Source organism: Saccostrea echinata, unplaced genomic scaffold (assembly GCF_033153115.1).
Source record: "Saccostrea echinata isolate AGI-Se365-2 ecotype Australia unplaced genomic scaffold, CSIRO_AGI_Sech_v1 ptg000009l, whole genome shotgun sequence".
Taxonomy (NCBI): Eukaryota; Metazoa; Mollusca; class Bivalvia; order Ostreida; family Ostreidae; genus Saccostrea; species Saccostrea echinata.
This window is the reverse complement of record NW_026889758.1, coordinates 10,774,304-10,839,142: the sequence shown is the minus strand read 5'-3', so window position 1 is coordinate 10,839,142 and position 64,839 is coordinate 10,774,304. Positions and strand designations below refer to the sequence as shown.

General features: G+C 33.4%; 3 protein-coding genes across 4 annotated transcripts in view; all 3 read left to right on the top strand.

Annotated features, from left to right (window-relative positions):
* The first annotated feature begins 5,590 nt into the window (after positions 1–5,590).
* On the top strand, positions 5,591–37,485 carry LOC133181763 (protein mono-ADP-ribosyltransferase PARP6-like). The gene is made up of 23 exons (XM_061316348.1): positions 5,591–5,663; positions 6,683–6,819; positions 7,571–7,663; positions 7,750–7,839; positions 8,560–8,699; positions 9,587–9,678; positions 10,231–10,294; positions 12,476–12,566; positions 13,336–13,396; positions 13,517–13,615; positions 17,261–17,419; positions 17,548–17,821; positions 19,405–19,500; positions 19,709–19,801; positions 19,899–20,024; positions 21,641–21,774; positions 22,252–22,300; positions 23,092–23,204; positions 24,139–24,211; positions 26,899–27,006; positions 31,521–31,578; positions 33,005–33,089; positions 36,284–37,485. Exons 2-23 carry the CDS (start codon positions 6,738–6,740, stop codon positions 36,372–36,374), a joined length of 2,271 nt encoding a protein of 756 aa, XP_061172332.1. The 5' UTR covers positions 5,591–5,663; positions 6,683–6,737; the 3' UTR covers positions 36,375–37,485.
* A 2,510-nt stretch (positions 37,486–39,995) lies between these two features.
* LOC133181759 (protein GOLM2-like) lies at positions 39,996–54,626 on the top strand. Of its 2 annotated transcripts, XM_061316345.1 has the most exons (9): positions 39,996–40,410; positions 44,697–44,751; positions 47,285–47,351; positions 47,898–48,023; positions 48,492–48,847; positions 49,048–49,391; positions 49,712–49,736; positions 50,967–51,023; positions 52,700–54,626. In XM_061316345.1, the coding sequence occupies exons 1-8, from the start codon at positions 40,078–40,080 to the stop codon at positions 50,984–50,986; spliced, it is 1,326 nt and encodes a 441-aa protein (XP_061172329.1). In that variant the 5' UTR covers positions 39,996–40,077; the 3' UTR covers positions 50,987–51,023; positions 52,700–54,626. The 2 variants fall into 2 exon arrangements, with proteins under 2 accessions (XP_061172329.1, XP_061172328.1); XM_061316344.1 differs by lacking the exon at positions 49,712–49,736.
* An 8,833-nt stretch (positions 54,627–63,459) lies between these two features.
* LOC133182425 (uncharacterized) overlaps positions 63,460–64,839 on the top strand; it is a 1,557-nt gene continuing 177 nt past the window's right edge. Inside the window, exon 1 of the mRNA XM_061317272.1 lies at positions 63,460–64,839. This exon is cut by the window's right edge and continues 177 nt beyond it. Within this exon, the coding sequence (XP_061173256.1) occupies positions 63,460–64,839 (1,380 nt within the window).

Sequence of the window (64,839 nt, the reverse complement as noted above, 5' to 3'; positions counted from 1 at the left end):
CAAATAAGAAAATAAACACAGTTTTGGGGAGAAATAACAAAAGTAAATTTTTTAAATTTCTTGAAGTAATTTCAAAACAAGAATTCTACCCACATATTGAGAAGGTTCTGAAGGAATCGTACGAAAGAAAGTTAAAGGAAAACGAAAAGTATTATGATACTGAATGCATCCGCTGCTTTCTCGTTAAGAAGGTAGAAATCAAGCGGATTATGGATTTTCTTTGTGAGAACCAGTTCATTGGGCTGTCTGATGTCGAAGATGCTATAAAAGGTGACAGAACAAATACAGACAATTTTTGGCGACACGTTTTTCAGAAAATTTTTGATCCTATAAATGGGGAGAGTAAGTATTTAAAGAAGCTCTCCAAGACCATTATCCTGATATTGCAAGAAAAATTCATTGCCAGAATCATTTGAAATGTTGTTGTCGTTCTGACCTATCCAAGTCCTATCCAAGTGGAAGCATTGGCGATTCTTCAGAGATCAGCACAACTACTACAGTAATTCCAAACACTAAACCAGAGAGACCTGTCGCTGGGTGGAGAAGACATAACAATCTTAATGAGGTAATTCAGGAAGAAAAAAGTGAATATTTACACAGTCAACAAGATGGAAACTTTACACAAACCAAGGTTTCAATGCCCTTTCCATCAACTGAATTTGGCACAAGCTTGGAATCCGTAAGATTTAAGGGTGGGAATTTAAATGTCACAGCAGATCATCACAGAAAATCATTTATACAAGGAAAGAGAACTTCCTCTAAATTTAAATGGAATAGAAGTAGGTCAAGGCGAAGACATTTTAATTACTCGGTAAAGGTCGAATGAATAAAAACAAATATACATGGGTAAATTCAAATACAAGTTCTGAAAATAAGCCATTTGATAACAGATCGGAAAATCGAAAGCGAAGTTACAATAACGCATTTGTAGCGAGCGAAGCGGATCCAATGAACGTTATTCCTTCAACAACAGCAAATTTTGAGCGTGTAAATTTGGGCAATTTAGGTGACAAAAAATTTCAAAAATCGGAATATACGCCGGATAAGAGTTACGGAACTGTAATTAATGACGAATCGCTAATCGTTTCCGAAAGAAAAGAAAGACATAAATTATTCAAGAAGCCAATACCGCCAAGATCAGCTCTAACATATGTAAGAGAAACAACGGGCAGTAAAACAAACAAACAGTTGTCAAATATCAATCAACAAAAAAAGTATTCTCCGTATAACCACACTGGCATACCAAGCATCATATCAAATGACATTAGAGTTACAGTTAATAGAGAAAAGGGAATGAATTCCAGCACGGGAAGTCCTAAACAAAGAAGGGTTAATTACAAAACAGATACTAATATTACCCTTGATAACAAAGTGGTAAAAAAAAATTAACACCCAGAAGGAAACTTACACTGCCCTTTAAGAGGTAGGAAGAAGAAGATTCTCATCATGGAGGGCATGAATAAATATCATCAATTTTTATGCTTAGCCATACTCCTATATACACTCTGGTTTCCACATCATTTCGTCAAAAGGAGAGAGCATAAAATTTATATTTAAAACCAAACTCGATTTTACACAATGAGGCGATATAGTATGTGATACATTCACCGAAAACGTATTTTCCCGAACTGTTGAAAGCAAGACATTCAGACTTTGCGTATTTTATTTTTCTTCTTTCAAGTGGATGAAATATTTATCTATATAGTATGTTACATGTATTTTATGAATACAGTTATGAAACAGGTGATGTTGCAATGTTTTTTGTTTGTAACGATTTTTAAGAAGTTTTGGAATCCAGTACAGGTACGATAAATCAATCTCTTTTTCATTGACTGGAATGTCAAAAGTATTTAAGAAGAATTTCATCTTTTGAAATGAACTGTAAGTATTGGTAGGATTTCCAGATGTGGAATTAAAACCAAGTTCTTCTAAAATGCAGTTGTAATAAAGAACCTTACAAAAACCTAATATATTGTTACAATTAAGCTTTGTCAGGTGGAACCAAAGCATATTTTTCATGTAGTCTTTCTAATTCTTTTTATCACTTATCACTTTCGGTCTACTGAAAACAGAAGGATAGATAGATCGCAGTTTGTCCTTTAATTTTCTAATGCGATTATTTATGTCTAAAACGCTTGATTCATTCTGACAGAGTGTCAAGATCTTCCCATTCATATTTAGCCTATCGTCTAGCTTAATCGTCTACGAAATTCATAACAGAAATGAAGTTCTGAGACCATTTTAAAGATTTAAAACCTTTTAAAATGACACAACGGGTAACGATATTTAGCGATCGACAAGTATCCTTGGGGCCAGATCGTCCACTAGCAGAGATACCTGCTTATTATCTAATGAGAATAAATTAGTGTGGCTCATGACAAATGGAAATAGTGAAATAGTAAATCGTTTTGCAGAATATATATACTGTATTTAATTAAATATTTTCAAACAAGAAACAGTATTGTCACAGGATGAATTTAACCATTAATTACATGTATCTGAATTACTGAAATATATGCTGCTACTTGTATATGATTGCAGTCTCAAACTTTTTTTTTACATGTATCTATCTTTTGGATCTCTTATCCTCTGTATTAATTGTTCATTTGTTTGTTCTCTTATTTATGTTTGATGTTGTTCCCAAATGCCCTTAATGGGCCCAAAATTGGAAATAAAGAATTACTTATACTTATTATACTTGCTCAGTGGTTAAAATGTAAAGATGAAAATAAAGAACAGTGATCAATCTCATAAATCCAGTATAAACAAAGCGAATCGTGAACAGGGCATGAACACGTAACCCCAGAGGTGGGATCGGGTGCCTAGGAGGAGTAAGCACCCCCTGTCATAAATCCAGTAAACAAAGCCATTCGTGAACAAGGCATAAACACGTAATCCCAGAGGTGGGATCGGGTGCATAGGAGGAGTAAACATCCCCTGTCGACCGGTTCCACCGTGAATCCTATGTATTAATCAGGTACATGGAATAATCAGTAGTTGATACTCCATGCGTTGATTCGATATATCCCAGTGAACTCAAAATAAGAGACCCACCAATTCTAACACACCTGTTTCATATTCAGTAGATGTGTTATCAGATAAAAGAAATTGATGACAATGTAACTATATGAAAAAACCGTCATGGCTTCGAATTACGTATGTAAAAACAATCTGTCTTAGGTCGAATTCACATGGGCAAATTTATAAATGACAACATGTTATAGAAGTCATACACTCATATTTACATTTGCAAATGTTTTCTTTTATATAAGACTATTAAAAGCAACGCGTATCTATATCCGTATAAACACGGGTTCCTCGCGACATAAACGTTCGACGTAATTTTTCAGTGACGTCATAAAGGGTCGACGCGCAATCAATAGATCAAACTTGTGCCGTTGAGTTTGAAAAAATAAAACATTTCACGCGTTAACGTAGAACCTACGTCGTATGACGTCATACTGAGAAAATTAGTTTAGACTGTCTTTTTTGGTGCTAGATCCATTATGACGTCATAATTAATTTAATGTTACTTTTTCCCGTACTTTCTTCAAGAATGTCTCATGTAATGAAGTTACACAACTGTGATAATGTGAATGACATGCAACTATTTTGAAGGAAATCAAAAATCCTAAGAAATCTAAATAGTACAATATCTTGATGAAAAGTGTCTGAGTCAAAGATCTGTTAAAAATTGTGTGTAAATTTTGTAATGTCTATCATGAAATGACGTGCATTCCCTTTCATAATTATTTGTTAATTATTCATAATGGTTGGTGTATAATAATAATGTTTCCCGAAAATATTATCTTTTTAAATAAAAAAAGATACATATTTTTGATAAATATTCACATTGTAAATCTGAACGAAACCCCAAAACAGTAATTTAATAATTAAATCTTGTGTAAGTGCAAAAAGGTCAACAAAAGAAGTATGGATAAATAGAGTGTTCTCATTCGTTTGCGGGGAAAGGTATATATTTTAATCTCTTTTTGTAATTATTTGGGTGTGTTCTTCATCATATTAAAGATTGAAAACATTCTGACAAAGACTTTAGAAAAATATTTACAAATTTAGGTGGTTAATTGACTCAAAAAATATTGAGCACATTTGCCTAAATTCGTTGAAATGTGGACTTAATCTTTTATGTCAGTTGAATAAAAAAAGAATTTACTCTTGAATAATATTGCTAAATTTGGTTCAGTTAATAAAGTCTATAAACGACGATGTTTGAAGAAGTATTTTAGTGATTTATTATATTCTCACTTATGACCAGTACCCCTAAAAATGGCTGAAAATATGTAGTCGCTGTGTAAAATTATCCTTCCAAGTTGCACAGACTGCACTACATTTAATAACAAGGAAACATACCATATATTTTTAACTGATTGATAAGCGAGAGCTAATTTATCATTTTGAAAAGTTTGAAAATCTTGTGACAAAGACTTTTCCGACATAGGTTCTACCTTAAAGGTTATAATCAGGCTAATATGCGATATGAATAAGTCACAAATGTAAAATATAAGTAATAAGGTATCATTTTTAAACATCTATTGGGATATAAATACAGGTTGGTACGAGATCAAATTTACCATAAAACCCTTCGTTGAAATGAGCAATGTCATTACTGATTATTATACTGTTCATTGGCATATCTTTTCCTTATTAATGTAATAATTTCATACTTGTCTGTTCTAAATTAGAAATAAAGTTTTCTGTTCTGTTCATGGGGCAGCGCTGTAGACAAAAACATATAATTACAGTTTTGAAAATTTTTTTAAAGCTATATATGGCGTATCTGGGCTAAAAAAAAAATACGAAATTGAGTGTAGATAATCATGATATATGTTATTTACGTTCAAATTTTAATTTTCACCGACTTTAAACTTGAATAACCTCATGTTTCCTTAGTTAAATTGACTTTAAATTGTGTCTGTTATTTAAATGCGGATCGAGTCGGTAAATAAATCGGTTATTGGTTAAAATTTCTAATATCTTTGAAACGCGATTGATTTAAATTGTGTAATTTACAGGAAAGTCCTATCTTTATATAAAGTAATAAAACAAATAGAAAGATCTCTTTAATTTTAGTTCGTCTGAACTTATAAAAATTACGCCATATATGACTCTTAATGTTTATTTTTGAAAATTGGGGGAAATTGCTATATCTTAGCATCGAAAGCCTATTTTAGAATAGAATAGAATAGGATTTATTACCAAATCAGGGCCCAGTGGGCATAAACATATAACATGTATAATTACAGATAGGATAACAGACAGAATACAACATATAATGAAGAGCAATTCTTCCATTTAGTACATTGGTGGTGTTTTGAGTTTCATATGTAGACATAGGTTGTCTTGATTTAAGATATATCTGCACTCTTAATTGATACAACTATGTGCAATCATGTGTATTACTATTACCAATATTATACATATAACTGAACACATAAAAAATTAAAAATGTTGCCCCTGTATCCACGTAACATACTTATGTTATATACAAAATGTGCATACCAATCGGGTTCGGCCTACAAAAAATAAATTGAAAGATTGCACAAATTCAGTTTTGTTTTACTGGTTGTAAAAAAATGTTTTTTTCGTTTTAAGCAGAAAAGGATAAATATGAGTCTCTGAGTTGTTAATCGATGAAATAACAGGTAAGAGTCTTTTTATTTTGGAAATCAGCGAACGACAAGAAAAGGATTTCCCGCTTTCACTTTTTCTTTCCAACTATTAGCCTCAGAGCTTTAGTTTGATAAAGCTATTTATTTACAGTTTTTTTTTTGTTTTTGTTTTTTTTTTACAAACACATTTTTACAAGAAATTGGCAAAAGGTCGCAAGATTGACACTACTCATACTTGTACTGTGAACTATTAAACAGTTTAAAATACAAAAAACTGTACAAATGTTATAATAACTTTTGACCTGTTGACACTTTGAGGGTTCACATAATTTTTTATTTACATATGGTAATCATCTTGATGATCGAGCCCTAAAATTGAAAATATATTATAAACACATGTAAATATGCAAAGCAAGTAATTACAAACACAAACAATCATATAACACATGAAATATAATAGTATAACATAATGTTATTCATTACACTTTCCTTCATGATAAATACATGTATATACCTGCACTCTGAATGAAGGCCAATAATTCTTAATTTTAACTGAACCTATCCAAACGGCTTAACAGATAAAACTCATAAAAATTGAAGTAAAAGTAGATTTCGGGTTTAGCTTAGTAGATCAAAAATATTTGTCAAACATACTTCATAACCAATAGCTTTATTAACCAATTTAAAGCAATAAAAATAATGTAATATGTGTAATAAACATGGCAATTAATCCATGTTCTTACCAAACACAGAGTGCCTTGAGGCTTTTAATATATCATACACATGACTAAATCATGGGAAACCAGCACCTAAAGTCATCAAAATAGTAATGTAAAATATAGTTCAAGGTGCTGCACAGTGCATACAACAATGTAGTTTTTACATTCAGACTATTACTTAAAACTAATAAGCCTTTTAATCAAGCAATAAATATTAATTAACTTATTCAAATTAATTATGAGCTTTAGATAAACTTTGTATTTATGTCATTATAGTCACATGCCAGACCTGTAAAACGTAGGGTAACAACAATAATAATATCTGATTTATAGATGGATAATTGCGATATCTACAAAAAGACAAGAAATGCAGTGAAGTAAGAAGAAAATGACATTGCGTCAACAGAAGTTTGCTGAGGATGTCAATAGCGCTATTGCTCTCTGTGAGGAATATGATTGGCCATTTACAGGTTTGTAACTTATCGAGAGTTATCACATTTTATTTGCTACAAAGTGAGAGGTTGTGAATATTCAATAAATTACGGTCTAAAGCTCAAAAAAGAGGATAAAAATGATAAATATTTAAGATGATAATGATCAGTAGAGACAAAAATAACAAGGGTTTTGCCACTGCTTGAAATCCTGCATTATAGGCCTAACCCATGGGCTCCCAAGATTTCAAGAAAATCATGAACACCATTTTATATCACTTTTATCTTTAAAATTAACAAAAATGCTGCAATCAAGGACAGATGATATGTACAAACTTCTTTCAAAAACCATGAAATTAACAACTTTAGTCATGGTTATACATGTATAAGTAATTATGAATTTATTAAGTTTATTTGCATACATTATAATTTTTCATATAAAATTTCACAACAGTATTGGATAAAGTGATAAAAAAAAATTGTGTAGATTTATAATGATTATTGCAAAAGGTAGAATTTTGAACATCATAGAAAGTTTACAATTTCTTAATATTTGCATCATTTATAACCAAAATAGGTCCAAAGATACATACCAATCCAGGCATCCATCTTTGGGGGGTTGTTTGTATTAAATCTTTTGATTTCTACTTGCAAATTATTTAGAATGCTAAACCATTTAATAGCATTTTAACAGTAAAGCTTGTTTTTTCATTGTGCATTTAAACTGACTTCCAACATCTTGTATTGGAAGATAGCAGAGAGTGATCAAGTTTGTTTCCTTTCTTTGCAGACTTTCATCAGACAGATAATTCCTTGTCATTTGTTCTGGTAAAAGACAACTGCAAACAACCAGTCACCATCTGCATTTCTGAAGACTATCCCGGTAACCATTACACACTTTCTGATTCATTTATCAGAGATAGAAATATTGTAGCATGTATATATGTGTTTTTTTTAATACTTGAACAGAGAACACTTTAATAACCAGACCAGATAACCCAGACCATTCGGAGCATAGTAATGACACAATTAAACACATCATAATGAACCTAAACAGAGGTAGGAAACAAATGCTTGTAAAAGAAACCTTCAAAAAACATCATCATGACTTTCAACAGAAGCAAAACATATCCTCACTATCATGGTCTTCTTTAATACTGTAAAATCACACATTTTCTTGGGGTCAAATTTTCATGGTTTGAGGAAATAACTATGGGTTCGTGGGAATCATTGTCTCAAGCCACGGTCCGAAGTCCGCATATAGTTCTCTCCTACTAGTGGCTGCTTGATCACAAAAAGTGTTGTAATCTTGAATATATATGCCTCTGTGTTGTGACTTCATGTTCAGCCAGTGACAATATTTGTTTCCATCGCAATTGAAAGCAACAACTGACATCAACAGTGTACAAGAAATGTTTGGTATACTGCGATTGGGTATTGAAAGGTAGGGTAAAAGTTCATTATCCGACTATGCTTTACTTGCATTGGTTAATATTTTAATGAGCTACAAAATATTCTCTTCTCATTTAACCACGGCCAGAATGGGAGAGGATATCGTACATTTTGGCCGTGGTTTGCAACGATGCATGGGGGTTTGATTCCGTGGATGAAGAATTGTTGAGTAGTTATGTATATAACATTTTGCATTTTGTGGTGGACATAAATTTGTGAGTCTCTTCATGCCTCAAAAACAACAAAAATTAAATCCCCACGAAAATTAGTGATTTCACAGTATGTTGCTAAGAGATTGTTGATATCACAGGTTTGTAAACATTGCAGTTTTAAACAATAATGTGGAGAGATCAGAGAGCATGGAAACAGACGAGTCGTATTATGAAGATTGTCAGGCAGAGCTCAACTCCGACTGTGATGACGATGAGGAGGAGGATACCATGGATGATTACTATCAATTATCAGAGGTAAATAAGTAACTTAAGGTTCACTGACCCTCTGATATGAGAGATAACTGTCACTACAATAAATGTCTATTAATATTTACCTCAAAATATGTGTAAAAATTGTGAGCGTTTTAATTAAGAAGTAGATTTATTTTGGAAAATCATTAACTTAAAAGGGGCTGGGACACAGATTTGAAGCCCATATTTTCCAAAATTTCCTTAATAATATTATGACTTATATGTTGCTAGAGCATTTCACACAGAAATATATTAAAAGCATGTTTAGAAACTTCTTTTATGTGGAAGTTGAAGTCAACTTTATCCATCATACTTAAGAAGAGTAGAAATTTTGTTGTGTTTTATTGAAAAATATGAAGACTATAATCCAAAAAGTTCAGAGTAGAAATGTGAGAAAGCAAAACCAACTCACCAGTATCATCAGTCCATGCTCAGTGATGTAGGCAGGCTAAACAAATTGAACACACACGGTAAAGCATAAACACTAACAATAACAGAGCTCGTACACGGTTTACAAACACACGTGTTTGACATGATGTTATGAAGAATGCCGTTGTCATTGAATTCTTAGAATATTCGTGTAAGCTCAAATCAATAAACTGAAGTTATTTTTTGAATAAAAGTAGACATTTAAAATTGTAAACAATGCAACTGTGTCCAGGCCCCTTTAAAGCAAAATTTTAAATGAATGAGTGTTCAGAGGGATGAGAAACCTTAATACACAACTCCTTGAGAATCCCCATTAAAACCCTTCCAGCTTTTAATGATAACAGCTCATTGACAATCATAATTGAGCCTCTTAATAAGTTGCAGATACATTTTGTCCATATATGATGTATCTTAAATTCAAAATGAATAAAGTTTGGTAATTTTGAAATGCCGCCTTACAGGACACAAATGAAGATGTGGAGATAAACCCTGTGCTTGCCTTAGATATGGAAAAACTGACAGGATGTTATGGTGATCATGTGATGGACTACAGGTCTGTACAAAGAAGTCCTCAGAAATGGTATAGAAACTATCTCAATTCATGGAATACATGTATGTCAGAAATTATACACACACCATTTGCAGTAATTAGGAAATACACTGAAGTGGCACTTATAACTCTGCCAAAGACACATAGATCCCCCTGAAATAAGTACACATACACTGATTTATTTCAGGGGGGTTTACATATATGGTCTTTGGCACAATTATTAGTACACATACATGTACATTGTGCAGTATTAAATTTATTGAGCTATGTGTGAATGGTAAAAAAATTCAGAACTGTTACTTTTATTTGTACATACCTACAGGTATCTATCTATCTATCTATCTATCTATCTATCTATCTATCTATCTATCTATCTATCTATATATATGTATATAAATAAAGCACTAAAAATGACCAATGACACGAACAATAAAAAATTGTCAAATTTTTGACAAAAAGGTATTATGGTGGTATTATTTTGTGAGCTTGCACACAGTACATCTAGTTTGTTTTCGACACATTAGAATCCATTAATAACTTTATTTTACTTTTCAGGACGTTTGAATCCATCAATGAAATAGACATTGAAATAAGAATATTCCTCAGTTCATTATTAGAGGTAAGATAAAGAAGGGTTATTCATCCTTTAGATAAATTAGGTGTTTTATAATGCTCTCAGTTACTCAGACAACTTGCATCGGTCATAAATCTGAGAACATTTTCATTTTCCTCCTTCGAATAGCTTAGAAAATTTCAACCAATATTAGTATAAAAAATCTATAGGTGGAGGGGAACAAAACTTAGAATTTCATGAGCTCTGACTTCTGGGGTCTGAGGATCATTGCCAAACCATAAAAATTATACAATTTTCAAAAATCTTCTTTACTCCAGGACCATCCTCGCTAGCCAAGGGTTTCTGATCTGCTACTCTCCTCACAAACCCTTAGCTTATGTTGCTTTCGAAAGTCAGGATTTTTTCTCGAATTGTTTTGGAGTTAATTGACATCGTTCAAGCAATTGGTGATTCTTTTGTAAATGACAATATCTCCCTTTGGAATATATCTCGACTCTTTAGTCTCGGGAATGAAAAACACAAGTAAACAACGATCCGTAAGATAACATGTTATTCTATAAATACATGTAGCTTTTGTGTCATCCAACTTTAAGCCGATGTGCACATAATGTGATCAGGAATCTATATTGCAGATATAGATTTGCACCCTAAATAACAAATAAACATCACAACTGCTTGTTAGTTATTCTTTAAATACTTCAATTTTTTAAATATGCTGTTTATTTCTGTCGATGGCGCAATCTGTGTGCATGTGGTAAGATTCAAGATCACGAGATGTAAACAATACCATATTTTGATAGCACCATAGACCAAGAGTTTGTGAGGAGAGTAGCGGATCAGAAACCCTTGGCTAGCAAAGATGCTCCAGGACATCTAGAAGTCAAACTGCTAGCATGATTATATTGAGCAATGAGCCCTCTACCAAACTTGTGAGATTCATGACCCCATGGTTCAGGCCCCAGGGCTGGGGCTAACTTGGTCATCTATTGAAAATGCAATATATCTTGGAAAACTTTTTTTACTGCTGGACATCAAGAAGTCAAATTGTTGGCATGATTTTAACATTAAAGAACAATAAGAAGTTCACCAAAGTTGTAAAATTCATGATCCATGGGTTCAGGGATCAGACCATAGGGCAGGGCTAACTTTTCTTAGTTTGATAATGAATTTCTTTTTAGTCTCATAACGGTGAAGCCAGAGGGGACTAGAGGTTTCCTTTTGGTCTGTCCATCTGTCCCTATGTGAGTCTGTCTTACTGAGTTTTTCTGCACTTTTTCTGAATGCTTGCAGATATTGTAATGAGCTGATTTTTGGCATGTGAGTGTACCTTGATGAGTTACAGATCAAGTGTGCATTTCTTTCCATTTTGAAGATTTTTGACGGAATTACAGCTTTTTAAAATTTTTAAGGGGAATCAGATTTCTCACATTTGGGATTCCTCACTTTTTCCTAAATGCTTGCAAATATTGAGCTGATTTTTGGCATGTGATTCTAAATTAATGATTTAAAGATCAAGTTTGCATTTTGTACAGCTTCAATGATTATTGATGGAATTATGCCATTCTAAATTTTTTAAGGGAAACCATATTACTTTAGTATTCCTTATGCAATACTCTCCAATGTTTTTAACTTCTGAACAAGCAGGCAGACTATTTTTATGATTACAGAGAGTACTCAGCCCCATATCTAATTTATAAAATTGGCCCCTGGGTCTTATGTTTGAGGTCCCAGAGTGGAGCTAATTTGGTAATATATTGAAACTGCATCATACCTTTGAAAATCTTCCGCATATTGTTGATACAATTCTCACAATGAGTACTTAATCCTTTACCAAAACTGTAAAATTCCTGGGCCCAGGGTTTCAGGGTTTAGACTCCAGGGCGGAGCTAAGTTGGCCATAATACTGTGAAATCACTCATTTTTGTGGTGTCAAAAAATATTGCTTTGTGGGGACTTGATTTCATGGTTGGTGGAAAGTATTGATACTGTAGCATGGTATTTTAACATTTTGTGGAAGACATGAAATCATGGGTCTCTTCATACTGCGGAAGCATTGAAAATTAACTTCCCATGAAAATTAGTGATTCCAAAGTAATATAAAATTTATGACATTTTTAAACATTTTTTTAGCTTTACTGATCAAAGAATAGGAGAGCTCATGCATAGCTAAGATGTTGATAATGTGAATACATGTAATTGTTTATAGTTCAGTGTTATGTGTTTCAGAAAGAAGTGCTAGATGCCTGGAATTTGGATTGTTTACAGCCCTTGGTGATTAGGATAAATTTGTCAATGTCAACATACCTGGACGTGCCTAGTACGTAATTGTCTTAGACCAGATAAACCAACTTTCCTTTGCTTGCGGCTAACCTTCTGAAGTTTTGTTAGAACTGAGAAATTGCCCAAGTTCATTGAAGTGAAAGTCAATAATCCCACATCCCAAATAAAAACAATGTTGGATTGAAATAAATAAGATGGCTAATGACAAAATTGGGGAAGAAAGTAGTCTGAATACCACATTTAACATTCAAATCACAGAAGATAGATAGAGGATATCTATAATGTGTGATTTTATCCAATGAGTTGAAATGGTGTGCATTTCCTATGCTTGGCATGCAAATATATACATTATTTCAACAAGTTGGATAAAACAAACATAGAATCAAACAATTATAGGTGTTCTATTTATCTCATAGAATTTTAGATTTTTAAAAAACTTTGAGATAACCCCTGTAAAACTATGGTGATTGATTTCTGCTCAAATCCGATGATGCGTAAATTGATGATGTCATCCTGTTGATATGCAGAAAGAAAGTTATTTGTTGATACAAAATATGAAAACTGGGAATGATATCTGGTGTTTTAAAACGTGACAATCAGTCAGAGATTTATTCCATAAAAACTATTAACTGGAATCTGTAATACTGTGAAGATTTCAATAAGAATTGAGGAATCATGAATCTGTACTCTTATTTTTGTACTTCTGTCAGGCTCATTTGCTCCATAACATCAGACAGAAAATATATAAATTATACATGTATTTATATTTTTTCTTGTTGAATTCTACATAAATTTACTATTTTCAGGCCCTCCAAAATTACAGGTGTTGCATTCATCAAAAAGTGGCATTGTGAGCCAATTGCAGAAGTAAGAAATTGTTTCCCTCTTACCAGAAATGTTGAGATTTACATTAAATGTAAGAATTGTTGGTCAACATATACAGAGAGATTCATGTACACATGTACCATTAAATTTCCTGATTTGTAGGATATTGACAACCTTTGTCAATGAACAGTGGCCCAGAGTCAGCAATTCCTTATTACAACAGATGTTTGAGGAGGCAGAGCAGAAATCACAGGCCACCAGGTACGATCTACAGTCTAAGTAAGCTACAAATCAAAATCTGTCCCAAAGCAATCAATCCAATCTATAGTCAAAGTAAGTTACAAATCAAAATCTGTCCTAAAGCAATCTATCCTATCTACAGTCTAAGTAAGCTACAAATCAAAATCTGTCCTAAAGCAATCAATCCAATCTACAGTCTAAGTAAGCTACAAATCAAAATCTGTTTCCTAAAGCAATCAATCCAATCTACAGTCTAAGTAAGTTACAAATCAAAATCTGTTTCCTAAAGCAATTAATCCAATCTACAGTCTAAGTAAGTTACAAATCAAAATCTGTCCTAAAGCAATCAATCCAATCTACAGTCTAAGTAAGCTACAAATCAAAATCTGTCAAAGAAGCATACAAATCAAAATCAGTCCTAAAGCAATCAATCCAATCTACAGTCTAAGTAATCTACAAATCAAAATCAATCCTAAAGCAATCAATCCAATCTACAGTCTAAGTAAGCTACAAATCAAAATCTGTCAAAGAAGCATTCAATCCAATCTACAGTCTAAGTAATCTACAAATCAAAATCTGTTTCCTAAAGCAATCAATCCAATCTACAGTCTAAGTAATCTACAATTCAAAATCAATCCTAAAGCAATCAATCCAATCTACAGTCTAAGTAATCTACAAATCAAAATCTGTCCTAAAGCAATCAATCCAATCTACAGTCTAAGTAAGTTACAAATCAAAATCTGTCCTAAAGCAATCAATCCAATCTACAGTCTAAGTAAGCTACAAATCAAAATCTGTCATAGAAGCATACAAATCAAAATCAGTCCTAAATCAATCAATCCAATCTACAGTCTAAGTAATCTACAAATCAAAATCAGTCCTAAAGCAATCAATCCAATCTACAGTCTAAGTAAGCTACAAATCAAAATATGTCGAAGAAGCATTCAATCCAATCTACAGTCTAAGTAATCTACAAATCAAAATCTGTCCTAAAGCAATCAATCCAATCTACAGTCTAAGTAAGTTACAAATCAAAATCTGTCCTAAAGCAATCAATCCAATCTACAGTCTAAGTAAGCTACAAATCAAAATCTGTTTCCTAAAGCAATCAATCCAATCTACAGTCTAAGTAAGTTACAAATCAAAATCTGTTTCCTAAAGCAATCAATCCAATCTACAGTCTAAGTAAGTTACAAATCAAAATCTGTCCTAAAGCAATCAATCCAATCTACAGTCTAAGTAATCTACAAATCAAAATCAGTCCTAAAGCAATCAATCCAATCTACAGTCTAAGTAAGCTACAAATCAAAATCTGTCAAAGAAGCATTCAATCCAATCTACAGTATAAGTAAGCTACAAATCAAAATCTGTCCTAAAGCAATCAATCCAATCTACAGTCTAAGTAATCTACAAATCAAAATCTGTCCTAAAGCAATCAATTCAATCTACAGTCTAAGTAAGCTACAAATCAAAATCTGTCCTAAAGCAATCAATCCAATCTACAGTCTAAGTAAGCTACAAATCAAAATCTGTCCTAACGCAATCAATCCAATCTACAGTCTAAGTAAGCTACAAATCAAAATCAGTCCTAAAGCAATCAATCCAATCTACAGTCTAAGTAAGCTTCAAATCAAAATCTGTCAAAGAAGCATTCAATCCAATCTACAGTCTAAGTAAGCTACAAATCAAAATATGTCCTAAAGCAATCAATCCAATCTACAGTCTAAGTAATCTACAAATCAAAATCTGTTTCCTAAAGCATTCAAGCCAATCTACAGTCTAAGTAAGTTACAAATTAAAATCTGTTTCCTAAAGCAATCAATCCAATCTACAGTCTAAGTAAGCTTCAAATCAAAACCTGTCCTTAAGCAATCAGTCCAATCTACAGTCTAAATAAGCTACAAATCAAAATCTGTCCTAAATCAATCAATCCAGTCTACAGCCTAAGTAAGCTACAGATCAAAATCTGTTTCCTAAAGCATTCAATCCAATCTACAGTCTAAGTAATCTACAAATCAAAATCAGTCCTAAAGCAATCAATCCAATCTACAGTCTAAGTAAGCTACAAATCAAAATATGTCCTAAAGCAATCAATCCAATCTACAGTCTAAGTAATCTACAAATCAAAATCTGTTTCCTAAAGCATTCAATCCAATCTACAGTCTAAGTAAGTTACAAATTAAAATCTGTTTCCTAAAGCAATCAATCCAATCTACAGTCTAAGTAAGCTTCAAATCAAAACCTGTCCTTAAGCAATCAGTCCAATCTACAGTCTAAATAAGCTACAAACAAATCAAAATCTGTCCTAAAGCAATCAATCCAGTCTACAGCCTAAGTAAGCTACAGATCAAAATCTGTTTCCTAAAGCATTCAATCCAATCTACAGTCTAAGTAAGCTTCAAATCAAAACCTGTCCTTAAGCAATCAGTCCAATCTACAGTCTAAATAAGCTACAAACAAATCAAAATCTGTCCTAAAGCAATCAATCCAGTCTACAGCCTAAGTAAGCTACAGATCAAAATCTGTTTCCTAAAGCATTCAATCCAATCTACAGTCTAAGTAAGCTTCAAATCAAAACCTGTCCTTAAGCAATCAGTCCAATCTACAGTCTAAGTAAGCTACAAATCAAAGTCTGTCCTCAAGCAATCAATCCAGTCTACAGCCTAAGTAAGCTACAAATCAAAATCTGTCCTAAAGCAATCAATCCAATCTACAGTCTAAGTAAGCTACAAATCAGAATCAGTCCTAAAGCAATCAATCCAATCTACAGTCTAAGTAAGTTACAAATCAAAATATGTCCTAAAGCAATCAATCCAATCTACAGTCTAAGTAAGTTACAAATCAAAATCTGTCCTAAAGCAATCAATCCAATCTACAGTCTAAGTAAGCAACAAATCAAAATCAGTCCTAAAGCAATCAATCCAATCTACAGTCTAAGTAATCTACAAATCAAAATCTGTCCTAAAGCAATCAATCCAATCTACAGTCTAAGTAAGCTACAAATCAAAATCTGTCCTAAAGCAATCAATTCAATCTACAGTCTAAGTAAGCTACAAATCAAAATCTGTCCTAAATCAATCAATCCAATCTACAGTTTAAATGAGCTACAAATCAAAATATGTCCTAAAGCAATCAATCCAATCTACAACCTAAGTAAGCTACAAATCATAATTCATGGCATCCATGGTAACAAAGTAATCACAATTCAATGCAACATCAGCAAATCAAGATCCAAGACCACTGTTTCCAACCAATGAAAGAATAGGGAGAGGGTCCTCTCCCATCTTGGTAAATTTCAGTGTAAGTAATTATAAATTTACACGGGATAGTACTCTTAAAATGATTTCAGATATACTGACTGCAGGAAAGGTGGGTCACTGCAACTGTTTTACTGCCCTTAAGAAAAACTTAAAACATACAGCACATATCTTTATCTTTAAATGTTGTCAAGGTCAACAAGAGACTGATATATTAATTACATGTATTTATTTTTAGGAGGCCATACAATTTGCATCCAAATTATATGCATACATATATACCATGTATTTATAATATTTTCTCTGAGCAATAAAGGTAAATAAGCTTATTTGTAAAGATAAATACATGCTCCTGTATGTAAGTGTGAAGTTTGTTATAGCATTATGAGATTCTCTTTACTGCCTTCAGTGCTGACAATGCAGCAGTGACAAGCTATGATAAGAACATCGCACGTTTGATGGAAATGGGCTTCACTGCAAACCAGGCCATTACCTCCCTGCTACACAACAACGGAGACATTGTACGGGCACTGGAATTCTTAATGGACAACAAAGGCAGAATTGAAGGGTAGGAAAATTGGTCCTGGTTTATAAAGGTTTTAGAGGCTGGATTAGAGAAAGGCTTCAGACAATGCATGTCATATTTAGATACAGAGAATGGATGTAGAAAACATGTTGATGTTCTCTATTTTACAGATTGACAAATAAGGCTCCAGATGATGAGAGTTCCACATCCTCAGCCTCAAGTAAAAATGTGCTCTACAGTCGCCAGGCATCTGTCCCTCTCAGCAAAAAACGCATTAAAAAATTTAGTCGACTGCACTCTGTGGAGTCGAAAAGCTTGATCAGTGACCAAGAAATCATTGATTTGACTGAAGATGAAGACAACCTCACCCAAGTGGCCACGTCTTCCTGGTTTGGGAAAAACTCAAAAAGAATTCCCAGTCCAAATCTTGGTTTCCTAGTCCAGGTGAGAGAAAAATATTATTTATACCCCTTGCAAACAAAATTTGAGGGTATAAAGGAATGATCTTGTCAGTCTGTCTGTCTGTCTTTTTTGAGCAGTTATGCTCTTGCTATCACTTTGAAGTAGGGAAAGGATGATAGTTTGTACTTGACACAAAAGTTGCCTGTCATTTGAGAGTGCATTGTTCAGTGGCTTAAATGGCAATTTCAAGATAACTGGAAGAAAAAAAGAATAATTTTAGTATGTACTGTATATAAAGAAGAAGGTACGGTTTTAGATTTATTGTGCCCTAAAAATTTAATGTTATCAAAAAGTTATGAAACTGGCTTTAATATTAGTTGAGTATATGACTGTGATAAATCAGGAAAGAATATGGCATGAAGGAGTACCATTCTGGAAATATGACGTCATTAATTTGATGCATTTCTCTATTTTAAACAGAATAAGCCTCAAAATGACCAATTTCAAGGGTTATTTTCCTTAAGAAAATAGTGTCCACAGCCGTCGCCCACTTTAACTTTTGGATATGTTGTGTAAAATTCTTTGAAAAATCACATATTTCAAAATCTTAGTGGGCGATGCCTGTGGACAATATTAATTGAAAGAAAATTCCATTGAAAATTGGTGTCTTCTGCAACTTTTTAAGAAAATACGGGAAAATGCACAAGTTTATGATGTCACAATTAGCATTTAGAAGGAATTTTTTGCATTACTTTCATTTTTAAGAAAAACACAGGGTAAGATTTGTATTGAAACGGTATTTTGTTTTTTGTTAGGGAGAAGCTCTAGAAACTTTTTAATTATTTCACTCTGAACAAATTCAGAGGGACATAATATTGTTCAACCTATTTTTCTGATCTTGTACAGTCTTAATGAAACTATACAGTTAAAATATTTGTGTATGCACCATTCAAAATGGATATTGAGGAAGGTTAGTTTGGGAGACATATGCTTTTTCTTGCAATAGCAAGGTTTTATGTCATGTCTATATATTTAATTAGAGTAAGAAACTCTTGGATCTCATAATTAATAAAAAACTTGCTTAAATTCTGATGGTATGTCAATGTCAGGATTATGATTGGCAGGTACATGTAAATGTAATGTTCAAAACTAAACCTTTTATAACGAGGAATATAACAGATAGGAATGTCAGAAGCAGTCTGAACTCAAAGACACATTAGTAGATTACACCTGACATAAACATTGTATGAGGATCTGTCATAAACATGAGTCAAGGTTATTTACTCAAGGTCAAGGACACAGAGAAAAGGTTTGATGAGTTATAGGATTTGTAATTTTATGAATTTTCTCTTGGTATTTTCTGGTTATTTTGAAAATGATATCTTTGGTGTAATTTGATTCATATTTAACTAAGTAAAAATAAATACATTGCAAGTGCATGTTAAACATGTATACATACATATAAGTAGAATTTATGTTTCTTATGTGTAATGTGTTGATAGTTATGTTACTTATTTTTGGTAAGAAAGAGTCTTACAATTTGTATATTACATGTAAACACAAGCAGATACTATAATACATGTATCACAGAAATTTTTTTAAATTAAATTGATCTTTTTTTTCAGATCTACCAGTATGCCAGGCAAAGATTACCTACATTAAATGAGTTCTGTGTTGTTTGTGATGATGCACATGTGTTTCAAAATGGAGCTATGTTAAAGGTAGGTACAAAGATACATTATTCTAGTACAAGTAATTCACCTTATGAAATCATATTGTTACCATGTTCTTTCAAACTTGCATTCTCCAACAGTATCTCCTACTTTTATGGCACTGTGTTTCACTAGTTTCTGTGTTCGTATCAGTACAGTCACAGTAATGTCACATTTACATGTTGGGAGATTCTAATTAAGCCTTGTCTTCTTTCAGCCATCTGTATGTTCCAGGGAGCTATGTGTTTTTGCATTCCAAACTCTAGGTGTCATGGCTGATGCTGCGGAATCCGTAGCAACTGGGGCACAAGTAAATATCGAAAGCATTAAATGATATTTAAATTCTCTGTTTTCACCTTGTGTTTGTTATACTATTTTTTAATTTGTGAATTTATTCTATAATTTAGGTAGTAGATTTGCTGGTTGCCATGACACGAGCTGCATGTAATTCTCCAAGAAAAGATGCTATATTTACTCCTTATCCAACAGTGGTGGACCCCAACTGCTCCACAGAGTTAGCCCTCAATCCAAAGGTAAAAGGGAGGACACTGCTTTTTCACTTACTAAGCAGAAAAGCAATTACAGTACTTCATATATCTCAGCCTTTTTGATATAGGGTATGGAGCACTCGTGATTTTCGTGCCATTTTTTTATTATAACAAGGATGACATAGAAGCCCTTTAGACTCAAACAACACATCCCTTAATAGTACACAAATGTTCCTCTTCAAAATAAACCCTTTTCAGCTACCTTACATTTTCATGTTGAAAATGTTTCATGCTGAAAGCAGGGCCCTTTGAGATGGCCACCATCTCAATGATATCTAGTTTTGAATGTAGGCAGACAGTCAGTGCTCTAATGATGTCTGAATTGAATAAATTAATTTGAAATACAACTACAATTCAATTTGCCAAAAAATATGATGCCTATTTTTACATATAATTTTAAAGTAAAATAGAGACAGAGAAATATCGGTGATTATTACATTTTCAACAGTGAAATACTGTGATTTATTTATTGAATAAAAGTGATATTCTCTCACAGTGTGAAAGGATACCAAAATGATATTCTCTCACAGTGTGAAAGGATATCAAAGTAAGTAAAAAATAATTTCTGGCCTGTCAAAAGATAGAGCTAGTAACTAACCATCTTGATAGAGCTAAAACGGCAAATTTCTTCCCAAATATATTGCTAAAATCCATGTTCTGTGATGTTTTCAAGCTCACAACTGCTATGACGTCTCAACCGCTCAACTATGATGTCAAGCCTACGACACTGTGTTAAGAAAAGACAGAGGCAAAGGGAAAATGAAAGAAAATGTAATAAACAGAAAATTAAATGTTTTGTAGATGAATATGGAATTTATTTCACTCATGAGACAGGATTTTTTTATATTTTCACTCGTGCTTCGCACTCGTGAAAACATCAAAAAATCCTGTCCCACTCGTGAAATAAATTCCATATTCATCTACAAAACATTGAATATCCTCTATATATTATACTTTCATGTAAATTATTTGAATCTGATTTGTCTAGAAACATTTGTTAAAAAACAGTTACCCTCTGAATGATGAAACCACGCCCTCCAGTGTGATAGAACGTAGCAACAGTCAACTTTGCTTGACAAAGGGTGATATTTCAAAAGAGCGTGCACAGTTCTATGTTAATTGTATTAATATTAAATGTTCAGTATAATGTAATGAATATTGCATCTAGTTGAGGATAGGATTGAAAATTTTCACCCCTCCAAAACCATTGTGGAGGGAGCCAAGGTTGACAATGGTTTTCTTGGGGTGAAAATTTTCAATGTTATCCTCAACTACATGCAACATTTATGTAGTGTTAACTGAACTGAATGGACTTATGATTTTGTGGAAAGATTGTTAAAGTCTTACCTAACAGCCAGATTAAATTTGGTTATAAAGAATTAAGGAACTGTAAAGAAATATATAAGAAAATTGTGAACAAACCAGGTCTCTGTTACATATAATAATATATCTCTTATAACAATAATAATTCTCCATACATGCACACAACGAGTAAGTACATCACAGCAAAAAAATAAAATTAAACAGATTTTCAATTTCTTTGTATATGAATGAAATGTTTATTAGAGTGTGCTGAACTAGTGCATATCATTTTATTTTAGTCGAAGGATTATGATCTGGTGAAGAGAATCTTGGGTTGCATCCCTCCCACTGAACAGCTGGCGAAAACAGACTCCTCAAATATAAAGAAGGGCCTAGATACCCAAAATAAACTGGCATATCCTTTACTTCAGTGGTAAGACATGTGATATCTCTGCATGTATCATCAGTGATAGTCCATTGATATCTCTGCATGTATTTTTATTGGTAAGACTAGTGATATCTCTGCATGTATTTTAGTGGTAAGACTGGTAACATCTCTGTATGTGTCTTTAGTGGTAAGACAAGTGATATCTCTGCATGTGTCTTCAGTGGTAAGACAAGTGATATCTCTGCATGTATATTTAGTAGTAAGACTAGTGATCTCTCTGCATGTGTCTTTAGTGGTAAGACTAGTAATACTCTGTATGTGTCTTTATTGTGAAGACTAATAATGTGGTAAGACAAGTGAGATATCTATGTAAGGTTAGGATAATTAAATGATATTCTCTATTATCAATATAATATAATATTTGATGTCTATTTTATTATTTTGAAAAAATACTTTTGCATATTTTGAAAAAATCTAATGATGGATATTAAAAACTGATAAAATCAAAATGCTATTTTACAGGATAATTTCAAGTAACAGATCACATATTGTAAAGCTTCCAAAAGAAAGGGTAAGATAGTTTCAGTGGAATATGAAATAATTAAATTTGATATGCAATACAGTGGAATATGAAATAATTAAAATTTGATATGCAGTATACTGCACAATGTCATATATGAACTGACAGGATAAATAACAAAACCATACTGTCGTTTTTCATCCCAACACTTTTTCATTTTAAGCAGGTATCTGTCTTCTTTAGCCTAAAGGTTAATAATCTGTCCATGAAATGTATTATAGAGTTTTATAATTACCTATGTCTAAATATAGTTGTCCACTACAATTTCACATTCTAATTGGCATTGCTCATGTTGCTTGTTGAGTAAATCTGTGATAAAATAAGCATTTACAAAGATTACTAAATTGCTTTACATTTGACAGTGCCTTTACAAAGATTACTAAATCTGCTTTACATTTGACAGTGCCTTTACAAAGATTACTAAATTTGATTTACATTTGACAGCGCCCTTACAAAGATTACTAAATTTGCTTAAGTTTACATTTGACAGTGCCCTTACAAAGATTACTAAATTTGGTTTACATTTGACAGTGCCTTTACAAAGATTACTAAATTTGATTTACATTTGACAGCGCCCTTACAAAGATTACTAAATTTGATTTACATTTGACAGTGCCTTTACAAAGATTACTAAATTTGATTTACATTTGACAGCACCCTTACAAAGATTACTAAATTTGATTTACATTTGACAGTGCCCTTACAAAGATTACTAAATTTGATTTACATTTGACAGTGCCTTTACCGGTACAAAGATTACTAAATTTGATTTGTGTTTACAGTGCCTAGAATTCATGCGAACCCCTCATCAGTACCTGTTGTTAAACAGTCCTCCAGCAAAGGAAAAGGTCTTCAGAGAGCTGAAAAAGAATCATGGCAGTACATTCGCCTTCCAGTGAGTTGTAATTAGCAACAAGTAGTGTATGTCTTAGACATTACTATACCTCCACTTGAAAAGGGGGGGGGGGGGTAGTGATGTTTTTTTTAAGATTTTGATTGGACAGATATTTTGGGTTTGCTATAGAAAACATGGACACTGCCATTCTTTCTATAACATGGGTGGTAGCCATCTCTTATTTGCAACTCCTTCTTTACCACTGAATTAAGTTTTGTGAGACTATCACAGAATCTTTATTTCATAGTTCCACTGTGTACCTCCTATTTTTTGTTTTGATCGGACAGATATTTTGGGGGTTCCCCTAGCAAAACATGGACACTGCCATTCTTTCTGTAATATTGGGGATACCCATCTCTTACAAACAACTTGACGTATACCACTGAATAAAACTTAATCAGATTTCCACAGTCTTTATTACATAGTGCCATTATGCAGCTCATCTTCTATGTTCTGCTTGGACAGATTTGGAGTTTTCCATTGTAAAACATGAGCTTTGCCATTATACTTATATGGAGGGAGGGGGTATCATATTGTCAGCTCATTGCTCACAGTATCTTTAGTTTTGTTTTCAGATGTAAAGTGCATTGCACATGTATCTAAAAGTATCAAATATAAGGATTAATTCCTGACGAGAGGGTGGATGTATTACTTATTTTAACATAGTCAAAATTTAGTGCAAATATAGTTCAGGGACTATTAGGCAGACGTGAATAAGCACTATACATATTTGTAAGTAAGATTATGTTTACATGTATTTATATATATTTAAAAAATCTTATTTTGGTGTCATTTATAAATAAAAACACATAGGTGTCAAAATACATGTCCCACTAAAATAATAAATATATCATTGGTATAATGTACTCAGGATATCTGATTTAAACTTTATTTACATTGAAATCAGTAAAATATCTAATCTGATTTATTTCAGTGGGTCTAGTATAGAAAACTGGCACTCCATTATCAGAGAAGGTTTGATAGTGGCATCAGGAACAAAGCTACAGGTAAAACACATGTATCTTACCACAAATGTAAACAAAGCTACAGGTAATACACATGTATCTTACCACAAATGTAAACAAAGCTACAGGTAAAACACATGTATCTTACCACAGATGTAAACAAAACTACAAGTAATACACATGTATCTTACCACAAATGTAAACAAAGCTTCAGGTAAAACACATGTATCTTACCACAAATGTAAACAAAGCTTCAGGTAAAACACATGTGTCTTACCACATATGTAAACAAAGCTACAGGTAAAACACATGAATCTTACCATAGATGTAAACAAATTAAAGCTACAAGTAATACACATGTATCTTACCACAGATGTAAACAAAGATACAAGTAATACACATGTATCTTACCACAGATGTAAACAATGCTACAGGTAATACACATGTATCTTACCACAGATGTAAACAAAGCTACAGATAACACACATGTATCTTACCACAGATGTAAACAAAGATACAAGTAATACACATGTATCTTACCATAGATGTAAACAACGCTACAGGTAATACACATGTATCTTACCACAGATGTAAACAAAGCTACAGATAACACACATGTATCTTACCACAGATTCTCTAATAGAACAAGGAAGTTTAATCACAAGTTCAGTGTATCTAATGCTAATGGCACTATAAACTGCATTCTCTTAATATAAGACCCAGTATGCAAACCTTGGGAATTACTTCCAATTTGATGATTATTTCATTGATTTATAAATGATTTATTAAAATTTGATTTATTTTCAAGGCATTTATTTTTAAGTATAGAGAGTTCAACATTACAACAATTTGGATTTTTATCATATTGACTATATTTGGTCAGTTTTTAGCTCACCTGAGCCAAAGGCTCAAGTGAGCTTTTCTGATCAAAATTTGTCCGTTGTCTGTCGTCGTCGTCGTCGTTGTCGTTGGCGTTGGCGTCGTCGTTGTTGTAAACTTTTCACATTTTCATCTTCTTCTCCAGAACTACTGGGCCAATTTCAACCAAACTTGCCACAAAGTATCCTTGGGTAAAGGGGATTCAAGTTTGTTCAAATGAAGGGCCACACCTTCTTCCAAGGGGAGATAATTAAGAATTCGTGAAAAATTAATGGCATCATTAAAAAATCTTCTTCTCAAGAACCACTGTGCTTGAAAATATGAAACTTATGTGGAAGCATCCTCAGGTAGTGTAGATTCAAGTTTATTCAAATCATGACCCCTGGGGGTCGGGTGGGGCCACAATGGGCGATCAAAGTTTTACATAGGAATATATAGGAAAAATCTTTAAAAATCTTCTTCTCAAGAACAGCAAAGCCATGATTGGTCATATTTATATGGTAGCATCCTCAGATAGTGTAGATTCAAGTTTGTTCAAATCATGACCCCCGGGGGTCGGGTGGGGCCACAATGGGCGATCAAAGTTTTACATAGGAATATATAGGAATAATTTTTAAAAATCTTCTTCTCAAGAACAGCAAAGCCATGATTGGTCATATTTATATGGTAGCATCCTCAGATAGTGTAGATTCAAGTTTGTTCAAATCATGACCCCCGGGGGTCGGGTGGGGCCACAATGGGCGATCAAAGTTTTACATAGGAATATATAGGAAAAATCTTTAAAAATCTTCTTCTCAAGAACAGCAAGGCCATGATTGGTCATATTTACATGGAAGCATCCTCAGGTAGTATAGATTCAAGTTTGTTCAAATCATGACCCCCGGGGGTCGGGTGGGGCCACAATGGGCGATCAAAGTTTTACATAGGAATATATAGGAAAAATCTTTAAAAATCTTCTTCTCAAGAACAGCAAGGCCATGATTGGTCATATTTACATGGAAGCATCCTCAGGTAGTATAGATTCAAGTTTGTTTAAATCATGACCCCCGGGGGTCGGGTGGGGCCACAATGGGCGATCAAAGTTTTACATAGGAATATATAGGAAAATCTTAAAAAAATCTTCTTCTCAAGAACAGCAAAGTCATGATTGGTCATATTCAAATGGAAGCATCCTCAGATATTGTAGATTCAAATTTGTTCAATTTATGACACCCCCTCTCCCCCCGAACCACTTTTTTATTCAAACTTTTCAACCTTTCAAGACTGAACTGATTTCTGCTTTTTCCTAGCCATAGTGCTCAGGTGAGCGATGTGGCCCCTGGGCCTCTTGTGCTAAAAATAATTATTCTGTATTTACAAAGACTTGTCAGTTGACAAAGCTTAGAATGAAGAGATTTGTCACAACCCACAAGGTCATGAGATTGTCAGGTAATAATCTGAGTAGACTCGGTATCGTAGTGCTGGATAGTGGATATCTACCTAGCACATAGGCAGGTCCACGATAAATAACATCCGTAAGCTGATACACAGTGACATCTATCAATTCTTAGTGTTTTTCTTCATTCTTAAATCACTGTGAAATCATTTTAATTCCTGAGTTTCCATGTTAGTGGGAGATCAAAATAACTGGTTACTCGGGATGTAATTTCATGGGTAACTTGTATGTATTGAAGATTCAGTGAGGTGACAAAGTTATTGTCAGTGGGGATGTAAATTCATTCGTAAGAGTGACTCATGAAATCCATGAACATTGGTCCCCCACAAACAGTCTTGATTCCACAGTATTCAGGTAAGCAATTGAAATCCATAGGAACCTTTTATATATTTTCTTTACCTTTGTTTGGCTTTAGGTGAATGGAGCGGCCTATGGAAAAGGGATTTATCTGAGCCCTCACTCCAGTACATCTTTTGGTTATTCAAGAATGGGTTATGGCTACCAAAAACAGAAATCAGCAGTGGTGAGTCATTTTCATTTGTCCATAGTGTGAGTTTTACTCATTCTATAATGCAACATTTATAGACTTTACTGTACCTACAGATATTCAGCTAATTATAGGTGTGTAAATGTATATGTGATATGATAAATTAAAGATCAAGCTTGTAGACAGCATTACAGATAGACTTATTCAGTACAATATGTCATGTAGCAATGACCAGACATGTCAAGAATAGGGCAGTAACAGACTTTTTATATTAGTTTTGCAGATTTTTCTTTCAGTCCCAGATGTTTTAAAAAAAATCATTAAAAAGAAATTTTATGTTATACATGTATTTTAATTGTTTCACATGTATTTTGTAACTTGTATTAGTCTGCTTAGATATGCTTAAGATGCTACATGTATTTATGAACAGGTCGGCATGTAACATAGCACACTTTAAATGTACATTTTTCATGGGGTCATAATTCCATAGAGTCACAATTTCTGTTGTTCTGGATTTCTTAGACTGCCAAGATATGCCTTAAATGTACTTTAAGTATGCTGGGACAGATTTCCTTTGAAAATTTGTAACCATGTAAATAGCATTAATTAATACAGTCCCTGAAACGTTCTACTGTCCCATTTTTCCGTTCGCTCACCGTTCGTTCACCGTTCGTTCAGCGTGCGTTCACCGTTCGCTCTCCGTTCACAGTTTTGCGTTCTGCGTTCACCGTGCGCTCGCGTTCACGTTCACATAGCGTTCAGCGTTCGCTCTCCGTTCGTTCACTTTGCGTTCACCTTGCGTTCAGCGTTCACTTATCGTTCAGTCTTCAGTGTCATTCGGAACTCCGAAGTGAAAGACTTATCTGTTTGTAAGTAAGGATTTACGGGTTTTTTAATTCAATAATTAACATTTCGTGTTTAAAGAATCGTTATCTTATTGGAAAAAATATCCACAATATTCTAACATTATTTTTATATTATTCTAACTTTACTGTAAGGTTATTTATAAATCTATTCTGGGAAATAAATGTTGTTATAAGTATGTACCTACATGTATGTAGAACGATGCTGAAAAATTTAATTGAAATACATGTACGGGCGATATAATTAGATACTTCAAGCACTGCAACAATTTGTTGTTATGTTATAGACGACAAATCGTTAATGGAGAGATAATTATTCAATTTAATTAAGTTACAAACTGCAGCAAAATTTTAAAAAAAATATTTATTTCTAACACTGCAGCAAAATTACGACAATATTTATTTCTATTTAAGCACATTTTTTCCCAATAACTACAGAAAAACATGATAGAAATAGTTATGAGAATTATACATAGTACTGCGGATATCTTGTTCATTAAATATCTTTGGAGCGAATTAAATTGATAGTGTGGTTATAAAAATATTTATTTTAAATGTAATACACTACAGATTTTCTCTACTATAATAATATAAAGTCTATAGTTATAGAGAAAATAAAGTCTTCCTTCACTGTAACTTTATATGTTGCCATTCGATATGATTAAGAGGCCCCCCCCCCCCTTTTTGCCCCCTAAATCGGTTACTTAGTCAGTATTTCCAGTATATTTTAAAAGCATTTAAAAAGGAGTTAATGTGTTCTGTACCACAAAGATTTCAGTCTCCAAAAAAAAAAAGAAGAAAAAGAAAAAAGCATGCATCTAAAAAAAAGTCATTAAACAATAGGCCTTAGTACAATGTAGTTCAAAATATACACGTGTCGGCGGTGGTATTTTAAATTCACAGAGAGTATGTTTCAAATGGAAGTGTTCATGCCCAATGTATTTTAATTATTCATTTATTTAGAAATGTCGGAATCAAATCTAAAAATGATTAACAAAAAAAAAATAAAACTAGTGCTAATTCTAATGGGAACCATTACAGATGTTCCCCAAACGGCTCCCCAATCCCTTATGATGCCCCATTCCCTACAAGCTTCAATAAATTAGACAATACTTTTGTAATATAGATGGACACTTTATTTTTAAGGGTATTTCATTGGAAAACTACTCCTATATAGCCATATGGGTATTAGCCAATCAAATTTCAGCGCATGTGCTTGCACATGTTTTCTATATTTTTCACATTAATTATCTTATAGTGTCTCACAATACATACATTTGTTTTAAATATTAAAGAATTTCATTGAAAAATAAGAGTGAAAAATAAGAGAGCTGTAACCCTTTAAGTATTAGCCAATCAAAATTCAGCATACGCGCATGCATGGCCTTGCATTCAATTTTGATAGTATCATAATCTAGGAGCTCTATGTGCCTATCCATATCATAAATTTCATCCTGTTTTGTTGAAAACCAAGGGAGTTATAGACATTTAAAGTTTCAACCAATCAGATTGCAGCACACCTGCATGCGCGTGTTTTCAAGAAATTTCCTATATAACATGTTGTAGCACCTTATATACTTATATTCTAAATTTCAAAGTATTTTGTCAAAAAACAAGGAAATTATTGAGATTTTTGTATCAGCCAATCAGAGAAGAGCGCACGTGCATGCGCGTGAGTTCATGCTAATTTGACCATGTTATCTTGTCTAGACTACTAATATATCTTTATATTTTGAGTTTCAAAGCAATTCATCACGAAATATAAAAGTTACCGCTTCATCAAGTATATCAGTCATTTCACTCATTGCACGCGCGCGCATGTGCATGCATGTGCGCGCAAAATGACCTTCGTTCCGAACACCTACACAACATGCCTATTAACCCTAAAAAGGTTTCATGTCAATCGGATGAGTGGTTCTATGAGAACACTCCCGAACAAAAAAGTACCGGAGAAGAAAGTAGAAAAAAAGAATAATAATAAGAAACAGAGTAAAAACAATATGTTCCCAAACTTTGTTTGGGGAACATAATAAAATAAAATAAAACTTGTTGGAGATACTAGCACTTCGTCTTCGGTGTGACGAGACTTTCACACCTGCACAGTGTCGAATGATTTTGATTGACAGGACAAGCACGTGGACTTCGTGTGAACTTGAAGCAGGAAAAAAAACGAGTATGACCGTCAAACAAATGGATTTGTTGATAAAAAGAAACTTTCTTTCATTGCCTGATATATTTAGAAAAAAAATGAAGAATTTTTGTTTGATATCGGTACAAAAAGCCTGAAAAGGGGGGGGGGCTAAAACGGAATCTCTCTCTCTCTCTCTCTCTCTCTCTCTCATTTGTCTGTTGGATAAAAACTATGACAGCAGATTGCTTAAATATCGAGTTCTGAAATTTTAATCTATATCAAATGATATGAATATGTATGCCTCTTTGTATAATCTTGTTCGAGTATAATCACAGGGAAATGTCTATAGGTACATGTACATGTAGATGTTTGCTTAATAAATTATAAAAAATAGAAATGACACATGAAAATATTATTGCATTAAAAATCTAAAATGCGAGTGTATTTATGCCTTGGCACGGAAATATATATGAATGGGTGTTACCACCGTTACAATTCATTCTATAAGTCAGAAGTTTTCTCTTATTTGTACTGTTTATTTTTATATCAAATAAGAATATACATATTTATTTTTAAAATAAAATAATTTTATCTTTTATACTACAGCGTTCGATAACAATTACAATGTTTTACAGCGATAAAAATCGTGTGATTAAAAAGTTGAATTTAAACATCATACAAGTAAAAAACTAGTTTTACTTAATGTGCATGCATCATCTTTAATTTCTTAGGACAATTTTGTAGCATTTATTTTATTTATTTATTTATTTATTTATTCATTAATTTGTTTATTTTTTTGGCACCTGACATTAGAATACAATAGAATAGTTTCAATGCAAGGAAAAGATCAGAGGGATTCCGAATAAATCGTTCATCTTGCGTTCACCGTTCGTTCACCGTTAGCGTTCTGCGTTCGCTCACCGTTCAGCGTTCACACATCATTCACCAAGTTGCGTTCAGCGTTCACACATCGTTCACTCACCATTCGCTCTGCGTTCGTTCAGCGTTCGTTCACCGTTCACTCACCGTTCAAGTGGGAAAGTAGAACGTTTCAGGGACTGTACCAAACTGAAAAGTACTTGGATTTGGAAACTTTCATTTTCCTTTGTGACTGATGGGTTTGCATTTTGCAGCAGTTTTACCTGGGGTTACAAACTGATGAAATCATGAGGGCCCCATGTTCATGAGCATGAGTTTATAAAATTGGAATATCAATCCCATAATTAATGCACACTTGACTAGACAGTAGGACTAATTGTTACAAGATGTTTACCAAATAGCCTATTAATGACATGTCTGGATATTTGACATTTTTGTTTTAATGTTATTCCATCTTTATACCATTATGAAAGCATAAGGATCCTTTGTTGTATGTGGAAATGTGTAAGAATAATCACATGCTTTCATTTTGCCAAATCAACAAGTAAGCATTACTAAATCATGTAGATTGTAAATGTGATTGTGTAGGCCTTGTAGACAGCTGGCCTCTTGTTTATCCTTGATGAGGTTTATATTTGTACATACTACTGAACAGTGTTCTTATTTATATTTTGCAGTCCGAATCCCATTTTCTAGACCATGGAGTGAGCATGACATGTATCGCATTGTGTGAAGGTAACTAAATGTATTCTGTTCAGGCAATGTTAAGTAAAATCTTTTTTTCAGTAAAGGTGTTGGTACAAGAGACAGTAAACAGTTGGTAGTGACTCTCCTGTAGATGTTGACCTCATTTCCCCCCAATTTTATTCAGTTCATTTTAAAAATATTGTTCAGATTTTAATGCACCCATAATCGAAGATTCGGGGGAATATAGTTTTGCCCTGTCCATCCGTTTGTTTGTCCCCATAAACTTTAACCCTGCCCATAATTTTTGATTGGTTGGAACTATGGCTTTCATACTTGTAAAAGCCCTAGTACCAACTGTTCAAAAGTTATGACCAAGGTTTAAGTTTTATAAAAGTGGGTCAAACTTGAAGGTCAAGGTAAAAAATAATTATACCAAAGGAAATGTCTTCTCACAAGGAATACATATGTGAAGTATGAAAGCCCTAGCACCAACTATTCAAAAGTTATGGCCAAGGTTAAATTTTGGTAAAATTTTGCAAAAGTGGGTCAAACTCCAAGGTCAAGAGGTAAAAATTTTGGTACCCAAGAAAGGTCTTGTCTCAAAGAATACACATGAAATATGAAAACCATAGCTCCGACCAATCAAAAGTTATGGGCAAGGTTAAAGTTTTTGCAGACAGACAGATGGACAGGGCAAAAACTATATGCCCCTGAATATTTGATAACAGTGAACATACACATAAGATTTTATTAATATTTACATTTCCAATGTCTTTGTCCGAGATAAAATTACAAATTGTAAAAATACTTTATTTCTACATAAATCCACTGGTTCATCAAAAAAAAAAATCACGTGCGGGGCGGGACAAATAGAGACAGAAGCGGGGCTATTAGCACGGGAATTTGCAGAATCAGGAGCATGTAAATATATGGAATAACTGTCAGATTTTTTGGATTCATGACGATGATCAATCGATTGGCTTGCGTGATAATTTTATGCATAAACGCCTTCGGCGTTTATGCAAATTATCACGCAAGCCACTCGATTGATCACATCATGAATCCAAAAAATTAGACAGTTATTCCTTAAATCAAATACTGCCCCATAAAGATGGAAATGTTAAAGAGGGGAAACAGCACCCAACGCTGGTGACCCTAGATTGACCCTGGAAAGGCAAATATCTCTTGTACAGTAAATGTGAAAGTTGTCTATTCTAAACTAGAAGAACTCTTAAAAGACTTATAAGTATGTTATTCACTTAATGAAAATTTTTAATCAAAATTGTGATCTGTTCTACATATATATAGAGAGTTTTTATTGATCAAATGTGTCTAAATACACTTTTCTTAAATGCCCCCACCCTGAAGTGTAGAAATTGTTCTTCTGAACAGTAATGTCAATTTGCAGACCACTATAGGTATGAGTATTTACACTTCATGCTTTACACTGAGTTACATTTATTTTAATTTGTAGTGATCACACATCCCTCTCTGAAAAAGTCCGGATCAATCTGGGTATCTCCGGAGTCCGATTATGTCTGTACACGTTTCTTTTTTGTGTAAGTACCCTAGGTACAATAGATATTACTTTTATCCTTAGAATTAAGTTTAGTTCACTTGAACTCAAGGATACATTATCAGCAATTTGAGTTTTACTGCTTGTAATTGTCTGTTTTAAAGTTTTCACATTTTAGACTTATTTTTCAGAACCTCAGAGTTTATTTTAAGCAAATTTGGCACAAAAGATCTAAGTGTAAAGGAATTCAATTTTGTTCAAATGATATGTCATGTTTCCTTTCACATTGCATTACAAAGGAAAACACTTTTAAAAAATCATATTTGTAAGAAGTCCATAATAAGTCATATCAATATGCAAGCATCCTCAGGTAGTGCAGATTCAACTTTGTTCAAATCATGGCACTGGGAGAGGGGGAGGTTTGGAAGGGGACAAGAGAAAATCATTTTTACATGGATTGCATATAAGAAAAAATACCTGTATTTTAAAATTTGGTTATGTCATTATCTATTGGAGCTAGGGTGGGGCTACAATATGTGATCAGAATTTTTCCTAGGAATAAAGGGGGGAAAATATTTTGAAAAATCTAATGAAGAACAGTAGGGTCAAGATGACTCAGGTGAGCATTTTGGTCCATGGGCCCCTTGTTTAAGTAGACCTGAACTAAGGCTGTGAATGAAAAGTTCCTGATATTGCTTTTACTCAGTTATTGAATATTGTAAAAGGTCCATTCACTTAACTTTTCACACAGATACATCTTCCTTTGTAATCAGCCCAAATAGCATCACTTTGACTTCCTTAATGACATACTGTATATACCAGTATTCATCTATAAGTCAGATTTTTAGCTCTTCTGAGCCAAAGGCTCAAAGAGTTAATGCTATGGCTATTTGTGCGATGTGCGTGAACTTTTTAGAATATGGGCCATAACTCAAGAACCCCTTGGCCAATTATTGTCAAATTTGTCACAGGGTATCCTTGGCCCAAGGGCTCCCATTTATACTAAAACTAGGGTTGTGACCCTTAAACAAAGGGAGATAATTAGGAAAATAGAAACAAAAGTACTGGTTGCTAAAAAATCTTCTTCTCAAGAATCACTAGGCAGATTATCACCAAACTTACACAAAAGGATGAGGATATGTTGCAGATTAAAAATTGTTCAAGGCATTACCCTGGGGCAAAGGGGGTGGTCTCGAGGTCACTTCAAAGTTGACCAAATGCATCTTGGGTCTTGGGAGTATGTCTACTGAAAAGTAGGTCACCGTGACCTACTTTTCAATTTATATGACTATAATGAAATATTTTCGGGTACTAATTAGCTTAGAATCATCAAACTTTGTCAGTTGATACATTTTGGGTCTTTGGAGTAGATCAACTGAAAAGTAGGTCATCATGACCTACTTTTGAAAATTTATGGCTTTAATTAAATATTTCAGGTACTAATGGGCTTAGAATCACCAAACCTTGTCAGTTGATGCATCTTGGGTCCTCGGAGTATGACAACTGAAAAGTAGGTCACTGTGACCTACTTTTCTATTTATTTGGCTATAATGAAATATTTTGGGTACTAATTAGCTTAGAATTATCCGACTTTGTCAGTTGATGCATCTTGGGTCCTTGGAGTAAGTTGACTGAAATGTAGGTTACTGTGACCTACTTTAGAAATTTTATGGCTATATTTAAATATATCAGGTACTTATTGGCTTAGAATCATCAAACTTTGTCAGTTGATGCATCTTGGGCCCTTAAAGTATGTCATCTGAAAAGTAGGTCACTGTGACCTTCTTTTGAAATTTCATGGTTATAATTTTCAAAATATTGTAGGTATTAGTTGGCTTAGAATCATCAAACTTAGTTGATGCATCTTGGGTCCTCAGAGAATGACAAGTAATAAGTTGGTTACCATGACCTACTCTCAGGTACTAATTGGCTGAGAATCATCTTGGGTTCTCAGAGTGTTTCATCTAAAATGTAGGTCATGATGACCTACCTATGGAATTTCAAAGCTTTATCTAAATACATGTATACAGGATACTTAGAGGCTTCAAATAGAAGTGATAGGTTGTACAGTTTATCAGAAGAGTGATTCAAGGCATTGGGCCTCTTGTTGGGAAGTAAATTTTGGTCCAAAAATCTATGTTTGACTTGAAAGCAATTCCTAGTAACATTGGCATTTTTCTTGAAGATGAAATATGGTATTCCTGAAATCTCTAATGATTATCATTGCCAATGGTAGGGACATGTAGAAAAGGTAAATCTGAGGTTACAATACGCATTGCATGCAAGTCTTCTCAAATTTTCATGATGTTTTTTTTGTTTACATAGTTAATAAAAAAATCAAATATCCATGTCATACATTCTGGGGAAAAAAACATACCGACTTGTAGTGGGTCAGTAAAAAATTCCACCAAGAATTTACCTTTAAACAAGAGGCCCTTAGGCCACAACACTCACCTGAGTAAATTTGGCCCTTCTGTTCTTCACCTGATCCTCCTCCCCCCCCTTGTAATACCTATTGTGGCCACACCCTACCCCCAGGGGTCATGATTTGAATAATTTAGAATCTACACTACCCCAGGATGCTTCCACTTAAGTTTCAGCTTTTCTGGCCCAGTGATTTTTGAGAAGAAGATTTTTCCTATATATTTCAATGTAAAACTTGGATTCCCTATTGTGGTCCCGCCCTACCCCCGGGGGTCATGATTTGAACAATTTAGAATTTACACTACCCCAGGATGCTTCCACATAAGTTTAGGCTTTTCTGGCCCTATTTTCACCTATTTTTGTCTTTTCTTGGTTATCTCCCCTTGGAAGGGGCTTGGCCCTTTATTTTAACAATTTAAACTCCCCTTCACCCAAGGATGGCTAAAATTGGCCCAGTGGTTCTTGAGAAGGAGTTGAAAATGTAAAAAGTTTACAGACGGACAGACAGCTAGACAGACAATGGGTGATCAGAAAAGCTCACTTGAGCTTTCAGCTCAGGTGAGCTAAAAATACAAGCAACTTACAAGTGAGTACCGGAATATACGGTAAGCCTCAATTCTCTTGATTTACATAAGGAATGCAGCCTTTAGTGGGGCATTCATGTACCTTGTTGTGGCTCATAGGCCTCTAGTTTAATTATGTTGTACATGTATTTTGCTGTATTTTAAGTATGCAGTATTTTGAATGTGGTCCATTTTTTGAAATTCATCTCAAAGGGATAACTGTACATTTTTCCTTATTTTTCTCTGGAAGGTATGAGTCTGGTCAGAGAGGAGAGGACGTAGATACACAGAAGAAGCAATACATAGATCCAATCATGGCAGCCGTTAACTACAGAGCATGATTCATACAATGGAGAATGAAGGTCTCTGTTGTGAACAGGAGGAGGCAACCATTGTAAACCATTAGGTGTACATTACATTGCTTATTAGGAATGTAATTACATGCAATATACTAGACAGATGCAATCATTTTTCAGACAATTTTTGAAATTTATTCACTCAGTTGTCATAATTTTATTTTGGTACTCATGTGATTTAATTAATATGCATATAAGCATGACAAGGGACAAACATCCTAGTTTTTGCATTCCAAGTTGTGCGTAGTTTGTAAATTTGCAAATGTGAAACATTTTGAATGGAGTTTTATCAATAAGACAAACATTATCTGTAAAAATAAAAATGAAAATAACAAGGGCAAAAATAATCTTGTAAAGAGTAAAATACAATATGTATTAATTGATGGTACCTAAAATACTAGCTATTTTGATTTTCAGTAAAATGACATGCATTCCACATTCATTTATTTCATCATTTTTACATGCACATGTTTTAAGTATTTTGATGTGTTATTGTGCTAGTGTACAAGCACATGTGATTTATTTTACAAAACACTGTTAATGTATAAATTTTTAATACTATGCATATAAACTTGTCTCTCCCATTACCACTACATGTTTCATCACTCCCATGCAGTGATTTTTTTTTGTTCTCTAACATGTTAGTAATTAATGCTTTGTGAATGTTCCGTGCAGTCAAGGGAGAAAAAGGTTCCATAGTGTGTGCTCTTCAGCTTAAGTCACAGGTTTTCTCCAACTCTCTTTCCTGAACTTTTTATTGGTAATTATCAATAGACAGTTAAACACTTGGTAAGCCTTGTGTCTATTGACTATAAAAAAAAAGTTAAAGTAGGAGAAAAACCAGTAACTAACTCGCACAAGTTACAGAACCTGTATTTACACACTTCACCTGTGCAGAGATTAGTATTTTTTGTGTGGAATAAAGGGTATACTTTGTGATAAATGATGAAATTTTGGTATATTAGCAAAATGTCTTTTAATGACTGATGTATGATATAATAATTTAATAATCTACATGTTACAGAGTTTTACTATGTACATCAATGTACCACAGTATATTCACATCATGGTATTCATATTAAAGGCTTATAGCATATATTGTTTATTTAATTACAGTAGCTTTTTTCACATGTGTTTAATTGAAGATTGCTCAGTTTTATTGTAATATTATATTTTATTGCAGTGAGGAACATGTTGAACTGCTGGATTAGATTTTTTTTCCAAATGAAATTCATATTTGAAAAAAAAAAATGTTTTTATGTTTTATATTTACTTGACCTAAGCTGGAGACTAAAATGAATTCAGGTAATGACCATCAGTGTGATGTACTGTGTTAACTTCGTAGGTCACCTGGCTCCAGTGTCTTAATACTATGGACACATAGTGTACAAGTTTACATATAGTACTTGATTCAACTTATCAAAGTGTACACGTAGCACTTGATTCAACATACCAAAGTATACAGATAGCACTTGATTCAACTTATCAAAGTAAACAGATAGCACTTGATATCAACTTATCAAAGTGTACACGTAGCACTTATCAACTTACCAAAGTATACAGATAGCACTTGATTCAACTTATCAAAGTATACAGATAGCACCTGATTCAACTTATCAAAGTATACAGATAGCATTTGATTCAACTTTTCAAAGTATACAGATAGCACATACTTAATTGATTCAACTTATCAAAGTATACAGATAGCACTTGATTCAGCTTATCAAAGTATACAGATAGCACTTAATTGATTCAACTTACACATTTGTTAAATATCAAATAAATACTTTTACTGAACAGTTACTTAATAGTATTGCTGCATGATTAACACATTACATGAGTAAACTTAGTAACTAGGAGGTCTGTCCATCCCTAGACCAAGATATTTTGTTATAGATCAGAGGAAAAACTTTCCTGTATGCCATTTGCAATGTACAGGCTTTTAAGAATAGGCTGAAGAGTTTAAAGAATCTGAAAATAAAGCTAAAAATTATTTCATTAAAAATAATAATAAACATCCTTTAAAGAGTAAAAATCTCTTTTCTATCATTTTATGCTGAATAAGAGAAATATTTCATGCCTCTGGCTGCATGCCAGGGAACTCCCCGTGGTGCTGGAGAGTGAATGTCAGCGGCACTCAGCCTATCTTTAAGATTATTACACGTTTCAACAAACTGAAAGTAAAATAAAAGTTTTTAGATCAATTCTTAGTCACTCAGTAGACCTGTTGCTAACTGTTTTTGCCGTGCATTGTGTGTCATGGTCATCAGTTGAAACTTTTGAAAATTTTCAGCTTCTTGATAATTTAGGTGTAAAGTATCAATGGGCAAATGGTAATATAATTTTGAATTTCATGGTCTCTTCCCCTTTGGGATGAGGAGTGGGACTAAAATCATCAAGATACAATCTTAAAAAATCTCAAGCTGTGAAATTGTTGGCATCATTATAATAAGGATAAAGGCCTCTACCAAATTGTGAAAATTGTGGCCCAAGGGTTTTGGGTTCTGGGGTAATGGAGGGATATCGACTCTACTGATCATAATTACCGTGGTATAGTGAAATTGCATAAATTCTTGAAAAATTTACTCCCCCCTGTATATTTTGTATATTTAATTAGTGGATATATGATGCCTTTTTGAAACTCAATGAAATTCATGTCTCCTGGGTCAGGTTTTCTGGAGTTAGGATATGGCTTCTATTGATTAATATATAAATTGAAAATCTTCTCTACCCTGGGTGTATATATATTATAATAGCAGGTAAACTTACTAAGGGCAATTTGGTATATATATTAGATGAGGAAGTGTACCTCTTTCAAAATTCTTGGCCCTGGGTCAGGGATTCTGGTGATTAGGGGTGGGGCTGTATTGACTATATAGTGAAAATGCATTAATTCTTTGAAAATCTTGTTCTCTGCCCTTGCATGGATATTAAGCAGACTAATATACTCATGACAATGCAATTGGTAGGGCCGGTGACTCGATCTTTCAAGATTGTAAAATTCATGGCCCCAAGGTTACTATAGGGATGGGGCGCTGTATTGATCATGTAGTAAAAATGCATAAATTATGTGAATAACTTCTCTACTTCAGGGTATTTAGCAAAGTAATAATTAGTTTAGTGCATGATTATGATCAGCAATGGCAGCCTCCAAAATATTATGAAATTCATTGCACCTGGGTCACTGGGGTCATGGAGTTTGGGTGCGACTCTTTTGATAATATATTGATGCTGCCTACGGGCACTGAACCTCCGAGAGTGCTGGAAAGTGAAGAACTGCCAAAAAAAAAAAAAAATCGCCAAACTTAATATAGAATTCTTTGAAGAACTAGCTCCATTGAATTATCTTAGAAAAATATTGAAAAAAGAATTTTTTTCTTTCGGGGTCATATAGTTTTTGGTATGCCAGTCCACAAAAAACTCTTAACTCAATATATATTCACACAGAAGATACAAGTTTAGAACTTTAATGTTTATAGCATAGTAGATCTATATTTTTTAACAATTAAGCTGGGGAGTGCCTATGCTTTAATGAAGTAAAGCGAATGATTCCACGTACAAGTTAACCAGATACCCATTGATATTCCGGGTACGCAGTAATTCCTAGGTGGCCGACTTCCGCAACACGTCGCAACAAGAAAAACATCAACCTACCGTCGTGTTTACGGAATACACGCTCTAAACACTTATGGCAGCAAACGGTAGAGGGACCATGAGGCCACAGTCGAGATCACCCCCATTTCTGATAACGGGCCTCGTTGTTGCACTGGTTATCCTGGGGGCAAATTACTGGAACCTGTCATCCAGTAATGCCTCGCTTTCAGCTGAGGTGGCAGACCTACAGGACCAGATACGGATTCTCTCATCCAAAAAAATTAATTCAGAGAGAAAGAATGAGAATGCTATGCTCAGAATCAGAGATTTTGAGAAGAATATTAACTCGAAAGAACAAGAGTTGACGAAACTGAAAACAGACCTCGGTGAATTAGGCGCCTCAAAGGACGCATGCACAGCTAAACTGGTCAGTATATCACAATATTTAACGCATACAATGCTATTTATTATGAGTAAGTGTAATTTTGTATTGTGCAATTACATTTTTTTTCAAAGTGCAGAGAGTGCATTTCAGATGGTGTCTTCATTTGTGAAATAAATATGACTTGCCACAGGGCACAGTGGCTTGTATTTTTTTTTTTTTTTTCTGTAGAATAATTCATATACTAAACAGCTAAGGGTAGACTTTACTTTACCAGACCCCAAATTCGTAGGATCCTTGCACTCATTGTACTATGACACAAGATTTATGTCAACTGGTTGAGGGTTAGTCCTGCACACTAATCAACTTATTAGGGTTTGTCTTGCACCCACCTGAAAATAGGCTGAAAGATTAGGGTTAGTCCTCACACATTACTTGACTGATAAGCAGTGTTCGAAATTAGCGTCGGCCCGTCGGTCCTGCGCCGACATACAAACTGAAGGACTCACGAATAGTATGACTAAATGGGTCCTTGAAATAATTTTGGGCCGATGATGTTTGCCGGGAAATAAGTTAACGTCAATCTTCTCAGACCTTTCTGGTGAGCTTGGAAAAATACACCGTTGTTTTTCTTTACCGCTTGTTGAAAAGGTTAAGAAGTTGCGATTGAAGTTAAGGTATATTGTTTTATGTATTTACATTAACTTTTATATCTTTCCTGCATTTTAACATGTTTAAGGATACACCAAAGGCTTTTTTCAAGATTTTCAACAATTTTGAGATTTTTGGCTAAGAAAAAGAAGTTAATCACTGCTTTATAATGCATGTAAAATTTTTGGTAATTATGAAATGGTTTTCTAATTATTTAAGAATAATGAAACATAAACACTACCACATGTGAATGTTCCGTTATTGGAGCTTCTGATTTGATCTGTGACTGCCTGCTCATGAAAGACGCAATAAATCACTGTGACCACTTGGGGAATTCTTCACTAGCCACACAGAGGTTATCAGTAATTAAACTACAGGGACTCTAGATTTAGAGAAGAAGATCTAACAGATCACTAATGACCATAAAATAGGAGGTGGAGCTTAGCTCTTGCCATTTTGCCGGGAAATCTTACTGATTCAGAATTGAACCTATTTTACTTAATTAAAAGCATCTAAATACAGAAAAGAACCTCCCATTCTTGTGAATATGCATGGAAAATATGGCTAAGTGACAGGCATCCAAAGCTGAATCTCCAAGGTGTCATATATTCCTAGCTTTGGCAGATTTTGTTGTGTAATGGGTTTTTGCCCTCTACTGTAAAGTAAGATCAGACAGTTTGTGGTATTATTTCAAAGGATTCGGCTCCCTTATTTATTGACCAATTTCTCTGAAAATTGGATGGGTTACTTCTCAAATGTATGTTCACAAAACCGTATCTCAGATTTTTGATATCTAGCTTAGTTTTGGAATTATTGAGGGAAATGTTAAATTAGGCTAATAAATTGTTAACATTGAAGGACAAATGGCTGTAACTTTTGAATTAGAAGATTTATCAAAAATCTGAGATACAGTTTTTAAGTTTAATCTTTAATCTACCTTGAGGCAAAATTAGCACTTTGAGGGGTTAAATACAAAAAAGTTGATTTATAAAATATTTATGCACTAAAATTTACATTAATATTTAAATAATTTTTAAATAAGTTACTAATTAAAGTTTAAATTAGGATAATTAAATAGTAAATTTAACAAGCTTTCAAATGATATATACTTTTATTATGTTATCTTTGATAATGAAGGAATTACATGCAAATTAAATTCCGGCATTTGGAAACCTTTGGTGTATCCTTAATTGGATATATTAAACAAATTAACCAATGAGCGTCTTTAAACCCAATTGGACTTATGATGGGTAAAACTTGTTATTTTTATCAAGATCGTATAAATTCTTCTTTTCATGTGTATTTTAAATAAATACTGAAGATTTGAATTTTTTTTCTGTATGGAATAAAGTTACGTTATATGTATGCGGTTACATTTTATCAACATATTGTGGCAATCTATGAAACCTGCGTAATTTTTTACCCACGGATTTTAAAACAGAAATTATAATTCCAAGGAAAAGTATGTTTACAGTAATATAAACACATTAAACTCATTAAATGTTATATATGACCAAGTAAGACAGTGTGAAGATTAATATCTTACCATTTCAAATCGTTAATACTTGCGAATTGTAGATACCCTTTATTAAATTGGCATATTTCATATGAAGTGATAATCTTACCAAGAACATCGATACGTAAAAGTTTATTTTCCCAAAATTTTAATGGTATTATTTTTTGGCCTACGCTGCCCTGAAAGGACTCATGTATTCCCTTTATCTGTGGGTCCTTTGGACCCATAGAAAATAATTCTGAATTTCGAACACTGCTGATAAGGGTTAGTTTAGCATCCGCATGGGAGATTTGGGTTAGTCCTTGCATACCATCTGAGAGATTAAGGTTAGTGTCTTGTTCTTTAACATGTTTAAAGTCATATGTGGCATATTTTATGATAAGTTCAGGTATCCAAAATTAAAAAAAATCTTTCTATTTGTTTTATTACTTTATATAAAGATAGGACTTTCCTGTAAATTACACATTTTAAGAACCCTCTATACACTGCACACTAAAGAGTTCTGATTCTGTGGTATTTTTATGTAAATTGAGTAATCTGCCCTTAGATCTAAAATAAAATAAATTGAAATCTACAGTTTATCAATCAATTTCTAATCAATTCAAGCATTCTTAACATTTTGATACTCCAAGATAAATTAATTTAACAACTCATTTGCATGCTTTTTCCCCACTTAGGTAAACAACAGTGATTTCTGTTCATCAAAACTTTGCTGACTTTCAACATTTTTCCTGGGGGTAAAAGCCAGGCACCCTATTTTGAAATTGATATTAATAAACTGAATATTTACACCTTTATACAATATAATTTTCCCAATGTCCAAAAAACATTTTCGTTTAGTGTAGAGAGGGTCCTTAAATCAATTGCGTTCCAAAGATAATATGTTTTATGGTGTGACCGTTGGGGCGAGCGCAGTTGTACCATCAAAAAGCTATAGCAGCTTACACTTGTAATGTTGATCCGCCTCTTCAAATGTCAAACAGCACAAGACACAGTCTAGACTGTGACGTCACATGATGTAATTTACGGAGACAGCCGAGCATCTGGTTGAACGAGACTAAAGATCTTGTGCAAATTAATAATGAAATATGCTGTAGAGTAGATGTAATTATTTTTTGTTTCTTTTAAGCTCTCTGCAAAGAAAAGTAAACATATTTCTCAGTAATGAATGATATCCTTGGTCTTTTGTATGCATTGTAAGAATTTCGCATGGAACCCTGGTAGTGAAGGAATTCTGGGAATGTTGCACCAGAAAATTTGCCTGATGTGTGCACAGATTTCATTCCGAATTTTCTCTGTTTTTACATGTTAGTCTATTGAGCTCGCTGCACTCGCTAATAAAAATTTAAAACAATAACCGATTTATTTATCGACTCCACATTTAAATAACAGACAAATTTAAAGTCAATTTAACTATAGAAACGTGAGGTTATTCAAGCTCAAAATGTGTGAAAATTTTAATTTGAATGTATTACAAATAATATATATCGTATATTTACACTCAATCTCGTATTATTATTTTCAAGCTCAGATACGCCATATTTAGCTTTAACATGTTTAAGATTAATTAAGAAATTCAATTGCATCTGTAATTTTTGCAAGATGTTGATTCAGCTTCAACACCATCTCCTTGGTTTGTTTACTGGTACATGAAAATATGGCTAAGTATGGAAAAAAACATGCTCTTGGCATGTGCCGCACATTCTTCATTGAAAATTTTTTTTGGTGATTTTTTACTGAATAAACAATATTTATTAATTTTTTTCATATATGAGGTTGAAAACTTCGTTTAAAAACAATGTCTTAAACTTAACTATTAACAGTGGAATTTGGGGTCAAAAAGGCAATACCTCATACTTTTTATTTATTTATTTATTTTTTTTTTTTTTTTTTGAACACTCGAGCGATCTCATATTTATTGAGGTCGCCTACAGTGACATTATATTTTAGTACATTTTCTTGTGAGCGGTAAAGAAAAGTCATTCCACAACTAATACAGCATGAAATAAAGTGTTATTTTAGTTGTTACTTAGTATATGATATAATTCTTACCTACCTGAAGCAATCCCCTGTGAACAACATAATGCAGATTGAATCTTATATTAATTTTGTGAATTTTTTTCAAAAACATTTTATGTATTGTTGCTTTTTTTTTTGTCAAAAGAAACAAAATGAAGACAATATGAGTGGCATTCAGCAAGAACTAGCAACATACAAAGGTAAGGGAAAGGCTGTAATAAAAAAAATTACTAGATTCTCATCCAAATTTTTTGAAAAATTTCGGCAGATGGGGTTTGATATGTTTTATTTCATTCATTGTACAGATGTTTTGTTGACGTCATCATTTGTTGCAGATTTATTATGCCCAAATAAAAGTAATTGCAGAGTTCCACTTAAATGAATTTCTAGTATCTTGTATTATTCACTCTCACCAATCTTTGTTTAATACATATTGCTGCAAACACCATCTTACCAAGTCAAAATTATGATGACATTCGTGGTATTTAAAAGGTGAGTTGAATATACTGATCATTATTTGCATCAAGACATAGACTCTGTTGAAATTTCAGGATTCTATTGTTTGTAAAAACATAAATTAAAAAATTATGGTATAGATAAAAAGCGGGGAGGGTTGGGATGAGAATCAAGTTATATTTTTATTATTATCAATTTATGGCTTAGACAGTTTTATGTAATTCATTGTATCTGCAATACCTCTTCAAATTAGAGGTGCATTTGGTTGTCTAATTGGGACCAGCATGAAATAGCAGAGAATACAAAACATGCCTATCTCAACCCGATTTTGAATGTTAATTAAATGTATTTGTCATTCCCTTTAACATTTTAAAGAATAGAAGAACTAATTAGATAGACATGTGGGAGAGTATGAAAGTCCTGAATTTATCATCCATTGACAGCGTTTTTTTCCCTTATATAACTGGTACCGATAAATGGTACCATTCCCAATGCCAAAAAACGTTAATTTTTCCCAATTTTGAGACTAAAAATTCCCAATTCAACTGCCAAGCAACAGACTACGATGACATTGTATTACATTGTACAAGTGGACTAATTGTTTCACTTCCGCTAAAATTGAAAGTAGAGAGTCGAATATGGCAGGACCTGTGGTATAGACAGTGTAGTGTCATACATTTTTGACAAATTGAAAGCATGAAAATGCGAAAACAAGGGACATTGATATGAAAAACAATAAATACTTCTTGTTTATTCTTTAAATCATGGAGTAATAAGTAATGAGGTTGGAATAAATGCAAAATACGTTAACTTTCATTTGTTTGAATGACAGAAAATTCTCCTTTGTTCTACTTCTATGCTATTTTTCCCAATTGAACCGGTACCAGATCCTAATGAGTTGAAAAAAATCGCTGATTGATAAAGGTTATGATGTTTCCGAGACACGTACATGTACATTGTATTTGGAGATGGACCATCAATATTGTCAGCAACTTCCTGTAATAGATATAAATTGATATTGTTGTCAACTCTACTTCTGATACATGTAAAGTCTACAAGAATAAAGTGTCTCATTTGCATGTTTGTTAGGCATTTTTCATAGACATTCAAGTTAAAATACTGTTTACTTGTTATTACAATTGTCCCAGAAATCCCACGAGATTTTGTACATTTCCCATCTTTTTCACAAAAGAGCACACTAAGAACTATAACTCTTCCATGGTGGAAATAGAAAGTATTGTTGTGAGATTAAAAATTAGTAAACTTCCTCCCAATCTAAAAAATTGGATATTTCGAATCTGCTACTGCTTCTCAAACATCCAACAACATCCCGTACAGGGTCCCATCAGTGCGATCTTTCAATTTTGAATAAACATGAAAATGTTGGGGAATCAGGATCAAACATCTATATACGATTGGAAAAATAGTTACCTCTTAACATTTCTGATAAATGTCTGACAACAGTCTGTCATAAATTGATTTGATTTAATTGTGTTATAATTTGAATGTATAGAAAAAGAAATGCATCTGAACTACAAGCCAAGACTTTGGCAGAAGTGATATAATTGGCTAATCGAAAGGTTGCTCTGGCGTGACCCTAGAAGGATGTTGTTAGATGTTTGAGAAGGGGTACCTGATTCGGAACATATAATTTGAATTTGATTGACTTCCTTAATTTTTTTTTTGTTTTCATGTTTTATGTTATCCTTGTTTTCTAACTGTTTTCAAAACTATCGTAACAATACTTCCCAGACGCTACTAAATTGAATCAAGCAGAAGCCAGAAAACTTCCCAACTTATACACTGTAATGCTGATTATCAGTTTATATCTATAACTTATACACTGTAATGCTGATTATCAGTTTTATGTCTATAACTTATAAACTGTGATGCTGATAATCAGTTTATATATAACTGATACACTGTGATGCTGATTATCAGTTTATATCTATAACTTATACACTGTGATGCTGATTGTCAGTTTATATCTATAACTGATACACTGTGATGCTGATTATCAGTTTATATCTATAACTTGTCCACTGTGATGCTGATTATCAGTTTTATGTCTATAACTTATACACTGTGATGCTGATTATCAGTTTTATGTTTATAACTGATACACTGTGATGCTGATTATCAGTTTATATCTATAACTGATACACTGTGATGCTGATTATCAGTTTATATCTATAACTGATACACTGTGATGCTGATTATCAGTTTATATCTATAACTTATACACTGTGATGCTGATTATGAGTTTTATGTCTATAGATAAAGTACAGAAGTATGAAAGTCAAAAGTCCTCCACTGTCACAGAGCAGAAACAAGATTGTAGTTTGTAAGTACAGGGGTGACGTCATTGTAAGTCCTCTGTTATTGTTATATTTGTACTGTTGTTATCATATTCCAGAGTTTGATTACAATGTATATCCAAGACATTTATGAGAGAGAAAACACATTGTCAGAAATGCTTATAAATTTAAGAAGTAAACAATGAATTTTAATCATTTACTTATTAATGAATTATGCATAAAAATTAAATTAAAGTATATAAGAGTAAAAAATAGTGATACTTGATTCAAGTTAAGTCAAAATAGACCACAAAAATGTAATTAGAAGTTACTCCCCTTTTCTTGTGTGTCATTATGGTACATCATGTAGATCGGGCACTTGATCTTAAAATTTTAATCCATCAATGATTTAATTAATTTATCTGCACTGATTAATCCATGATTAATCATGGTGCTAACAAACTGATCACTTGAGAAAATTGTAAAATTAATAATAATTGAACAATCGTTCGTTGTTTATGGTACATGTATATGGTTGCACTTATATGAGGGTTATTTATATATAGATATTTATAATTACTTATGTGTTTCAGAGTTTGCACAGAAAAAAGGAAAGAGTTGTTTGCCCAGATGGAAAAATTGGGCTATTACCAAGCATTGCAGGGACTGAGTCAAAGTGGAGTGGATATTATGGAGTTTAAGGATAAAATTGGTTCTTTGTAAGGCAATGAATATAAATAGCCTGTAATCAGATATCATTTGATTAATTAATTCAGAAAAACAAAATGTACTGATGCAATATATACTTGGACAAATTGGTGACTGTAACTTCATTTCTTGTTGAGTAAGAAGCATGTATCAATCTTATTTGAATGTTGTGGTATAAGGTTAGGAGGGAAATCACAGAGGCAGGATTTAACTGATTTAAAACACAGTTGAACTTAAGTACATGTATCTCAAATACCATGGAGATGTCAAAGTGATTTTGAAGTCGCAAGCACTTATTTCTGAAATATTTTACCCTGGATATCTTGAATCCTCGAATATCTCTGAGTCAAAGTATTTTCTTGGTCCCATGAAGTTTGAGATAACGAGGTTTGACTGTAAATAAGTTTTTGGTAAAATAACAAGGCTTTTGGAGTACAGATATTGTGATAGTTATAGTCAGTCTTGCTCGTTGTTTGTAGACAAGGTAGAGAGGCTGGACAATCTCAAAGTGGCCAACAACAACAACAACAAATTCTACAGTCTGGAGCATCACAGCTAAATAAGCAACCACAAGTAGGAGGACTGCAAGATATATCACCCACAACTCAGCCAAGTAGAAAACAAACATCTACGAAGAAACCAAGAAAGCCTGCAACTGGCTCTATAATGAATGTTAAGTTTGGAGATGGATCTAGAAAATCTGTAAATCAGACTGCTTCACAGAAAATCAATAAAAACATGGATACTTTGAAGGGGAACACAACCCTTAGGCCTAAAGAGTCTTTATCTGGTGAAGGCAGAGCACAGAGTCAGAATAATACTGCCACAAGAAAAGGTAATCCAACAAACCACTCGGTATATATCACTTAACATCTTCCATTGATATGAGGTGGGGAAAAATTGTATCTAATTGTAAAGTACATATAATTGAAATATAGATGGAAAATGATTTTATTAGTAGGTTTATAACTTACATATGTTCTTATGCAAATATATACATGCATAGACTATAGATATATCTGTTGTGTTTTTCAGATGTGGCTAAAACCCAAGGTGCACAGCTACCAGCACCAGGTCTGATTATGTATAATTCAAGAAATAATTCAATAGTTGGTGATGGTATCCTAAAGGTTCTTCCTTCTTCGAAAGTTAGATTAATGAAAGGTGGTGAAAATATAGTAGAAATGCAGCAGAAAAACAAAAGACTTGATGCTAAAAAATTAGATTCAGCTAAAACAGAATATGGGAAATCAGATGACAAAAAGTATGATATTGGGGAAGAGGATGAATACATTGATGACAAAGCCAGTGAAAAAAATCCTAACACTAAGCTACAGAACCCAAACAAAGCTGGTGAAAAACAGAAAAAAACGAACCAGGTACAGACATATACAGGCATATCAAGTATCTGTAAATCTCCTTTAATGATGTACATGTATCCACTGTGCTGAAAAAAGTGTCCTTTCTGATAGCTACAGTATCCTGCAGGATAAATTGTGTTACCATGTCAAAGTAGCAAGTATTCACTAATAGCAAGGACATCTTATCTATAGGATATAAGAATTGATTCTAATGCCAATTCACTCATAGAAAGAGCATTGATTTCGGCAGAAAAGTCATTTACTTATTTTTGAAACATCTCGAGCAGTTTAAGAGAATTCATATAAAAGAAAGATAATGACAAGTAATATTGATTTAGTTTTCTGCCAGAGGAGGAATTACCGGTACATAGCTTTTTCAACAGCATGCGGTGCATGGATTTTATGGTGGCTGTGACTGGGCATGCAGACCAGTTCATTTTCTATGGACGTGGTTTTTTGCTCTACTTGTCAGAGACCAGAAGAGCTTATGCGATAGTAAGGTGTCCGGCGTCCGTCCGTCTAGCTGCTTGTCTGTAAACAATTTTTCAAAACACCACTTCTCCTACAGTTTTGGTCTGATTTCAATATAACTTGGCACAAAAGTAAACTACACTAAGATACATAATTTAGTGCATCAGTTTCTGATTTTGATGAACGGTGTTGCCATGGTTACTAAAAATAGAAATTTCCGTGAAATTCCTTTAAAACGCTACTCCTCCTACAGTTTTGGTCTGATTTCAAAATAACTTGGCACACAAGTAGACTGCACTAAGATACATAATTTAATGCATCGGTTTTTGATTTTGATGAACAGTGTTGCCATGGTTATTAAATATAGAAATTTCTGTAAAATTCCTTTAAAACATTACTCCTGCTACATTTTTCATCTGATTTCAATCTAATTGGCACACAGTTAGACTACACTATGTTACATAATAGTGTATATCGGTTTTTGATTTCAGTGAATGGTGTTGCCATGGTTACTTAAAATAGAAATTTCTGTGAAATACTTTCAAAATGCTACTCCTCCTACAGTTCTTGTTTGATTTTAATATAATTTGGCACACAAGTAGACTACACACTAAGATACATAATTCTATTTATTGCTGCATGTTGCAAAATTTCAAATCCAAGTGCTACTTTTCCTTTGTTATACGTACAGACCAGTAGAGCTACAGTCTCATCAGAGACTTCTGGATTATATTTGTTTTTAGTATTATGCATGTCACAAGGTTTACGGTATTAATACTTTTTATGCTGTTGACCCACATTATAGTATGTTTATGTTAAATAACAATATTTTTTAAGTTCACTTGGTGTCAGTTGCCAGTTTATAAATATTAAAGTGTTTGATGTGATTTTAAAAATGGCAAAATATTGTATTTATTTTTAACAGGAAACAGTAATTTTAAAAAAAAATAATTACAGAAAATATAAAAAGTATGTCATTAGTTCAGTGTGAAGTTGCTCAAAATTATAAAAATATGTCATTAATACAATGATAATTTGCTAAAACACTGACAGAAATAAGTGAGTAGTAGTGTTTAGATTTAGATGTGTACTGACCTGATGACCTGTGTTTGTGATTGACAGGATCCCGCAGCCGACTATGAAGACGAAGATGATGAGGAAATTGCTGGAAATGGACAGGTATTGGCAATGGGTACAATATAAAGGTTGAAGTTTTGGTACTGGCGCAGGTAGGACCTGCTAACTTAAAATACACGCTTGTTCTTGGAAGTAACTTTTAAGCTCACGTTTGCCAAAGGCTTGAGCGAGTTTTTCTGGGGGAGAAAAATGGGCGAGTCACCCAACTGTTACTTTCACATTTTTTGACTACTCCAGAACCAATTTCAAACAACAATTTTTCAATAAAGCTTACGGTAGGTGAAGGGGATTCAAGTTTGGTCAAATGAAGAGTTGCATCCTCTTTGAAAGGGAGATGATATATAAATAGTGCAAGTTTTTGTGGGTAACGGTGGAAATTGACACCCCCAGAGAAAGTCATTGTCAACTGACATGTCAGCGGAGAAGGACAGCAATTTTCTGAGAGGTGTCAAATTCAACTATTACCCTCCAAAACATGTACCATTTATTTTATTATATGAATGTCTCATTAATATAATTTTATGATGTCAATGGGAAAGTCAGAAATTGTAGTTAGGTTTACATTTGAACGGCTATCAAAACTTTCTTTTCAATTTTTCTCAATAGGAAAGCAAAAAAAAAAAAAATAAAGATTCACAAACTTCTTTATTGTTTGTTTAATTGTCAGAAAGTCCTTTATCATCTATAAAAGCTTTGTTACCTCTGCATTCAAATTTTTTTATCTGTAGTTTGTTGTTTTTCTAATCAAAATTTGTCCATTGCTTGTCATCGTTGTCACATTTTCATCTTCTTCTCCAGGAAGACTGGACTAATTTCAAACAAACTCGCCAGAAACTTTCCACATCTTTGGGAGATGGGGATTCAAAGGGGCATGTCCTCTTCCAAGGGGAGGTAATCAAGAAAATGCAATGGGGTTATTTAAAAATCTACCACTAAAGAACCAATGGGCCAGAAAAAATGAAACTTAAGTGAAAGCTTCTTGAGCTAGTGTAGATTTAAAATTAGTTCAAATCATGGCCCCTGGGGGTAGGGTGGAGGCAGCAATGGTGGATCATAGTTTTACATTGGAGTACATAGGAAAAAGGAAAAAATCTTCTCAAGAACAAATTATGGACCTTTGGGTTAGGGTAAGGCTTAAGTCAGGGATCAGTTGTTACTAAATGCATGTACATGTATGCAGGCAAGAAAGCCTTTCAAGGAACTTTTTTTTTTTGAGCATATGACTACCGGTATGTTAGTCAAAAGTCATATTAATCAGGACTTTCAAAAAGATTTGAAATAGGTGGTACTTTTACAAAAATAGAAAGTGCTGTGTGGACCTGTTTTTTATGTGTTATCAAATTTTCTCCAACGAGTATTTTGGTTGGTGCAATCATGATTTACGCTGGGTAAATACCGATGCTGGCAGATTTTAAAGGCCTGTATTGATAATGAAGCATTTTAATGTTATGAGGAATCAAGTTATAGTATGATCATTGGGGGGGGGGGGGGGGCAATATATGATCAAAATTTTTCATGATAATAGGAGAATGAAAAACCCAAAATCTTTTTCTTGAGAACAGCAGGGTCATGAGTCAGGTGAGCATTGTGGCCCATGGGCCTTGTCTTTGCTGGGAGAGAACTAGGCTAAATGAATTGGCATATTGAATGTGAATTTCATTCTTTTTTGTATGGTTTTTATATTTCTGAATTTTAAGTTGCTAAATATATTTTTACAGAAGGAAAAAAATGACCGGGGAGTAGACAGCATTGATAAACTGAAGAAAAAGCTGGATACTATATAACGAACAGAGTGGAAAACGTGACTTCCTCCTCAGAAATATTTTTATACATCTACTTACATGTACGGTATTATTGTTCAAGTTGTTTTTCATTCTTTTTGTCCATATTCATTTAGAGTGTTTTTGTTTCTTTTCTGATTTAATATTTCAAGGAAATTTGAATTTGACACCTATTTTTTTTTGAAAGGTACTGCCTCTATTCACCTATTATGACTCATTCACTTGTTATGAATGAAAAAAAAAGTTACTACTTATTAGAGTGTATTTTAAATCTAGCATATTTGTAGGTCTTGTACTAATAAGTGCTCTCTGTCCTTACACTCATTGTACTTAGGTGAAATTCTGTCTTAGTAGTGTTCATGACTTGGCACATTATATATAGCTAATGCGTTAAAATATGAAGAAAGCAAATATAAGTACACATACCATTATTTATTCAAGTTTTTGAATGAAATGGAAAAAAAACATTAATTTTGATTTTTTAATTACTGTATATGTAATATATTTCTGAAAATGGAAAGTTTTGAAGAGTATTTAAGATGTAATTAAAAATTTGTTTGTAAATGTTTGACAGTATCTAATAGTTCATGTTCCTTATTGATTTATCTTTATCATGTACTTTGATTTCTGTTATGACCGAGGGTCTCCTTGTCCTATTAGTCTCCTTTTGTGTTCAGTGCCGATTTGATACTTGGCATATTTGAGGGTAGAGTCTTGTGACTCTGTATCATCTCTAGTTATTTCTCTCATACCAGGCATACTGTACATTCATATTCTTATATTTAATTTATGTATGAAATTTGTCCATGTACGAAGACTACTTTCTACATATCATAGTCATTACATCAAACCATTCCTCTGATCTCCGGATCTGAAATATTCCAGTTATGAACTATAATATTTATATAAATACATGTATCTTTTCATAGCATAATATAGTTGTTATTGATACATGTTATTGGGTGTGTATGTGTTTGGTACTTAGATGTATTTTGTTTACATGCTGTGATCAAATGCTTATTGCTATACGTGTAGTTTATTGCCTTGGGATCACAAAATTCTCTTTCAGGCACAAGTTACTAAAATGTAATACATATAAGGTAAAAACTGTCTAATTTATCTGCAATCTGTTTCATTGCCAAATCTGATTTACAAATTCCCACTTTCCCACACCGCTTTTATTCATATATAACATTTGTATGTCCCAGTAGATGTCAGAATTGACAGGTTCCATTGATTTTTTTTATTGCTCACAAGACATCACCCATGCATCTTACTAAAAGTATAAAATCACACACACATGGAAGTTTTTTTTCTCTTCTTTTTTAAGAAATATGATGTACTATAATAATTTAAAATGATGTTTTGTAATGTAAATATTAAGAACTTATTTGAACAAATTCATTTTTTTTGTACTTGGAAAGAAAATTGTATACAAATAAAACCAATTTTACGTGTGTTGTTAAAACTTGTAATTAAAGTTTATCTTAAATTATATTGGACATCTGTTATTGGTATAAAGTACATATAGACTATATATGTATGCTTTTATTTATTAGTTCTTTTTTCGGTAAAATCGTATTGACTTGTGGTTTGTGATACAATATTATGCATTTGTTGTTGTGGCCTCTAATTTTTGAAGTAATGTTTGTTTCGTAGACTGTATTTTGGGATAGATCTATTGTTTGCACACATGATTGTTTCAGGGTGTTGATTCAATGAGTTTATTTATGTGTTTCAATCAGCATGTTAAAATGTGCCTGTTTTTAAAGAATGTTTGTGATTTTTTTCCCATTAGACTGCACTTTTTGTATGACACATAATTTACAATGCATCTTTTTGAAAATAAAAATACTCTTATCCATGTTTGTTTTGTGCCACCTGCAAAGCAGAGCGTGAAACCTGGGAAAACACGTCATATCTTGTTTTCTGTTTGTGAAAAGGATTTGACATTTGGCCTGTGGATTCCTTGTCACATGACATTTGAATAACTACGTGTACCAGCTGAGTTCCTAACCATGTGCACTTTTGACTTTTTCTTCCCTGCAATTTGCACATTATCTCTTGAACCCCGATGTCAGAGTTTGATGTTTTCAGAAGACCTGGCCATATTTACCACGGTCAGAAACCTCATGCCACAGACAGTGTTGCACTGTAGATCACCATGCAAATTTTGCGACACCTTTTTTCGTGAGATTGTTGTTTGGTATTTACAAGCAAAACAAAATTTTCACGAATTTTGGTTATTTCCCATGTATAATCTTTAGCCCAGAGAGCTATGATTTGATCAAAGCAGAATCTACAAAAATGTGTATTCCTTGTGGAATGCTTAATATCAATACAATCGACATGGCCCTGTAGTTTGGGAAGATTTTTTTCCTGTACACATGCATTAATACTGTGAAATCATTAAAATTCATAGGGGCCAATTTTTGTGGATTGCTTGAAGAGTAGTATATGATAAGTGTCTCAAATGGCCCTTAAAATGATTAATTTTACTTTATATTTAGAGCTATACACATGACCTTTATTCATAATTTTCAATTTTATGAAAATGCCATTAATTTAGAAATATGACATCATAAAGTTCACCTTTTCCTTCCATTTTAACATATTTTGTATAAAACTGCTTATTTTCAAGCAGTTTTTCCTCCAGAAAATATTGAGCGCAGATTTGAACAAACTTTATATTTTTACCAAAGATATATCTATCCAAGACTACTGAATTATTGACAGAAAAATTTTGCATGTTCAAAGCTGCACTCTATATTTCCCATAAGAAAAACGTCAAGAAAAAGGCACAATTTTGTCTTATTTTGATTGGATTGCAAAAATAGCATCATTTCAGACATCATTTACGTCCTGTGAGCGTATATAAATGTGAAAAATGTATTGGAAATATCTCTAATATAATCTCTTCTACAAAATAAAAAAACAATTATACACATCTGAATTACATTCTAAAATGTTGATTTTGGGGGGCCAAAATTGACTCTTGTCATATAAAATCTTTTTACTAATTTCATGTATTCTTTTATATCTACAAAAGAAAATACTTTTTTTTTACTTTTCAATTATCCCTCCCCCTCCAACTTTAATAAACAATGCTACATCCCTTTGTGAAGAAGATAAAAAATCAAAATATTGAATGATTTTTCAAGAGTTGATCACCTAAACCCACCCCTTAATGAAACCAGAACCCAGTGGCCAACTTTGGCACCATCATTGACTCAATTAAGTGTCATGAATTTTACAATTTTGGTAAAATGTTCCCTGCTCATTTAAAGTAATATGGAGATCCAAACCTCTGATCTAGGGGACATGATATTAACCATACTAATTTAACACCAGCTGCTCAATATAATCATAAAAATTCTAGGTGTCTGTGAGGAAAGAGGGTTTTCAAAGGTGTGATATATTTGCCATAAATTACCAACTTTCCTCCACCATGGGGCCTGATCCCAGGGGTTAAGACGTTCACAACAACTTGATGTTTAGGAGTTATGAAAAATATTTTTGAAGATTGCATTAATTGTCCCCCGCTTTCACTGAAGTGAGGATATTAATTTGGGTCTGTCTGTCCGTCCGTCTGTATTTCTGTAATGCTTTCGTTTCCGCGCGATATCTCGAGAACCCTTTGAGCTTTCGCAATGATATTTTGCATAGCAACTCCCTATGGCCTAAAGAAGAACCCTATTGATTTTGAGGTCAAAAGGTCAAAGGTGAAGGTCATAAATTCTGTCTGTTTTAACACTTTCGTTTCCACTTGATATCTCGAGAATCCTTTGAGTTTTTTCAATGAAATTTTACATAACAACTCCCTGTGGCCTAAGGAAGACTTCTATAGATTTGAGGTCAAAAGGTCAGAGTTCAAGGTCGTAAATTTATACATTCCGTCTGTGTGTAACACTTTTGTTTCCAGGCGATATCTCAAGAAGCTTTTGAGCTTTTGCAATGAAATTTTATACCATAACTCCCTAGGGCCTCTCTCACCCCTCTCAAAGTGTCCCGCCCGTTTTTTTAAATTATTATTTACATGTACTGTATTAAAAGTCGCATGGCACTATTTTTAATATATTCGATCAGTGCATATTATCTATTCAAGATATATTACTAAAGTCAGGTACTCTTCACACAATTGCTCCGAAGAAAATAGTTCCATTCATGATCAGTAGATAAAACATTACAACAAATATTAAGAATAATCATGTATATTTAATACGTTAAAGAAAACAAAATTATCGTTAAAAGATTTTAAGAAAATCACTTTTTCCCCAGAAAAGCAAATAAAAAGTTTTCATATTCCTACGCTCGCTGCCTCCTCAGTCTTTTTCACGAAAATATATAGGTCACACTTCGATTGATAATGATAAATCTTTTCACCAGTTATATTACTGTCATGATTATTGTTCGTTAATTGCCGTATATTTTCTTTTGAGTTAGAATGTTAATCATTAACTGTGTGTGTGTTTTTTCTCTCTTTTTTTAAATAACGGAATGGTTATTATGGCTAAACACAACGTGATTTTCCGAGCTCGGAAAGATCTTCGCACGTGTGTAAACCTAGGCTATTTGGTCTTGCAAGAACAGGTGTGCGCACCGTTCCCTAGTGACGCTTAGATCAGTAGACTGGGTATCAGTACTTGCTACGGACATAAAGAAGTTTAGAACTTTATACACCAGTTTCATAACAAGTGCAGGTTTTTTACTCAAGTCAAGGTGAAGCCCTAGACTGGGCTAGAGGGGCTGAGTTACGGTCATCGATCTAACACGAAAATGTACTATTTTTGTAAATAAAAAACATTTCTAGAAACAAAAATGAAGTTTATCTTCAAAACGTCTGTATATTCAAAATCAGTATATGGTGGAGGAATATTCAGTGATGCTCCATAGCCGCAACCGATCTCGCGCTTTCCTTTGCGTTTAACAACGGCCGTCAATGCATCACTGGACGAGTTCATTAAATTAAAAAATAAATTAAAATCTATCCTTGATAGATCTATAGTTTTGCTATTTATAAAAATGGGCTATCTTTGATAATCCATAACGGCTTGGACTTGTTTTGAATTTTTTTTACAGAAGATTCTATCATTGGAAAGTTAGATGGTACACATGTAGCACAGGCCCATAGTACGCGGGATTTTTTGGGAGTCCCCCCCCCCTTTCACTTTGAAAACGTTGCTATAGGCCTGTAACATGCTATTTGGATTAAATATTCCTGAAAATGAGTGAGGCGTTAAATACATTTTTAAAATTATACGATTTATTATATTTAGTTTATGTTCAATGTGAAATTAAAACTATTTTTATGCATGTGCAACTTTGTGATAAAGTCACTACATGCATGTAACGTTATATATGTACATGCAGTTTGTTTCCTACTATATGCATATTTTATTCAACAAAAGATGTTGAAACTCAGTAGCCTAAATATTATGTCATTTTAGGATATTTATGTATATGGCACTTTTATAGTTGACTTTCTACAGCTTGAGTATCTCTGACGTTTTGTCAGTAAATACTTGTTTTTTTTATTAGAAATCATCTGAACACAATGAAAATTCGAATAAATTAAAAGTCGAATATCTTGGATATGGGGTAACCCATATCTATTCTTGTTAACACAGGGGCTTGTGGAGAATTATTACGTATAATACAGGTTGTCGGCAGACATTATATTCTTATTACATCTATTAGAATTGTTTAGTAGAGGCTAAATTAGACACCATGTATTGATTAAAATTTTGACAATATCAAACGTCAATATAAACATTATATGTGAGTTAATGTTTGCATTTAATTTGCTTTCTAATCAAGTGCCTCCGTGGTCTAGTGGTATGTTGCTCGCTTAGCAAGCGAGAGGCCCAGGTTCAATCTCCAGACGATTCTCTCTTTTTTTTTTTTTTGATTTACTAAATGATACTATTCAACATGTGAATTGAAAAAGTTATGATGTATGGCGTGTACAAACTCATAAAATCATTATTACAGTGTGATAAATATTCTGTATATTAAAAATAATCTTCTATACACATATTAAAGAATAAGCAATGAAATCTTTATATCCATATTGCCATTTTTTAAATTTGCTTCAATATACATGTATACATTTAATAATTCTACAAATACCCCCCCCCCCCCCAAAAAAAAACTGCGCATGCTCTTCTTTTTTCCCTAAGCGGGGGACACAAATTCCCCAAACTGCGCATACTCTTCTTTTTTTCCTAAGCGGGGGACACAAATTCTCTGAATAAGCTTGTTTTGATGGGTTTTGGTCCCTCTCCTCCAGCCAGTGAGAAGCAAAAACCATATGAAATTCACAATTTTTGTTTCCCTTTGGCCATAGAATGCTACAATACAAAAATAGTTCAGGGGTTCCAGAAAAGAACTTAAAAATATTAAAAAGTTTACAATTGGCACATGACACACACCCCTGTGATGGATGATGGACAAAAGCAGATAGCAATAGGTCAAGTGAGTGACTCAGGTGACCTAAAAAAGGAAAAAAAAAATGAAAACTGGAAATTATTGAGAAGCAAAAAAGAGGGGGGGGGGGAGAGAGAGAGAAAGACATGAAAGGAAAATACCCAAATTCGAAAAATATATAAAGGGGGAAGGGTGGGGCAGTTGTCTCTAAGTTCAAGGTTCCGGCCCATCAAGATGGGGCTAATTAGTTAATCATTTCATGAAAATTCATTCAATATATGAAATTTTTTTAATTTTGGGATATTAAGCAAGATTGATGACAATAAGTAGCGAGTCCTTTGTCAAACTGTGCAATTTTGCCCCCAGGGCTCACATCCCAGACTAGGGCCTAACAGATCATATTTTTAAAATGCATTGGTACTGTACCATTTTTAGAGATGGCAGATGGCATTTCTCTTCTGGTCTCTAAACAGTAGAGCTAATAAAAATGGAATATTATAATAAAAGATGTGATTTATACTTTATAGTAGTAATAGTATTTTCTGATCTAGAATACTGAATTTGATCAAAATAAAATTATGCTACGTGAACTATCTTATTTATTTATTTAATTTTATTCATCAGAGTGTTTGTATATTATACAATTATTGCTGGTTTTTGAGGTCAATACGATGATTTAGACACCTGAGGAATACAATATTCACCGAGCCTGAAGGGTGAGTAGAATATTGTACTTCGAAGGTGGCTATATATACTTCTAACACGAAGAAGATTAATCCAGACATTCTTAGTTCATCATTCAAAACGACAAAAATACTTGCTTATACAATTGAAGAAACTAGGGATACCATATTAAGATATGAGGAAGCAGCACCAGATGTTGTTGTTCTTCATCACCTCACTAATGATGTAAAGACAAAAAGTCCTGAGATTTGTGTTAACGAGACAGAAGAAATTGTCAGCACCATCACTCAAAAATGGTCAGCCAAAGTGGTTCTGTCGCTATGTACTCCTCGTAAAGATGATGAATTACACAGTGCAAATAGTGCTCTGATCAATGCCCTTCTAAAGAAAAAATACAAAGATGACTCATTTGTGTATATTAGTGATAACATAAACATGTCTACTAGGCATGCCAAAGTCCTAGAAAGAGACAATGTCCATCTTACACAAGATGGTGTTGCCATGTTAGCCTCCAACATAAAAAGATCAACCCTTCTAGCACTAGGAATTGAGCAGTCTCCAATTCAGATGGAACAAGAATAGATATGGGTTACCCCATATCCAAGATATTCGACTTTTAATTTATTCGAATTTTCATTGTGTTCAGATGATTTCTAATAAAAAAAACAAGTATTTACTGACAAAACGTCAGAGATACTCAAGCTGTAGAAAGTCAACTATAAAAGTGCCATATACATAAATATCCTAAAATGACATAATATTTAGGCTACTGAGTTTCAACATCTTTTGTTGAATAAAACATGCATATAGTAGGAAACAAACTGCATGTACATATATAACGTTACATGCATGTAGTGACTTTATCACAAAGTTGCACATGCATAAAAATAGTTTTAATTTCACATTGAACATAAACTAAATATAATAAATCGTATAATTTTAAAAATGTATTTAACGCCTCACTCATTTTCAGGAATATTTAATCCAAATAGCATGTTACAGGCCTATAGCAACGTTTTCAAAGTGAAAGGGGGGGGGGGGACTCCCAAAAAATCCCGCGTACTATGGGCCTGTGCTACATGTGTACCATCTAACTTTCCAATGATAGAATCTTCTGTAAAAAAAATTCAAAACAAGTCCAAGCCGTTATGGATTATCAAAGATAGCCCATTTTTATAAATAGCAAAACTATAGATCTATCAAGGATAGATTTTAATTTATTTTTTAATTTAATGAACTCGTCCAGTGATGCATTGACGGCCGTTGTTAAACGCAAAGGAAAGCGCGAGATCGGTTGCGGCTATGGAGCATCACTGAATATTCCTCCACCATATACTGATTTTGAATATACAGACGTTTTGAAGATAAACTTCATTTTTGTTTCTAGAAATGTTTTTTATTTACAAAAATAGTACATTTTCGTGTTAGATCGATGACCGTAACTCAGCCCCTCTAGCCCAGTCTAGGGCTTCACCTTGACTTGAGTAAAAAACCTGCACTTGTTATGAAACTGGTGTATAAAGTTCTAAACTTCTTTATGTCCGTAGCAAGTACTGATACCCAGTCTACTGATCTAAGCGTCACTAGGGAACGGTGCGCACACCTGTTCTTGCAAGACCAAATAGCCTAGGTTTACACACGTGCGAAGATCTTTCCGAGCTCGGAAAATCACGTTGTGTTTAGCCATAATAACCATTCCGTTATTTAAAAAAAGAGAGAAAAAACACACACACAGTTAATGATTAACATTCTAACTCAAAAGAAAATATACGGCAATTAACGAACAATAATCATGACAGTAATATAACTGGTGAAAAGATTTATCATTATCAATCGAAGTGTGACCTATATATTTTCGTGAAAAAGACTGAGGAGGCAGCGAGCGTAGGAATATGAAAACTTTTTATTTGCTTTTCTGGGGAAAAAGTGATTTTCTTAAAATCTTTTAACGATAATTTTGTTTTCTTTAACGTATTAATTATACATGATTATTCTTAATATTTGTTGTAATGTTTTATCTACTGATCATGAATGGAACTATTTTCTTCGGAGCAATTGTGTGAAGAGTACCTGACTTTAGTAATATATCTTGAATAGATAATATGCACTGATCGAATATATTAAAAAGACCAAGACTCTCGCCGTGCTTCACCAAAGAAGATGTACACGTACCATCGGAGATCGCGAAACTACCAGTTCGCACCATTTGGACCATGGGAAAGGAGATCTTACCAACCTGCCAGCTATGGCTTTAACTATAATTACTAACTTTTTTTTTAATCATCTTTTTAGGTTTTACCTATCAGTTACACAGATGATATATATAAACAATGTGTTCTACTCCAGTATATGAATTGTAGTAATACACTTGAATACTGCACCACCTTCACTTATCGGTGCACCTGTACTCATGACCATCATGTTTATTTGCAACTCCCTTTTTTTTTCTCACATAATGTTGTTAGAATATATTCTGTTTTATATGTGTTGAAGGATGTTGTACCTCTTCTCTTGATTTGGGTTTGGAAATTTGGTAGTTTTTATTTAGAATGTATCAGATGTACAGCAAGACAAATGTTAAATGTGCTTTTTGGAATATTGGAGGATTGATATCAAAAGGTATGAACAAAATGGATGATGAGCTTTTTCTATCAAGAATACTCGTATCAACACTTCATGTAAGCGCGTTATAAGCGGCCTCGGTCAAAGGTCAATCGGACATAGTAATTTGTAAACAAAGTCTTTACGAAGAAACAATTTTACAAAGTAATCAAGATTTTTGCGAGAATAGCGAGAGAACATCTTTTAAACCAATTGCAAATTGAAAAATCACGTAAGAATATTAGTTTTTAAGTACAAACCAGTAATGTTTCATTCATAAATGTTTTTTTTTCCTGCGTTTAAAATCGTGGTCTCGTTAATTTTTGTCGTGTATTGGGATAGTTACTTTTACTTTAACAGTTTGGTACAATCAATGCGTTTAGCTACGTAAGTTCTAAAAGACACAACAGTTAATTTGTGACTAAACAATTACTTCTTGAATGAAATTAAAAAAAGGCCAGTTCATAGATTGGTAATAATTCAGCCCAATGTGAAGTCCGTGCCTCACTGCACATATGGTGGTGTACAGTTACTCAAACAAGGAAAATACACATTTAGCTTAATAGTGTTCAAAAGCAGTCTTTGCTCTGGATTGCTTTAAGTTTTTTTAAAAAAAAAAAACCCTAGTTTAAATATTAGTAGTCACATATTTCTGGTTATTTGTCTACTTTATATAAAATGCAAAACTTTTGAAAACTTGTGTTGAAATAGTTAAGTAAATTTAAGCTACTTTAAGTTGCTATATGTACTGATTGTACTTAACCTGTTTAAGTATAAGAAAAATAGATAAAGTGAAAGGTCTTCAGACACCATAAATTTAAAAAAAATATCCATCTTGCATGTTTTTTTTTCAGGACATTTAAGGAATTTATGGGTAATGTCGTGGTTTATATTTTGCTTTATTTTTATTTATAATCTTTAATTTCCATTTATGTCTGCATGGAGTTTCAAGTTTCAACTTTGAATTTCAAAATCTACATATAATAATGTCAACTCGATGTTGTGCGTTTAACTTCTGCACAAATAATGCAACCAAGATAACAAAATGGAAAAGGCAGACATGTGAAATTCATCACATTCAATATGGATTGGGTTCATGCATTTGTGAACCCCCATTCCGTCTCTTCCCATTTCCAACTGAACTGAAAGATAATTATTCAAGACAAAAATGGACAAGCATCGTGAACAGGAAGAACGGGTCGGAAAACTGGAAACCCAAAGAAGATTCCAGGGTTTGTTCTGAGCATTTCTTGGATGGCAGGCCAACTCCTGCAAATCCCTATCCAACACTAAAATTAGGCTACACACCACATAAGCCAATTATCTCTAGACCACCACCAAAGGAGAGATCAACAACAGTTTTCCAGACTAATCAAGGAAAAAGAAGGAGACTGGAATTGACAGACCTTTCTATTCCTCAGAATCCAACCTCAGACCCTTGTGAAATGGAACAAAGTTTATGCAGAGGAACTGATGGAGAGGTAAATATTTCTCCAAATGACAATTATGATAAAAAAATTGCCCATTTAGAGGCAAAAATTAAGGAACTCGAGATAAAACTTGATTCAAAATCAAAGGAAAAGTCATCAGTACCCCTCAAAAGATTTTCTTTGAGTACAGTTATGAAGTCTGATGTAAAAGTAAAATTTTACACTGGTTTGCCGAATCTGGCATCTTTCAATGCAGTGTTTCAAACAATACTCCCTAATCTTCATAAAGTGCGCTACTGGAAGGGTCCAAAAAGGCTATGTAATCCCCTGAAACAAAAAAACAAGTTCTCGTGCCATTTAAGAACACTCAGTCCAAAAGAAGAAATGATATTATGCCTAATGAAACTCAGATTAGGGTATTTGAATGAAGATATTGCTGACAGGTTTGGTGTCTCATCTACTCATGTATCTAGCGTGTTTACTACTTGGATAAAACTCTTGAGCTCAGTGCTTGGCACATTGGTGTTTAATCCACCTAGAGAAGTTGTTATATCAAATTTACCCCCATCTTTCCAAAACAACACTTACAGAAATGTCCGACATATTATCGACTGCACGGAAATTTTTATCGAAACACCAAATAATTTGCAGGTAGCAGCACAAACTTGGAGTGACTACAAACACCACCATACTGCAAAAATATTAGTGAGTATTACTCCTGCTGGTATGATTAACTTTGTTTCAGAAGCATGGACGGGTCGTGCAAGTGATAAGCTTGTGACATTGAATTCTGGTTTTCTTAATATAATAGAGCCATATGACAAGGTAATGGCTGATAGGGGTTTCCCAATAAGAGAAGAGCTCACGTTGTTAAGGGCTGAGCTCTTGATTCCCCCAGGTAGACGTGGGGTTTCTCAAATGTCTGCCTCTGATGTT

Coding starts and splice junctions, on each gene's coding strand:
- LOC133181759 (XM_061316344.1), top strand. CDS start 40,078: ATGGCAGCAAACGGTAGAGGGACCATGAGGCCACAGTCGAGATCACCC. Junction 44,752..47,284: donor AGAACTAGCAACATACAAAG/GTAAGGGAAAGG, acceptor TTATGTCTATAG/ATAAAGTACAGAAGTATGAA. Junction 51,024..52,699: donor AAATTGCTGGAAATGGACAG/GTATTGGCAATG, acceptor ATATTTTTACAG/AAGGAAAAAAATGACCGGGG.
- LOC133181763 (XM_061316348.1), top strand. CDS start 6,738: ATGACATTGCGTCAACAGAAGTTTGCTGAGGATGTCAATAGCGCTATT. Junction 12,567..13,335: donor AACATACCTGGACGTGCCTA/GTACGTAATTGT, acceptor TACTATTTTCAG/GCCCTCCAAAATTACAGGTG. Junction 33,090..36,283: donor TGTACACGTTTCTTTTTTGT/GTAAGTACCCTA, acceptor TTTCTCTGGAAG/GTATGAGTCTGGTCAGAGAG.